Raw genomic sequence first — 71,731 nt, 5'->3', positions numbered from 1 at the left:
CTCCCCAGCTGTGGGCAGTACTCAGTGGAAGGGTGGTATTATGACACTGATACTGCTATTTTGAAACCTGGAGGATGGAAAGGTGCAAAAATCTGTCACCAGCAACAGAAAGTGCAGCCTGTGTTGGTGGTGGTAATTTTGTCCTTCAAATGAGTATGTGTGAAAACATTTCCTCCTTTGGCCCCACAGGTCAGAATGGCTGCAGTGGAGCATCATCATTCCTCAGGATTGCCCTACTGGCCCTACCTCACAGCTGAAACTTTCAGAAAAAGGAAGGGCCGCCAGGCACCTCCTCCAACTCAGTGTCATCTGGGAGGTCAACCACCTCCATCAGCTAAAGATCGTCTGAGACCTCTGAATCTGTCTGGACTACAGTGTCGACAAGGACCTCAGCCACATTCTACAACTGATGAGTTTCTGAGAAGAGATAAACTTCAAGTTGAGTGTCCCCTGGCACCTGTACCATTTCCTCCAGCTGAAGACTTTGTGAGCCTCAAAACACCTCCCGAGTGTCTTCTGGTACCTCTTCCACCCTCTCCAGTTGACGACTTTCTGACACCAGAGAACCTGCCCATTGAGTGTTGCCGGGGACCTGTACCATCTCCTCAAGCTGATAATGTTAGGAAACGCAAGACACTCCCGACTCTTTTTTTGTACCTCTTCCACCTTCTCGAGTGGATGATTTTCAGACCACGGAGATACCTCCCGTCAAGGGTCGCCGGGGACCTGTACCATTTCCTCCAGCTGATACTGTTAGGAGACGAAAGACACCTCCCGACTCTTTTTTTGTACCTCTTCCACCTTCTCCAGTGGATGATTCTCTTAGCCTCAAGACACTTCCCGAGTGTCTTCTGGTACCTCTTCCACCCTCTCCAGTTGACAACTTTCCGACACCAGAGAACCCACCCGTCGAGTGTTGCCGGGGACCTGTACCATCTCCTCGAGCTGATAATGTTAGGAAACGCAGGACACCTCCCGACTCTTTTTTTGTACCTCTTCCACCTTCTCCAGTGGATGATTCTATTAGCCTCAAGACACTTCCCGAGTGTCTTCTGGTACCTCTTCCACCCTCTCCAGTTGACGACTTTCTGACACCAGAGAACCCCCGTCGAGTGTTGCCGGGGACCTGTACCATCTCCTCGAGCTGATAATGTTAGGAAACGCAAGACATCTCCCGACTCTTTTTTTGTACCTCTTCCACCTTCTCGAGTGGATGATTTTCAGACCACGGAGATACCTCCGTCAAGGTCGCCGGGACCTGTACCATTTCCTCCAGCTGATACTGTTAGGAGACCAAAGACACCTCCCGACTCTTTTTTTGTACCTCTTCCACCTTCTCCAGTGGATGATTCTCTTAGCCTCAAGACACTTCCCGAGTGTCTTCTGGTACCTCTTCCACCCTCTCCAGTTGACGACTTTCTGACACCAGAGAACCCGCCCGTCGAGTGTTGCCGGGGACCTGTACCATCTCCTCGAGTTGATAATGTTAGGAAACGCAAGACACCTCCCGACTCTTTTTTTGTACCTCTTCCACCTTCTCGAGTGGATGATTTTCAGACCACGGAGACACCTCCCGTCAAGCGTCGCCGGGACCTGTACCATTTCCTCCAGCTGATAATGTTAGGAAACGCAAGACACCTCCGACTCTTTTTTTGTACCTCTTCCACCTTCTGCATGGATGATTCTCTTAGCCTCAAGACACCTCCCGAGTGTCTTCTGGTACCTCTTCCACCCTCTCCAGTTGACGACTTTCTGACACCAGAGAACCCGCCCGTGAGTGTTGCCGGGGACCTGTACCATCTCCTCGAGCTGATAATGTTAGGAAACGCAAGACACCTCCCGACTCTTTTTTTGTACCTCTTCCACCTTCTCCAGTGGATGATTCTCTTAGCCTCAAGACACCTCCCGAGTGTCTTCTGGTACCTCTCCACCCTCTCCAGTTGACGACTTTCCGACACCAGAGAACCCCCCGTCGAGTGTTGCGGGGACCTGTACCATCTCCTCGAGCTGATAATGTTAGGAAATGCAGACACCTCCCGACTCTTTTTTTGTACCTCTTCCACCTTCTCCAGTGGATGATTCTCTTAGCCTCAAGACACCTCCCGAGTGTCTTCTGGTACCTCTTCCACCCTCTCCAGTTGACGACTTTCTGACACCAGAGAACCCGCCCGTCGAGTGTTGCCGGGGACCTGTACCATCTCCTCGAGTTGATAATGTTAGGAAACGCAAGACACCTCCCGACTCTTTTTTTGTACCTCTTCCACCTTCTCGAGTGGATGATTTTCAGACCACGGAGACACCTCCCGTCAAGCGTCGCCGGGGACCTGTACCATTTCCTCCAGCTGATAATGTTAGGAAACGCAAGACACCTCCAGACTCTTTTTTTGTACCTCTTCCACCTTCTGCAGTGGATGATTCTCTTAGCCTCAAGACACCTCCCGAGTGTCTTCTGGTACCTCTTCCACCCTCTCCAGTTGACGACTTTCTGACACCAGAGAACCCGCCCGTCGAGTGTTGCCGGGGACCTGTACCATCTCCTCGAGCTGATAATGTTAGGAAAGCAAGACACCTCCCGACTCTTTTTTTGTACCTCTTCCACCTTCTCCAGTGGATGATTCTCTTAGCCTCAAGACACCTCCCGAGTGTCTTCTGGTACCTCTTCCACCCTCTCCAGTTGACGACTTTCTGACACCAGAGAACCCGCCCGTCGAGTGTTGCCGGGGACCTGTACCATCTCCTCGAGTGATAATGTTAGGAAACGCAAGACACCTCCCGACTCTTTTTTTGTACCTCTTCCACCTTCTCCAGTGGATGATTCTCTTAGCCTCAAGACACCTCCCGAGTGTCTTCTGGTACCTCTTCCACCCTCTCCAGTTGACGACTTTCTGACACCAGAGAACCCGCCCGTCGAGTGTTGCCGGGGACCTGTACCATCTCCTCGAGTGATAATGTTAGGAAACGCAAGACACCTCCCGACTTTTTTTTGTACCTCTTCCACCTTCTCGAGTGGATGATTTTCAGACCACGGAGACACCTCCCGTCAAGCGTCGCCGGGACCTGTACCATTCCTCCAGCTGATATGTTAGGAACGCAAGACACCTCCGCTCTTTTTTGTACCTCTTCCACCTTCTCCAGTGGATGATTCTATTAGCCTCAAGACACCTCCCGAGTGTCTTCTGGTACCTCTTCCACCCTCTCCAGTTGACGACTTTCTGACACCAGAGAACCCGCCCGTCGAGTGTTGCCGGGGACCTGTACCATCTCCTCGAGCTGATAATGTTAGGAAACGCAAGACACCTCCCGACTCTTTTTTTGTACCTCTTCCACCTTCTCCAGTGGATGATTCTCTTAGCCTCAAGACACCTCCCGAGTGTCTTCTGGTACCTCTTCCACCCTCTCCAGTTGACACTTTTGACACCAGAGAAACCGCCCGTTGAGTGTTGCCGGGGACCTGTACCATCTCCTCGAGCTGATAATGTTAGGAAACGCAAGACACCTCCCGACTCTTTTTTGTACCTCTTCCACCTTCTCCAGTGGATGATTCTCTTAGCCTCAAGACACTCCCGAGTGTCTTCTGGTACCTCTTCCACCCTCTCCAGTTGACGACTTTCTGACACCAGAGAACCCACCCGTCGAGTGTTGCCGGGGACCTGTACCATCTCCTCGAGCTGATAATGTTAGGAAACGCAAGACACCTCCCGACTCTTTTTTTGTACCTCTTCCACCTTCTCCAGTGGATGATTCTCTTAGCCTCAAGACACCTCCCGAGTGTCTTCTGGTACCTCTTCCACCCTCTCCAGTTGACCTTTTGACACCAGAGAACCGCCCGTGAGTGTTGCCGGGGACCTGTACCATCTCCTCGAGCTGATAATGTTAGGAAACGCAAGACACCTCCCGACTCTTTTTTTGTACCTCTTCCACCTTCTCCAGTGGATGATTCTCTTAGCCTCAAGACACCTCCCAGTGTCTTCTGGTACCTCTTCCACCCTCTCAGTTGACGACTTTCTGACACCAGAGAACCCGCCCGTCGAGTGTTGCCGGGACCTGTACCATCTCCTCGAGCTGATAATGTTAGGAAACGCAAGACACCTCCCGACTCTTTTTTTGTACCTCTTCCACCTTCTCCAGTGGATGATTCTCTGAGCCTCAAGATACCTCTCGGTGTCTTTTGTACCTATTCCACCTTCTCCAGTTGATGATATTTTCAGACCACAGCCACGTCCCATCCACTGTCGCCTGGGACCTGGACCATCTTCTCAATCTGATTATTTTCCGAGAGTCAAGACACCTCCCGAGTGTTTTTGTTACCTCTTCCACCTTCTCCGAGTTGATGACTCTCTGAGCCTCAAGTCACCTCCCGAGTGTCTTCTGGCACCTTAAAGCACCGAGGTGCTTTAGTCAACTGAGTCTGCCCAAAACTAAAAAGCATCCATTCAAAAGTACTTCACTCAGAAATTATAAAAATAGTAGACATCAATAAAATACATTCTACACAGAATACGCCAATCTTACACTACTCTTTTTTGATAATAAAAAATGTACTTACTGAGCTAGGTGTGGTGGCTCACGCCTATAATCCCAGCACTTTGGAAGGCCAATGAGAGTGGATCAGTTGAGGCCAGGAGTTTGAGACCAGCCTGGCCAACATGGCGATACACCATCTCTACTGAAATACAAAAATGAGCCGGGCATGGTGGCACGCCCCTGTAATCCCAGGTAGTCCGAATGATGAGGCAGGATAATTGTTTGAACCTAGGAGTAGGTTGCTGTGATCCAAAATCATGCCACCGCACTCCAGCCTGGGTGACAGTGTGAGTCTCTGTCTCAAAAAAAAAGAAAAGAAAAGAAAAAAAGTCGGTTGCAGTGGCTCACGCCTGTAATCCCAGCACTTTGGGCGGCCGAGGCGGGTGGATTACGAGGTCAGGAGATTGAGACCATTCTGGCCAACATGGTGAAACCTCCTCTCTACTAAAAATGCAAGAATTAAGCCGGGCGCGGTGGCTCACACCTGTAATCCCAACACTTTGGGAGGCCGAGGTGGGCGGATCACGAGGTCAGAAGATCGAGACCATCCTGGCTAACACAGTGAAACCCCGTCTCTACTAAAAATCCAAAAAGTTAGCCGGGCATGGTGGCAGATGCCTGTAGTCCCAGCTACTCAGGAGGCTGAGGCAGGAGAATGGCGTGAACCCTGGAGGCGGAGCTTGCAGTGAGCCGAGATTCCACCACTGCACTCCAGCCTGGGCGACAGCCAAACTCCATCTCGAAAAAAAAAAAAACAAAAAAACCGTATTTACTAAATTTTAGTATCAAAATAACAAATTATGTATGTTTTGGGGAAAGAAATCTGGTTATTAAATCTTCATTTTGACTGAGTTCTATGTAAATTAAAATTCACTCTAAGAACTATTTTGTGGTATAAAACTTCATGTGCCCAAATGTGTTCAGGAGATAACCTGAGATTTTAGAATGGAAATATAAACAATCAAAACCAAGTTTCCTGACACTTGCATTAAAATATTAGAAATATTAATAAGTCTAAAATGCCATTTTGCCACTGTTATTCATATTAACCAAAATATTACAGAAGTAATATTTCAGACTAGATCAGGAAAAAATGTCTGAACACAATTCAAAAATAATCATTGATAATTTTTTTAAAAGTGGGTCTATAAATCATAGTAATTCCTCAAAACGAAGTGCATAATTGGCACATCAAATATTTTGTCTGCAGGCAATTCTGTGCATTTTAGGTCAAAAATGTGGTCCCTTTAAGAGAGTCCTTGACTTCTTATTTCTCCGGGGACCCTTCTATGGCACTGGTCCCCTTTGTATAGAAAATGGTGAAAGCTGACTTGAATGTGCCATCACCACTCTGCTGGGAAAAACAGATGAAGGTGGCCCAGAGAAAACCACAGTCTCCAGTGTAAGCTGTTCTCCATTGAACAGGAACAAGGCTGAAGTTGGTCAGCTGGAACAGAGAGAGAGAGTCCATTAGAGCCACATGGAAACCAAAGCCCTGGGTTCATATTACTGAGTAGGCGGAACTCACTTGTACAAAGGGCCAATAGATCAGTCCGCTCTGGAATTAAAAAAAAAAAAGCAACAACTTAATTAGAATGCCTTTTATTTTTATTCATTTATTTTGTTTTTTATTTTTTGAGACAGGGTCTCGCTCTGTTGCCCAGACTGGAGTACAGTGGTGCAATCTTAGCTCACTGCAACCTCTGCCTCCTGGGTTCAAGCAATTGTCGTGCCTCTGCCTCCTGAGTATCTGCGATGACAGGCGCACACCACCTCACCTGGCTAAATTTTGTATTTTTAGTAGAGATGGGTTTTCACCATGTTGGCCAGGCTGGTCTCGAACTCCCGACCTCGGTGTTTCGCCCACCTCGGCATCCCAAAGTGCTGGGATTACAGGTGTGAGCCACTATACCCGGCCTAGAATACCTTTTAGCCACACAAAACAATTGCACAGTTCATTCCATAAAAGAGTAAGAAATACTAGGCCAACGAGATGCCAAGGTAGTATTATATTTCAGACTAAGCTGATTAAATTAGACTACTAAGGCCTCTAGAGTGAGGGGGTTGGGGAGTTTTGGGGAAAAAAGCTATTAGGTACAAGACATTTCTATTAATTATATATTTAACATCAGAATGAAAAGTCTACTAGAATCAGTACCAATTCTGGAAGACAGCCGCTTTGGAAATGACAACATGTATTTATGCATTGCAATTTCCTGGTTACCATGAACAAATGATGCAGGAATATATTTGTAAATACAGAATCATCAATGAATTCTCTTTTTTTAAATTAATTATTATTTCTTTTTCTGAGACATGGTATCTCTATGTTGGACAGGCTGGTCATGAACTCCTAGGAAAAGCAACAGTCCCACCGCAGCCTCCCAAAGTGCTGGGGTTACAGGCATGAGCCACCTCACCCTGCTGAATTACTTTATTTATTTATTTTGTTTGAGATGGAATCTCATTCTGTCGCCTAGGCTGGAGTGCAGTGGCAAGATCTCGGCTCACTGCAACCTCTGCCTCCTAGGTTCAAGTGATTGTCCTGCCTCAGCCTCCTGAGTAGCTGGGATCACAGGCGCCTGCCACCATGCTCGGCTAATTTTTGTATTTTTAGTAGAGACAGGGTTTCACCATGTTGGCCAGGCTGGTCTTGAAGTCCTGATGTTAGGTGATCGGCCTGCCTCGGCCTTCCAAAGTGGTGGGATTACAGGTGTGAGCCACTGTGCCCAGCCTTGAATTGTTAAAACTATATACCAAACCATTGTTTATGGAATAATTTTCAATAATATATTCAAACTATGTGATGCTATAGCACAAGTTTAGCTGAAATTTTCATATATTACAAAATATCTTAGACATTTTAACAAACTTTATCCTATACAGTCCAATAAAAAAGTCACCATTATGAATTATTTTTTAAAAAAAATCTTGGTATGTAAATTGTATGTCAAAAAAAACCTAGAGGTTTTTAAAATAGTTCTTAAAAGTGGTATTACAGACGTATTTTCTTCTTTTTACTAATTTGTATTTTCTGAAGTTTCTAAAATGAACAATTGCAATAAAAGCTTTATAATATTTATGTTTATATTTAAAAGTAGATATTACATACGATGTGTGTATATATATATATTTTTGTTTTGTTTTGTTTTGTTTTGTTTTGTTATTGAGGCAGAGCTTTGCTCTTGTTGCCCAGGCTGGAGTGCAATGGTGTGATCTCGGCTCACTGCAACCTCTACCTCCCAGGTTCAAGCGATTTTCCTGCCTCAGCCTCTGAGCAGCTGGGATTACAGGTGCAAAGGACCACGCCCGGCTAATTTTTTGTGTTTTTGGTAGAGACTGGGTTTCGCGATATTGGCCAGGCTGGTCTCGAACTCCTGACCTCAGGTGATCTGCCCGCCTCGGCCTCCCAACATGCTGGGATTACAGGTGTGAGCCACAACGCCTGGCCATAAAGTATATTATATATATATATATATTTGAGACGAAGTTTTGCTCTTGTGCGTTTCAAATTCCCCAGCTCAGGTGATCCACCCACTTCGGCCTCCCAAAGTGCTGGGATTACAGGCGTGAGACACTGAGCCTGGCCCTTAATTTTTAAATATATTTTAAATATAAAATATACCCCTGTAATCCCAGCACTTTGGGAGGCCAAGGTGGCCGGATCACCTGAAGTCGGGAGTTTGAGACCAGCCTGACCAACGTTGACAAGCCCCGTCCCTAATAAAAATACAAAAATTAGCAGGGCGTGATGGCCGGAATCTGTAATCCCAGCTACTCAAGAAGCTGAAGCAGGAGAATCGCTTGAACCCGGGAGGCGGAGGATGAAGTGAGCTGAGACTGCACCTTTGCACCCCAGCCTGGGCAACAGAACGAGACTCTGTCCCCCCAAAAAATAATAATAATTTAAAACTTTAGCAAAAATAATCAGAAGACTAAACTCATCCAAACATGGCTTTCCTTTTTTTTTTTTCTTAATAGAGACGAGGGCTCACTATGTGGGCCGGGTTGGTCTTGAACTCCTGGCCCCAAGTAATCCTCCCGCCTCCACCTCCCAAAGGGTTAGGATTACAGGAGCCACTATGCCTGGCCATGGCTTTATTCTTACGGCTGTGTTCTTTCTTGTCAGAGCGTAGTATCATGTAGTAGTATATTTTGTTCTCAAATCATTCCCCAACAAAAAGGAATCAGGACACCTCAGAGAATTGGCTGATTCTAGGGCCAGGGCAGGGCAGGTGCAAGGTACAAGATGGTCCTGGAACACACTGTCATGCCAGAAAGGAAGTGGCTTATGAAAGAAGAAAAGGAGAAAGAAGATGGGTGATATCACAGGACACAGGAACCAGCTTGGAGGGACTCCCACTGGCCAAATCTGGGACATGTGAGCACTAAAAATGATTAAACCCTGCCATGAACTCTCCTCTGTGCTTCGGCAATCTCCCTCTGAATAGGCCAAAGGCATCTGGCATTCAACATTTCCCGAACTGAACTCACCTCATTTTTTTTTTTTAGATGGAGTCTTGCTCTGTCACCCCGGCTGGAGTGCAGTGGTGCAATCTCGGCTCACTACAGTCTCTGCCTCCCAGGTTCAAGTCATTCTCCTGCCTCAGCCTCCTGAGTAGCTGGGATTACAGGCATGCGCCACCATGCCTGGCTAACTTTTTGTATTTTTAGTAGAGACGGGGTTTCACCATTTTGGTCAGGCTGGTCTCGAACTCCTGACCGCAAGTGATCTGCTCACCTCGGCCTCCCAAAGTGGTGAGATTACAGGCATGAACCACCATGCCAGGCCGGTTTTATTTTTTTAAATACAGACAGGGTCTTGCTATGTTGCCCAAGCTGGTCTCAAACTCCTAACCTCAAGGGAGCCTCTCGCCTCAGCCTCCCAAAGTGTTAGGATTACAGGCGTGAGCCACCACACCCGACGTGCTTCCTTATTTCTTATGTGAACTTGGTTACAATAACCCCCCACTTTGGTTTCCTTTGCTGCCATTACCTAACCGTGAAGTTCAAGATCCTCAGCTCCGGGTGTTCAACAGTCTCCAGGATCCAAACTCATTCCACGTTGCTCAACAAATACTCTGTGAACACCAAACTGCCTGTGGTTTCTCCCCTCCAGGCATACTATGGTGCTTTACACATTGTCAATAGCTCTACTCAGCTCTTCTGCCCCTGGAATGACCTGTCCTCCAGTATGTGCCTAACTCCAGATCTTTTTTTTTATTTTTTTATTTTGAGACAGGGTCTAGCTGTGTTACCCAGGCTGGAGTGTAGTGGCACAATCATAGCTAACTGCAGTCTCGACCTCCTGGGCTCAGGAGATCCTCCCACTTCAGCCTCCTGAGTAGCTGGGACTAGAGGTGCGAGTCACCACGCCCAGCTCATTTTTGTATTTGTGGAGATGAGGTTTCATCATCATATTGCCCAGGCTGGTCTCAAGCAGCCTGAGCTCAAGCAGTCCACCCACCTTGGCCTCCCAAAGTGCTGGCATTACAGGCATGAGCCACCGTGCCTGGCCCCAGCAAGACTTCCTTGATCCCCACTCCCACACCTCCTCACTGTGCTAAGTACCCATGGGCTCTGAGAGCATTTCTCGTCCAACTCTCGTTAATGACTTGTCTATTTATCGATCTATCCCGCTAGACTCTAAGTCCCTTTAGGACAGAATCTCTGTTTTATATGTTTTTTGGGTATCTTCCACTAACACCTAGGACAGCACTTGGAAGACAGTTTTTTATCTTTTTTTTTTTTTTTTGAGACGGAGTCTCCCTCTGTCGCCAGGCTGGAGTGCAGTGGCACGATCTCGGCTCACTGCAACCTCCGCTTCCCAGGTTCCAGCAATTCTCCTGCCTCAGCCTCCTGAGTAGCTGGGATTACAGGCACCCGCCACCATGCCCGGCTAATATTTGTATTTTTAGTAGAGACGGGGTTTCACCAGGTTTGCCAAGATGGTCTCAATCTCTTGACCTAGTGATCCACGTGCCTTGGCCTGCCAAAGTGCTGGGATTACAGGTGTGAGTCACCGTGCCCAGTTGACAATTTCTTATTACAGGAAATCTTCCCAAAAAATCTCCAGATGGCCTGGGCTTTAGACTGCTAGTATACCCTCTTTCTTTCCCTGAGGGTAGATGAGACTCAATCACTGTAACCACTGTCTTTTGAAAACAGTATGCAAATATTCCTGTGGTTTTGTTCATTTACAAATCCCTGCCTGAAGCTTCTTTCTTTCCCAATTCTACTCCCTGCTTTTTTTTTTTTTTTTTTTTGAACCAGGATCTCACTCTCTCACTCAGGCTGGTGTGCAGCGGTACAATCACAGCTCACTGCAGCCTCGACCCCCCAGGCTTGCAATCCTCCCATCTCAGCTTCCTGAGCAGCTGGGAACACAGACGCTTCCCACTATGCCCAGCTAATTTATTTGATTTTTGTAGAGATGGGGTCTCACTGTGTTGCGCAGGCTGGTCTCAAACTGCTGAGCTGTAGCGATCCTCCTGCCTCAGCCTCCCAAAATGCCGGGATTACAAGTGTGAGCCGGCTACTTCTTGCTCTTTTTTTTTTTTTTGTGACAGAGTCTTGCTCTGTCGCCCAGGCTGGAGTGCAGTGGCGTGATCTCGGCTTAGTGCAACCTCCGCCTCCCGAGTTCAAGTGATTCTCCTTCCTCAGCCTCCCAAGTAGTTGGGACTACAGGCTCGTATCACCATGCCCTGCTAATTTTTTTTATTTTTAGTGGAGACAGGGTTTCACCATGTTAGCCAGGATGGTCTCCATCTCCTGACCTTGTGATCCAGCCGCCTCCATCTCCCAGTGTTGGGATTACAGGTGTGAGCCACCGCCCCTGGCCCTTGCTCTTTAAAAAAAAAAAAAAAAGTTAGATGTACGTATCTCCATAGACTTTACAACATAATGGAAAAACTTGTTCCTTTTCCCAAAGTAAAACAGAAGAAGTGGCTGGGCATGGTGGTTCACACCTGTAATCCCAGAACTTCGGGGGGCTGAGGCAAACGGATCACCTGAGGTCAGGAGTTCAAGACCAACCTGGCCAACATCATGAAACTGCATCTCTACCGAAAAATACAAAAATTAGCTGGATGTGGTGGTGCAAGACTGTAATTCCAGCTACTTAGGAGGCTGAGGCAGGAGAATTGCTTGAACCTGGGAGGCAGAGGTTGCAGAGAGCCGAGATGGTGCCACTGCAATCCAGCCTGGGCGACAGAGTGAGACTCCGTCACACACACACAAAAAAAATTAAAAACGCAAACAAGCAAACAAAACCAAAAAACAAAAAAAAACAGAAGAAAATCACATTTGGTTGTCACCACGGGGTCCTCAATTTCTGCCCTAAGAGAAATCACAAGAGTTCTGAACACATTTCTTGTAGTTACTGTTCCTGAGTATAGAGGCTCAGGGGAAGCCTCTGACTTCAAACCTCTCCATCCTCTGCCTCTAGCCATCAAGTAATGCTGCCTCAGGGGTTTGGTACCATCCAACAGATGATGCTAGAAGCTGTGGAGATAATAGCTGGGTGTGGCTCAACCCTGCTTTTGATAGGGAATGAAGAACATGTGACGCCCTAGGCCGGTCTGTGAACATTCTGTAATCCCAAAGATTTACCTCCTTGTGATGAATGCAATCAAACATGCTCTAGGGCAGAGATGAAAACCATCCCTGATTTTGCCAGGCCTAAAGCACATTGTTCAATAAATATTAACTGAATCAATGAATAAATATGTATTGGACTGGATTGTATATATTTGTGCTGAGCAAACAGTAAAACCGCTGATTTGCTTCAAACCTTGGAATAACCCTAGGAAACCTTCTCCTTCGCTATCAATACCTTTGTGATGTTAAAGTTCTTTTCACCAGGACTCCGCAGGATGCTCAACTGAAAACATTGGCTCTGAATGTGGGAATGATTCCATGAAGCCACTCACAGTCTACAAGCCCTATTTTGCAAATCCAATCCCAAATTTACAAAATAAATTGTCTCTTTGGCTGCAAAATTTACAAAATAAATTGTGATCATTAATAAGAGTTAATATAATAAAGTCAGAAATCATTGAGAACATGGACTAAAATTCAGAGATATTCTTTTCTTTTTTTTTTCTTTTTGAGATGGAGTCTTGCTCTGTTGCCCAGGCTGGAGTACAGTGGTGCAATCTCGGTTCACTGCAACCTGTCTCCGGGTTCAAGTGATTCTCCCGCCTCAGCCTACTGAGTACCTGGGATTACAGACATGCACCACCGTGCCCAGCTAATTTTTGTATTTTTAGTAGAGACAGGGTTTCACCATATTGGCCGGGCTGGTTTCAAACTCCTGACATCAAGTGATCCGCCTGCCTCAGCCTCCCAGGTGTTGGGATTACAGACATGAGCCACCGTGCCCGGCCCAGAGAAAGTATTTCTTTCCAATTCATGAGAGGTATAGACACCCTTTGTGTGTGTGTGTGTGTGTGTGTGTACATATTTAGTTTTATTGTAACAAAGCAACTTGTACACTTTTAACGTTTAAAACTGAGCATCATCTTTCCTTTCCAGTGAAACAAAAATAAAATTTAAAAATAAACAGGAACAAAATTACAATAGAGAATGTCAATTCCAAATAAGATCCTACAGGTTCTGCTGATTCTCCCATTGAGTGGCAGGGCTCAAGTCATCATTAGGAGAGAATTTATTTTAAAAGTGTCATCTTAAACTGCCAGGATGTCTGTCAAATATCACAATTAAACATGCCAAAGGAGAAGCCATGTTGTCAAAATGTCCACTTAACCCACCCAAACATCTCAAACCCACGCTTTGCTGACCTTCTATAACCCCACTTTTTTAAGTTTTTTTTTCTTTTTTTAAACAAGAGAAAGTAGACAGAGACATGTTGGTAAATGCTAACTGTCCATATTCACATAGAGACACGGTGTACTCTCTGAGCCCAATATACAGAGAAAGGAGGAAAACAGCTAGAATTCTATGCACTACTACACAGGGGCCTAGCACCCTCCAGCTTCCAGCAGAGCGAAGGGAGCAGGTTTTTCTTTTTTCCCACAGAGCTCGGTGGTATTGATTCCATACAGTTTTTGTTCAGACAGAAAGGGATAAAAATGAACGTCGAACAGAAAGGGGTAGAGACTCTTTTCCCATTGTATTCTGCTCAAGGTATTTCCCCCCAAATAAGTTGAGAACCATGGAGCAGAGAAGAGAGACCTCAAGAACAGGGTGACTGAGCACAAGAGAAAAAAAAAAAAAGACTGCAACTTGCTCCCAGGGACTGGAGAAAATTTAAAAAAAGGAAGGTTGGAATCCATCAGTGTTCTATTTAGTCATCTTCTCCTTCATCCTCCTCTCCTTCCTCCCCTTCATCATCACCTTCATCTTCTTCACCTTCATCCTCATCCCCTTCATCAGTATCTTCTAATCCTTCCTCCTCTTCATCATCATCATCATCATCATCTTCTCCTTCTCCTTCATCATCCATATCGGGAACCAAGTAGTACTGTAATGGGTTTGGCCAAATATCATCTTTGATGACCTCTCCTAACTCATCAGCACCTGCATCAGAATGGTCAGTAAACCAGGTAAAGAAGCTCTCTGGTTCCTCATGCTGCCTCTTCCTGCTGGCTTTATTCTGCGTTTGACTTGAACGTTTCGTCAAATCCTTTCCAGGTTTCCATTTGATTTCGGTGGACTTTGAAGATGGATCACCACTCTCATTCAGATGAAATCCTTTGGAGAGAACTTTATTTTCAAAGTAAGGATTTTCATCAAAATAACAATCTATTCTGTAACCTGATTTAATATCTTCAAATTCTGTCACTTCAACTCTGGTCAAATAATGCAGGGCCTGTAATCCCAGCTTCTCAAGAAGCTGAGGCAGAAGGATCGCTTGAACCCAGGAACGGCCCCTAAATGCCCAGCTAGGTGAAACCTCATATATGGAGTCTTCCCCAGAGACAGGGGACTGGCTGAGTTGACCTCAGCTGGTCCCAGAAGCCTCCCTGACCTCTCCGTACCTGAAACCCAGTGTAGAGGAGAAACTGGCAGGATGGCCACAATGGCCAGTGGGGTAGCCACTGCTACCACCAGGCTGACCTCCAGGAGTCCGAAGGCATACATCAGAAGGGACCGGAGTTTGTCTGGAATGTCCACATCAACCGTGTCTGTCTCCTTGGAAAAGCGGTTTAGCAGGTTGCCGATGGGTGTCCGCTCAAAGAAGCTGATGGGAGATCGCACCACATCCCACAGGAGCCTCTGGAAGAGCAACCTGGATGCCCGGACCCCACCTAGGAGCACTGCAGCCATGGAGGCAAACAGCCCGATGGCTGGGGAGGGAGAGGAGGTAAGAGCATGAAGGCTGGAGAACCTCAGGAGCGCCCCATAGGTCCTTGCCGCAGGTCTCTCCCGCTACCCCATGGTGGACATCTTATGGCTTGGCCACCTTGATTATTACATTTTTTTGAGACAGGGTCTCACTCTGTCACCCATGTTGAAGTACAGTAGCATGATGATGGCTCTCTGCAGACTTGACCCCCTGCACTCAAGCGATCCTCCCGCCTCAGCCTCCGAGTAGCTGGGACCACAGATGTATGCCACCATGCCGGCTAATTTTGGGTATTTTTTGTAGAGATGGGATCTTGCTATGCTGCTTAGGCTGGTCTCGAACCCCTGGGATCAAGTGATCTGCCTGCCTTGGCCTCCCAAAGTGCGGAGATTACAGGCATGAGCCACTGTGCCTGTACCCTGCTTGTTTCTTGATGTAATGGGTTGAAGAGTGTCCCCCCAAATTCATTTGGGATGGGTCCTAAATTCAGTGACTGCCATTTATATGAGACTACTAGAGGATACTCAGAGACACAGCAAGAGATATGAAGATGGCGACACAGATGGGAGGGCACATCTACAAGCCAAGGGATGCCAGAGGCTGCCGGCGACCACCAGAAACCAGGAGAGAAGCCTGGGGCGTATTCTCCCTCAGAACCTCCACGAGGGGCCAGGCACAGTGGCTCATGCCTGTAATCCCAGCTCTTTGGGAGGCCAAGGCGGGTGGATCACGTGAGGTCAGGAGTTCTAGACCAGCCTGACCAACATGGTGAAACCCTACTAAACCCTACTGTCTAATAAAAATACAAAAATTAGCTGGGCGTGGTGGCGGGCACCTGTAGTCCTAGCTAATCAGGAGGCTGAGTCAGGAGAAACACTTGAACCCAGGAGGCAGAGGTTGTAGTGAACCATAAGCCGAGATTGTGCCACTGTACTCCAGCCTGGGTGACAGAGCAAGACTCTGTCTCAAAAAAACAAAACAAAACAAAACAAAACAAAAAAAACCCTCCACAAGGAGTTAACGCTGCTGACACCTTGATTTTAGACTTCAGGCTCAGAACTGCGACAGAACAAATTTCAATTGTGCTGGGCTCCCAAGTTTGTGGCAACTTGTTTGGCAGTAACCCTATGAGAGAAATGCACATCCTTCCTCCCAATGTTAATCTGCATGCCTGGGGTGGGGCTAACTTCTCCTCTGGGGTGGGGCAAATTTCACCCATGGCCAATCCAAACCACTGCAATTGGTTCAGGGATGAACACATAACCCAAGTCAGGCCAATGACAGGGAGACCTGGGACTTCACTAGAACTTTTGGAAAAGTGGTACTTGGTTGTTGGAGGTGGCCAAGCTGGAGCTGTGGAATATCATCTTACTGCCAGGGGGAGCAGCTGAGCTGGCAGGAAGCTCTCACAGAGGAGGGAAATGAAGCAATTTCTTGTTTGGACCCCTACATCCAGCCATACCTGAAGCCAGAAATCCATGGATACTGGTCCCAAGAGCCAATCAATTCTCTTGTTGTTTAAACACTTTGAATTGGAGCTGAATTTGTTTATTTTCAGACGGAGTCCTGCTCTGTCACCCAGGTTGGAGTGCAGTGGTGCAATCTCTGCTCACTGCAAACTCCACCTCCCAGGTTCAAGTGATTCTCCTTCCTCAGCCTCCCAAGTAGCTGGGATTACAAGCACTGACACCACGCCCGGCTAATTTTTGTATTTTTAGTAGAGACGGGGTTTCACCATGTTGGCCAGGCTGGTCTTGAACTCCTGACCTCAAGTGATCCACCCGCCTCGGCCTCCCAAAGTGCTGGGATTACAGGCATGAGCCGCCGTATCTGGCCTGGAGCTGAATTTTTTATTCTTTGTATTCGAGAGTCATAACCAATTTCTCTCTCAGCTCCCGTCTCTCCATCTTTAGGGGAGAGTAAGACTTGCCCTTAGCTATCAAATGAGGGATGGAAGTGGAAGGATTTTGAAAGGGCTATTTGCCACCCAAATGAGGATTTGGGTTAATTCCAGGGCTCGGCTGACTCTGAGAATCCCTAATTTCCTCTTGGTTAAATAACCATTCGCCTTGAGTATTCCACTGTACATGCAGTTGTGGTGAGTAGGTGTACAGGTTCTTAGGAGTAGAAGAGTCCTCAAGTTCAGGCCTGGCACCCCCCATTTTATAGAGAAGGTCACAGGCTCACAGCATTTTGGTGATGTGGCCAAGGTCACCCAGTGAATGAGGACGAATCAACATGAAAATGAGGCAACTGTCCTTTGTCCTTTAAAGATGAAGCCAGGCCGGGCGTGGTGGCTCATGCCTGTGATCCCAACACTTTGGGAGGTTGAGGCAGAGGATTGCCTGAGCCCAGGAGTTTGAGACCAGCCTGGACAACATGGTGAAACCCTGTCTCTATCAAAAACAAACAAAAATTAGCCAGGCATGGTGGCAGGTGCATGTAGTCCCAGCTACTCGGGAGGCTGAGGTGGGAGGATTGCTTGAGCCTGGAGGCAGAGGTTGCAGTGAGCCGAGTTTGTGCCACTGCATTCCAGCCTGGGTGACAAAGCCAGACCCAGTCTATATATACGTGTGTGTGTATAAATAAGCCAAACTCACGTGTGCACTCCTGTTACTCCCTTCAGCCAGGCCACATATTACAAGGAGAAGAACCAGGGGTTAGGGACAGGGTGGGCGAGGCAGGAGGAGGGTGGGTATGGTTGCAAAAGGGCAACACGAAGCTTCCAGAAAAGGAGGGATGTGCCCTGTCCTCCCGTTCCCTCCAGCCTCATCTTAAGGACACAGACCTTTGCGTGGACCCTGGATGTTTTGCACATTGTTCCAGGGGACAGGGTGACCCAGGGAGGGGTGGGGCAAAGGAGCCCTGAGCACCCCTCGGAGGAGCTGGGAGGAGGGGGATGAGGACGGCAGGTGAGGCGTACCTTGGAGACAGCCGAGGAGCCCGAAGATCCCGCCACGCAAGGCTGCCTGCGTCTGCTGTCCACCCACTGCGGGGTCGTCAGCCCACAGGCTCAGCCAATAGCCCCGGCAGAAGGAGGCCACTTGCTGGCAGAGGAAGAGGAAGAGTGCGTCGAGGCAGAGAGGGGTGCCCACGGCACGCAGGTAGGCCAGGTGCACTGTGGCCTTCACCTGTAGCACACATGAGGGAGAGGGAGGCAGAGAGAGCCCCTGGCGGGAGGCGTGAGTTGAGGCAAGGCCAGGCGAGGCTCCCAGAAAACATGTCTGTAGGCAGATGGAACCACCATGCAGACCTCACCGGTTCTCCCGCCGTGCCTCCCACCAGAAGCACTATCTCCCCGGTAGGCCCCAGCCAGCCTTAGAACCCCCATCTCCTACACAATCCCCAGAGAACTAGTATTAATATTTTTTCTTTTTTTTTTTTTTTTTTTTTTTTGGGGACAGGGTCTTGCTTTGTCACCCACGTCACCCAGGCTGGAGTACACTGGCATGATTGTGGTTCACTGCAGCCTTGAACTCCTAGGCTCAAGTAATCCCCCCGCCTCAGCCTCCCGAGTAGTCAGGACTATCGGTTTGTACCACCATGTTTTGTTAATTTTCATAGTTTTAAAGAGATGGAGTCTCGCTATGTTGCCCAGGCTGGTCTCAGACTCCTGGCCTCAAGCAATCCTCCCTCCTCGGCCTCCCAAAGTGCTTGGATTACAGGTGTGAGCCACCACACCCAGCTAGAAGGGTTTTCTTCAACACCCACCATGGGTCAGGCACGTGTCTCTGCTCATAATAACCTCCATTTCACAGATAAGGAAACTGAGGCGCAGAGGGGTTCAGCCACTGGCTTAAGGTCCTGCTCCTACAAATCTGAAATTCTCTGCACAGCTGCAGCCAGACAGGACTGTTGAAAACATTAATCTAGGCCGGGCGCGGTGGCTCACGCTTGTAATCCCAGCACTTTGGGAGGCCGAGGCGGGCGGATCACGAGGTCAGGAGCTCAAGACCACGGTGAAACCCTGTCTCTACGAAAAATACAAAAAAAAAAAAAATTAGCCGGGCGTGGTGGCAGGCGCCTGTAGTCCCAGCTACTCGGAGAGGCTGAGGCAGGAGAATGGCGTGAACCCGAGAAGCAGAGCTTGCAGTGAGCCGAGATTGCGCCACTGCACTCCAACCTGGGCGACAGAGCGAGACTCCGTCTCAAAAAAAAAAAAAAAAAAAAAAAAAAAAGAAAACATTAATCTAATTATATCTTGTCACTGGCCTGTCCATGGCTATCTCTTGCTCTTAGAAGAAATCCCAGCCAGGTGAGGTGGCTCATACCTGTAAGCACTTTGGGAGGCCAAGGCGGGTGTGTCACCTGAGCTCAGGAGTTTGAGACCAGCCTGGACCAACGTGGTGAAACCCTGTCTCTACTAAAAATACAAAAATTAGCCAGATGTGGTGGCGGGCACCTGTAGTCCCAGCTACTTGGGAAGCTGCAGGAGAATCACTTGAAACTGGGAGACAGAGGTTTCAGTGAGCCGAGATTGCGCCATTACACTCCTGCCTGGGCGACAGGAGTGAAACCCTGTCTCAAAAAGAAAGAAAAAAAGAAATTCCAAGCTTCTTATCTCGCCCCCACTCACTGCCTGCCAGCCTCATGGGACCCCTTTCTCTGGCACCCTAAGCTACTTCCCACCTCAGAGCCATTGCACCTGCTGCTCTCTCTGCCTGGAGCGCTCTTTCTCCTGCCCTTTGTATGACTGGTTCCTTCACACATTCTTCGGGGAAGCTCAAATGTCACTTCTCAGAGCATCCTATCCATACTAACCATGTTATGGTTTCTCAGTGGTCTCTATTTCATCATTCTTTTAAGAGGCAGGGTCTCACTCTGTCACCCAGGCTGGCTTGCAGTGACATGATCATAGCTCACTGCAGCCTCGAACTCCTGGCCTCAAGCAATCCTCCTGACTCAGCCTCTGAAAGTGATGGGATTACAGCCATGAGCCACTGCGCCTGATCATTCTTATTTTCTTTATAGCACTTATTGTTATTGGATATAGCTTACTTATTAGCATAATTATTTACTCTCCATCTATCCTCACTAGTACCTAATCTCTACAAGACTTAGCCTGGCCCATAGTGGGTATTGTGTACATGTTTGCTGGATGGATGAGCGGGTAGGTGGGTGAATAAATGAGTGAGTGGGTAAGTAGGTAGGTGTGTAGATGAATGAGTGGATGATGGATGGGAAGATCAATGAATGGATGAGCAGCTGAACAGACAGATGCATAGGTGAGGGAATGGTTGGATGTATTGTTAGGTGGGATAGATGGATGGGTAAGTGAATGGGATGGATAAATGAGTAGGTGGGTGAGTGGATGGGATGGACAGATAAATGAGTGTGTAGGATGGATAAATGAGGGGGTGGGATGGATGGATAAATGAGGGGGTGGGATGGATAAATGAGTCGGTGGGATGGATAAATGAGTGGGATGGATGGATAAATGAGCGTGTAGGATGGATAAATGAGAGGGTGGGATGGATGGATAAATGAGTCGGTGGGATGGATAAATGAGTGGGATGGATGGATAAATGAGGGGGTGGGATGGATGGATAAATGAGTTGGTGGGTGGGATGGATAAATGAGTTGGTGGGAGGGATGGATAAATGAGTTGGTGGGAGGGATGGATAAATGAGGGGGTGGGATGGATGGATAAATGAGGGGGTGGGATGGATAAATGAGTGGGTGGGATGGATAAATGAGTGGGTGGGATGGATAAATGAGTGGGCGGGATGGATAAATGAGGAGGTGGGATGGATGGATAAATGGGTGGGATGGATGGATAAATGAGGGGGTAGGATGGATAAATGAGGGGGTGGAATGGATAAATGAGGGGGTGGAATGGATAAATGGGGGTGGGATGGCTGGATAAATGAGGGGGTGGGAGGGATGGATAAATGAGTCAGTGGGATGGATAAATGAGGGGGTGGGATGGATGGATAAATGAGTGGGTAGGATGGATAAATGAGGGGGTGGGATGGATAAATGAGTGGGTGGGATGGATAAATGAGTGGGCGGGATGGATAAATGACGGGGTGGGATGGATGGATAAATGAGTGGGATGGATGGACAAATGAGTGGGTAGGATGGATAAATGAGGGGGTGGAATGGATAAATGAGTGGGATAGATAAATGAGTGGGTGGGGTGGATAAATGAGTGCGTGGGATGGATAAATGAGTGGGTAGGATGGATAAATGAGGGGGTGGGATGCATGGATAAATGAGTCGGTGGGATGGATAAATGAGTGGGTGGGATGGATGGATAAATGAGTGGGTGGGATGGATGAGTGGGTGGAATGGATATATGAGTGGGCGGGATGGATATATGAGGGGGTGGGATGGGTGGATAAATGAGTGGGATGGATGGATAAATGAGTGGGTGGGATGGATAAATGGGGGTGGGATGGATAAATGGGTGGGTGGGATGGACAAATCAGTGGGTTGGTGAATGGAGGGGATGGATAAATGAGTGGGTGGGATGGATAAATGAGGGGTGGGATGGATAAATGGGTGGGTGGGATAGATAAATCAGTGGGTAGGTGAATGGATGGGATGGATAAATGAGTGGGTGGGATGGATAGGTGGGTGGGTGGATGAGCATCTAGGTGGATGATGGGATGGGTAAGTCGGTGGGTGGAGATACATAGCAGTAGAGAAGAGGAGAAACAGTGTAAGCTTCAGATTCAGACTGGCCTAGATTTGAGTCCCAGATTTGAGTCCCAGGTTGTGTCCCAGGCTAGCTATGAAAACGCAGACAAGTCTCTTAACTCTTTAAGACTTCAGTTTCTTGGCTGGTCACAGTGGCTCACACCTGTAACCCCAGAACTTTGGGAAGCAGAGGCCAGAGGATCACTTGAGCCCAGGAGTTCGAGACCAACCTGGGCAACATAGCAAAACCCCATCTCTACTAAAAATACAAACATTAGCTGGGCATGGTGGCATACGCCTGTAGTCCCAGCTACTTGAGAGACTGAGGTAGGAGGATTGCTTGAGCCCAGGAGGTCGAGGCTGCAGTGAGCTATGATTACATCACTGCAGTCCAGCCTGGGTGAGTGAGCGAGCCACTGTCTCAAAAGCAAAATAAAATAAATTTTAAAACACTTCAGTTTCTTTATGTCTGAAACAGAGCTATCATATGTATTTTTGAGGGTGGTTGTGAGGATTAAGAAAATGAAGGTCTAGAATGCTACTGGCACATAGTAGGTGCTCAAGAAAGATGAGTATCACCACCAAGTGCTACATTTGGTGAGAGGACTTGGGCCCCTGGAGGTGGCAGCAGTGGGTGGGGAGGGGTGGGTGAAGCTGGTGGTTACCCTGCCGTATTGCATACTGTCCTTTTCTGTTGGCCATCCTGCCCTGTCAGGGTCATCTAGAGGAACCTCTGACTGGGCTTCTGAAGTGGTACGGTCCTTCTCAGGGACTGACTTGATGGACCTGTCATTTAGAGGAAATGAAGACAAAGTCAGTGTCTCTCCCAATGGTGGGGTGTATGTGCCTAACCCTCAGGCCCACTGACAGCCACTGAGCTCTGGGTACACTCTGTACTCATTCATTCATTCATTCATCTAACAGAATACTGACCAGATATCACACTTCCCTTCTTGCTGTGTGGTACCCAGCTAAATGCCATCTATTACCCCAGGGTCAAGCAAGCCCATTCTTCTGATGCCATTTCACAGGATGAACTTAACTTGCCCACCATTGGAACTCTGTTCTCAGAATTTTTTTTTTTTTTTTTGAGACAGGGTCTTGCCGCATTGCCCAGGTTGGTCTCAAACTCCTGAGCTCAAGCAATCCGCCTGCCTCAGCCTCCCAAAGTGCTGGGATTACAGGCATGAGCCGCCACGCCCAGCCTGTTCTCAGAATTTTTATTTTGGCTTAAGCTTTGGTGCAATTGTTTTGCTCCTACTGTTTACCATCAGATTTGTCAGTCCAACTGGCAGAATATAAATTATGCACAATTCAGATGCTAAAGACTTTTTGAATGTTTTATCTGTGGATGAGTGGGCTGACTTAACCTTTGTGCCTCAGTTTCCTCAGCTGTAAAAATAGGAATATCATCTATCTATCCATCCATCCATTTATCCATTCATCTACATACCTGTATATCTACATATACATGTCTACCTACCTTCTATTAAATTAAGGTTAGCCCAAAGCTGCCTCCTTACATATTTTAAGTTTGGCCTAAAGCTTTTCCCGTACCTAGCGAACTGTAACCTAATTGGACTCAAACAGACTGCAACCTACTCCTGTGTCAATCACTGAGTTTCAGCCAATCAAAGGCAGCCAACTGTTCAAACCATGTTCAAATAAAGCAAACGCTGAGCTGTAACCAATCCAGCTGTTTCTGTACCTCACTTCTGTTTTCTGTCCTTCACCGTCCTTTTTCTGTCTATTAATCTTTGACCCCGTGGCTGTACCAGAGCCTCTCTGGATGTATTCTGGTTCAGGGACTACCCGATGTGCGGATCATTCTTTGCTTAGTTAAGCTCTGTTAGCCAGGTGCAGTGGCTCATGCCTGTGATCCCAGCACTTTGGGAGGCTGAGGCAGGCGGAACACCTGAGGTCAGGAGTTTGAGACCATCCTGGACAACATGGCAAAACCCTGTCTCTACTAAAAATACAAAAATTAGCCGGGCCTGGTCGCATGTGCCTGTAGTCCCAGCTACTCAAGAGACTGAGGCATGAGAATCGCTTGAACCTGGGAGATGGGGATTGCAGTGAGCCGAGATTGTGCCATCGCACTCCAGCCTGGGCGACACAGCAAGATTCTGTCTCAAATCCGCCCCCCCCGCCCCCAGAAAAAAAGCCTCAGACACATTAAATTTGCCAGAGGTTAATTTGGCACAATCTCGGCTCACTGCAATCTCCGCCTCCGAGGTTCAAGCGATTCTCGTGCCTCAGCCTCCCGAGTAGCTGGGACTACAGGCACACGCCACCATGCTAGAACCACGTGAGGCCAAAACCAAGGAGCCCACCCTTCTTCACTTGGTGCCACCTTCCCACTTGACAAGTTACAAGTCCCATGGGGGTAACCACAAGGTCCCCTCAGCCTGGCCTTTGTACACAGCCCCAGGGTACCGGCAACGCATGACCTACACTCCAAGGCAACTGGACAACTTGGTCTTTGGTGAGATCACTTCTGATAACAAAGTGAGTCCGCTTCGCTTCAGACAAGCAATGTGGCAGTGATACAAAGACATGCTATTTTGACAAATATTATTATTTTTGAGACAGTCACTCTGTTACACAGGCTAGGGTACAGTGGTTTGATTGTGGCTCACTGCAGCCTTGACCTCCAGCCTCAGCCTCCTGAGTACCTGGGAATACAAGTGCTTGCCACCATGCCTGGCTAATTTTCAAAATTTTTTTGTAGATACAAGGTCTCATTATGCTGCACAGGCTGGTCTCGAACTCCTGAGCTCAAGTTATCCTTCTGCTGGGATTACAGGCTGAGCCACCGTGCCCGACCTTTTTGCAGAATTAAAACATAACACATTCATTTTCCTTTCTCTATTCTTAATCTCTGTAATTATTTTTAGGGAGAAAATCTCCATGTAGTATGAGTTGTGTTATAACAATAAATCATATAATATATATTATATTACATATAATACACATAATATCATATATAAGTTATAGCTCTTTTGTTCCCCTCTTACTCTTCTAGGTGTTCTGCTTAAAGGAAGAGCTGTGTTTACCTTTTCCTGTTGCTCACTGTATCTGCAATATCTTACAGTGTGGCATACAATACGTATGTATTTAAAACTGCATTGCCTCCTCAAAATTGTTTGTAAGAAATTCCACTCCATTTATCAATATAAGATTCAGAAATTGTTACATTCTAGAAGGGACCTGAGGGATCTAGTCCAGGGATTTTCCAGCTGTGTTCTCCTGAGCCTTAAGGTCCCTGGGAGAACTCCGAGAAGGAAGCGTTAGGTAAGCAGTTGGAGCTTCTAGCTCCCTAGCAGATCAGCTCTGTTTTATATAACAGGGTTTTGAGTAAAGTTTTTATCTGTAAAAAGTTTCATTGAATGATAAAGGGGCTATCACCACCGATCCCACAGAAATACAAACTACCATCACAGAATACTATAAACATCTCTACTCAAATAAACCAGAAAATCTAGAAGAAATGGATGAATTCCTCAACACATACACCCTCCCAAGACTAAACCAGGAAGAAGTTGAGTCTCTGAATAGACCAATAACAGGCTCTGAAATTGAGGCAATAATTAATAGCTTACCAACCAAAAAAAGTCCAGGACCAGATGGATTCATAGCCGAATTCTACCAGAGGTAAAAGGAGGAGCTGGTACCATTCCTTCTGAAACTATCCCAATCAATAGAAAAAGAGGGAATCCTCCCTAACTCCTTTTATGAGGCCAGCATCATCCTGATACCAAAGCCTGGCAGAGACACAACAAAAAAAGAGATTTTAGACCAATAAATATCCCTGATGAACATCGATGCAAAAATCCTCAATAAAATACTGGCAAACTGCATCCAGCAGCACATCAAAAAACTTATCCACCATGATCAACTGGGCTTCATCCCTGGGATGCAAGGCTGGTTCAACATACGCAAATCAATCAATGTAATCCAGCATATAAATGGAACCAATGACAAAAACCACATGATTATCTCAATAGATGCAGAAAGGCCTTTGACAAAATTTAACAACCCTTCATGCTAAAAATTCTCAATAAATTGGGTATTGATGGGACGTATCTCAAAATAATAAGAGCTATGTATGACAAACCCACAGCCAATATCATACTGAATGGGCAAAAACTGGAAGCATTCCCTTTGAAAACTGGCACAAGACAGGGATGCCCTCTTTCACCACTCCTATTCAATATAGTGTTGGAAGTTCTGGCCAGGGCAATCAGGCAGGAGAAGGAAATAGAGGGTATTCAATTAGGAAAAGAGGAAGTCAAATTGTCCCTGTTTGCAGATGACATGATTGTATATCTAGAAAACCCCATCATCTCAGCCCAAAATCTCCTTAAACTGATAGGCAACTTCAGCAAAGTCTCAGGATACAAAATCAATGTGCAAAAATCACAAGCATTCTTATACGCCAATCACAGACAAACAGAGAGCCAAATCATGAGTGAACTCCCATTCACAATTGCTTCAAAGAGAATAAAATACCTAGGAATCCAACTTACAAGGGATGTGAAGGACCTCTTCAAGGAGAACTACAAACCACTGCTCAATGAAATAAAAGAGGATACAAACAAATGGAAGAACATTCCATGCTCATGGGTAGGAAGAATCAATATCATGAAAACGGCCATACTGCCCAAGGTAATTTACAGATTCAATACCATCCCCATCAAGCTACCAATGACCTTCTTCACAGAATTGGACAAAAACTACTTTAAAGTTTATATGGAACCAAAAAAAGAGCCCGCATTGCCAAGTCATTCCTAAGCCAAAAGAACAAAGCTGGGGGCATCACGCTGCCTGACTTCAAACTATACTACAAGGCTACAGTAACCAAAACAGCATGGTACTGGTACCAAAACAGAGATATAGACCAATGGAACAGAATAGAGCCCTCAGAAATAATGCCACATATCTACAACTATCTGATCTTTGACAAACCTGACAAAAACAAGAAATGGGGAAAGGATTCCCTATTTAATAAATGGTGCTGGGAAAACTGGCTAGCCATATGTAGAAAGCTGAAGCTGGATCCCTTCCTTACACCTTATACAAAAATTAATTCAAGATGGATTAAAGACTTATATGTTAGACCTAAAACCATTAAAATCCTACAAGAAAACCTAGGCAATACCATTCAGGACATAGGCATGGGCAAGGACTTCATGTCTAAAACACCAAAAGCAATGGCAACAAAAGCCAAAATCGACAAATGGGATCTCATTAAACTAAAGAGCTTCTGCACAGCAAAAGAAACTACCATCAGAGTGAACAGGCAACCTACAGAATGGGAGAAAATTTTTGCAACCTACTCATCTGACAAAGGGCTAATATCCAGAATCTACAATGAACTCAAACAAATTTACGAGAAAAAAACAAACAACCCCATCAAAAAGTGGGCAAAGGACATGAACAGACACTTCTCAAAAGAAGACATTTATGCAGCCAAAAAACACATGAAGAAATGCTCATCATCACTGGCCATCAGAGAAATGCAAATCAAAACCACAGTGAGATACCATCTCACACCAGTTAGAATGGCCATCATTAAAAAAATCAGGAAACAACAGGTGCTGGAGAGGATGTGGAGAAATAGGAACACTTTTACACTGTTGGTGGGACTGTAAACTAGTTCAACCATTGTGGAAGTCGGTGTGGCGATTCCTCAGGGATCTCGAACTAGAAATACCATTTGACCCAGCCATCCCACTACTGGGTATATACCCAAAGGACTATAAATCATGCTGCTGTAAAGACACATGCACACGTATGTTTATTGCGGCACTATTCACAATAGCAAAGACTTGGAACCAACCCAAATGTCCAACAACGATAGACTGGATTAAGAAAATGTGGCACATATACACCATGGAATACTATGCAGCCATAAAAAATGATGAGTTCGTGTCCTTTGTAGGGACATGGATGAAACTGGAAAACATCATTCTCAGTAAACTATCGCAAGGACAAAAAACCAAACACCGCATGTTCTCACTCATAGGTGGGAATTGAACAATGAGAACTCATGGACACAGGAAGGGGATCATCACACTCCAGGGACTGTTGTGGGGTGGGGGGAGGGTGGAGGGACAGCATTAGGAGATACACCTAATGCTAAATGACGAGTTAATGGGTGCAGGAAATTAACATGGCACATGGATACATATGTAACAAACCTGCACATTGTGCACATGTACCCTAAAACCCTAAAGTATAATAAAAAATAAAAAAGGAAAAAAAAAAACAAAAAAAACAAAACAAACAAAAAAAATTCATTTATTTTTTATTTATTTATTTATTTATTTTTTAATTTTATTTTTTATTTTTATTTTTTTATTTTTAGTAGAGACGGATTCACCACGTTGGCCAGGCTGGTCTTGAACTCCTGACCTCAAGTGATCCACGTGCTTCAGCTTCCCAAAGTGCTGGGATTACAGGTGTGAGCCACCGTGCCCAGCCTTAATGTGTCTACTGGTTTTCTTTTAGCATGACTACCTATCCATCTGATCTTACTTCAGATTCCTGTGCACTGTGAAGGTAGTGGGGTTTCTCAGTGTGTGTGTGATTGAGAAGTGCCCTTAGGGTGGCTAGATGGGTTGGGGATCAGCCCCAGTGGTCCCCGGGGACTGAGGCCCCTCAAGATTGCTGTCGTCCCCCCACCCTTGTATAGCAGGCACTTAAGCTCAGGCCACAGGTACCAGTGGCCTGTTGTTCTGCTTCCCAGGACCCCTCTCATTAAGGGGGAGAGTATGAGGCAAGCAGGTCCTTCTGCTGCAGACAGCCCCACAGTGAGCCCAGCTGTGTCCCAGTTGGAGGGAGCTGAGAGAAAGGGGGACCGGAGGCCTCCTCCTGCTCCCTTGCCCACGTGTTCTGGCCAGCATCAAGTGATGCTGTGCATACAGACCGAAGCCCTGTGCATAGCCAGCCTGTCAAAACATAAGTGGCCGGGCCTGGCATGGTGGTTTACAGCTATAGGGAGGAACCAGTCCTGCCCTATTGCAGCATTGGGACAACTCCAGCAAGCTGGCCTCGGCCCACTTGAAGACATCCATCACATTGGAAGGCATATTGTTCATTCCATGAACTGGCCCTATGGGGACCTCATCATCTTGGGCAACTGGACCAATTTTGGTAAATTATCCCTCAGCAGGGCACCATGGGGGGACTTCAGCAGGTTCTCTATCCATAATGGTTTTGGTTGCCCCCCTAACTGCCCGAGATGCGGGTGGTCCCTTCAGCTACTTCAGCTTCAGCCTATGCCCTTCTGAGTGTGGCACCATGGTGGATTCACCTCTCGGGTCTAAGCTCGGGCCTCCTGCCTGCAGAGGAGCCTCTGGAGTCCTTGGTGCTGGTCCCAGGTTCTGTTTCTGCAAGGTCAAGAGAGTCCTGTCACACAACACGGCCCAGATACCCATTTTGACACCCACTGACTATGTGGCCTTAACCGCTCTGACCATCCATTTCCCCTGATCTGGCTCCTGCCACCTCTTCAGCAACCTCTCTCAACACCCCACTCTGAGTTCTTCCAGGAACATCCTTCAGGCATTCACTCACTCATTCATTTCTTCAATCAGTGAATGTAACTGAGCACCTGCTATGAACTTGAGGTTGGAAAAACAGCATTTAAAAGTGAAATTATCTCTCTTTCCCCCAACAGCCTTGCTCAAGCAGTTCCTTGTGTCTGGAATGCTCTTTTCTGGCTAACTCTCACGTACCCTCAGGTACCATCTCCCCTAGGAAGGACACCTCCCCACCACTATCCCCCACGTGTGGCCAGTCACTGAAAGCAGATCTGTAGTAGTTTAACCACAGACCTGTAAGCAAGAAATAACTGCTACTGTAAGCTGCTGAGATTTGGGGGGCTATTTGTTACACAGCATCATCACAGCAAAAGCTGACCAATACAAACAGGCAAGTTCTCTCTTCAAGCTTCAGGACTGTGACACTGTGAATCAACACTTAAGGTTTTTACCAGGGTGGGCCAGTGCTAAGCAGATGTTCTCAGAAGAAGCAAAGCCTGAGATTGAGGGAGACCTGGATGTGAATCCTTGCTTTGTCATGAAGGGATAGTATAGAGTGTAGCAATTAAAAACCACATTCTCTGGAATCAAGTTGCTTGGGTTCAAATCCCAGTGCTGCCACTTATAAGCCGTGTAACCTGGGACTAGTTCCTTAACTTCTGGGCCTCAGTTTCCTCATCTGTGAAATGGAAATGATTCTAGTACCAGCCTCACAGGGGCATTACGTTGGTTAAATGAGTTAACGTATGTGATGTGCTGTTAGTTGCTGCTTGTCAGTCATTGTGGGTGAGCTTGGCTTGGCAACATTACTTCCAGAACCTTGTCATGTATCCAACACACTCTGTGTTCTTTGGATTATTAGAAACCCTAGCTAGCATGGTGTAGCTTTCTAGGCATCAAAGTCCTTCTTGGGCTGTCTCTAAAGCAACCGCAAGCATAGACTCTGGAGCTGGACACACTCAAGTTCTAATCTTGTGACCTTGGGCAAGTGATTTAACTCTCTTTGCCTCAGTTTGCTCATCTGTAAAATGACAGCAATAACTTCACATGCCTCTGGGGGTACTGTGAGAATCAAATGAAATAGTATATTTTTTACAGAAGCACTTAGCACAGCCCCTGGCTCATAGATGGTGTTACTGGCTCTTCTTGGAGAGAGGTGACCTATTGGGAGAGCTGTCTACTTCCAGGCCTAGGCTGCAGGGAGGGTGTGACCAGAGCACTCCATTCATGCCAGTAGGACCCTTTGAGCCTTTTCCCCCAAGGATGGCAGGAGCCAGGCATGGAGAATCAGCAAAGCCCACCTAGTACCTCCTTCTCCTGTATCTCCTGGCTGTCTGGCTTGATCCGGAAGACCCATGAGGGCCCCCTTCCTCTGTAGAAGCTCCTGGTAAGAACCCATCTCTGCGATGGCCCCATTTGCCAGCACTATGATCCAATCAGCCTGGGGCAGGATGTGGAGTGCGTGGGTCACGAGAATCCGTGTCTGGGCAGGGAAGGGGTAGAAGTTACACACATGTGGCCGGGTACAGTGGCTCATGCCTGTAATCCCAACACTTGGGGAAGCCAAAGCATGTGGATCACTTGAGGCCAGGAGTTCGAGACAGCCTGGCTGACATGACTAAGCCCTGTCTCTACTAAAATGACAAAAATTAGCTAGGTAAGGTGGTGCACACCTGTAGTCTCAGCTACTTTGGAGGCTAAGGCAAGAGAATCACTTGAACCTGAGAGGCGGAGCTTGCAGTAAGGTGAGATTGGACCACTGCACTCCATCCTGGGTGACAGAGCAAGCCTCTGTCAAGAAAGGAAAGAAAGAAAGAAAAGAAAAGAAAGAAGAAAAGAAAAGAAAGGAAGGAAGAAAGGAGAGAGAGAGAGAAAGAAAAAGAAAGAAAACAGTTAAGGCTGGGTGCGGTGGCTCACACCTGTAATCCCAGCACTTTGGGAGGCTGAGGCGGGCGGATCCCGAGGTCAGGAGATCGAGACCATCCTGGCTAACGCGGTGAAACCCCATCTCTACTAAAAATACAAAAAATGAGCCGGGCGTGGTGGTGGGCGCCTGTAGTCCCAGCTACTCGGGAGGCTGAGGCAGGAGAATGGCGTGAACCCGGGAGGCAGAGCTTGCAGTGAGCCGAGATCACGCCACTGCACTCCAGACTGGGAGACAGAGCAAGATTTCATCTCAAAAAAAAAAAAAAAAAAAAAAAAGAAAAAGAAAAAAGTTACACACATGTGCTTGGCCAGCCTCCTGAGCTGGGGGTTGGGGTGGGGGTATTGTCCCTGGACTCAGAGTGGGGACGGCTCCCCTTCTTGTGCTCCTGCCACCTTTCTTGTAAACAGCATGTCCAAGTAGAGAAACAGAGGGGACTCCTTTAGCCTGGGTCTCAAAACAAGAAGACAGGGAGTCCATCTGACCCTGGCCAATCATCCAAGGCAAAGCTGTAGTGGTTAAATCACAGATCCACAAGCAAGAAACACCTGCTATTGTAAGCTGCTGGGATCTGGGGGTTGTTTGTTGCATAGCATTGTCACAGCAAAAGCTGACCAATACAAAGAGGAAGACTGGACTCAAGTGGAAGGGGGAGGTGAGATAAACTTGGTTTAGGACTGGATGCTAAGGGCTTCCTCTGCCTTTGCCCTGTGCCCTCTGACACGTTCCCAAACTTACTGTTCCCTGGAGTAGTCCACCAGGCCCCATGACCTGGTTGAAGACATGCTGGCCGACATGGGCATCCAGGGCGGCCAGGGGGTCATCCAGCAGGTACACAGCTGCCTTTCTGTATACAGCCCGGGCCAGGCTCAGCCGCTGCTTCTGGCCTCCGGAGAGATTCATGCCCTGTGGCCACAAAAGGAACAGTGGCCTGAGTCAGCATCTATAGGGTGAAACTGGGGTGCCCAGGCTGGGGCAGGTCAGGGCACACCTGCCCATCAGGGTGAGGTAGAGCTCAACATGCCTATTCCCTGGGGACAGGCCCAGCTTCAAAGGCACTTGCTCTTAAGACAACAATGCCTCCATCCTTACCCGACCTCACTTCTCCCCTTCCCAGGCATGCTTCCTGGAGGAGTTACCTACACTTCCCAATCCACTCTGTCTCCTCCTGCTCACTCTCTGTATCCCTTTGAGTCCAAATTCTGTTTCCCTTTCTCCACTGAGACCACCATCCATTTCCCTATTCCCTCATCCAGTGGGAGCTTTTCAGTCCTACTTTTTTATTTTAAATTTTAATTGTTTTATTTTAGTTTTTATTGATATTTAATAGTTGTAACTATTTGCGGAGCACAAGTGGTTATTTTGATACCTGTAGGGCAGTGGTCCCCAGCCTTTTTGGCACCAGGGACCGGTTTTTTAGAAGACAATTTTTCCATGGACCTGAGGGCAGGGGGATGGTCTGGGGGATGGTTTCAGGATGATTCAAGCACATTACGTTTGTTGTGCATTTTACTTCTATTATTATTATTATTGTTATTATTGAGATGGAGTTTTGCTCTTGTCACCCAGGCTGGAGTGCAATGGCATGACCTTGACTCACTGCAACCTCTGCCTCCTGGGTTCAAGCAATTCTCCTGCCTTAGCCTCCTAAGTAGCTGGAATTACAGGCGCCCACTACCATGCCTGGCTAGTTTCTGTATTTTTAGTAGAGACGGGGTTTCACCATGTTGGCCAGGCTGGTCTCGAACTCCTGACCTCAGGTGATCCACCCGTCTCGGCCTCCCAAAGTCCTGGGATTACAGGCGTGAGCCACTGTGCCCAGCCTACTTGTATTATTATTACATTGTAATATATAATGAGTCACCATCAAGCAGTATCAGTGGGAGCCCTGAGCTTGTTTTCCTGAAACTAGATAGTCCCTTCTGGGGGTGATGGGAGGCAGTGACAGATCATCAGGCATTAGATTCTCATAAGAAGCTCACAGTCTAGATCCCTCACATATGCAGTTTACAGTAGGGTTTGTGCTCCTATGAGAATCTATGCTGCCACTGATCTGACAGGAGGCGGAGCTTAGGCAGTGATGCGAACAATAAGGAGTGGCTGTAAATACAGATGAAACCTTACTCGCCTGCCCTCTGCCCACCTCCTGCTGTGCTGCCTGCCCAGTTCCTAACAGGCCATAGACTGATGCTGATCCATGGCCAGGGGGGTTGGGAACCCCTGCTGTAGACAATATGTAATGATCAAATCAGGGTAACTGAGATAGTCATCACCTCAAATATTTATCTTTTGTATTGGGAACACAACAATCCTTCTCTTATGGCTATCTTGAAATATACAAATAAATGATCATTAACTATAATTTCCCTTGTGTACTATTGATTACTATAACTTATTCCTTCTATCTAGGCCTTCTTGTCTTTCATTCATTCTTTTTTAAATTATTTTTATTTGTTTTTGAGATGGAGTTCCACTCTGTCACCCAGGCTGGAGTGCAATGGCTTGATCTCGGCTCACTGCAACCTCTGCCTACTGGGTTCAAGCGATTCTCCTGCCTCAGCCTCCCAAGTAGCTGGGATTATAGGTGTGCCACCATGCCTGGCTAATTTTTGTATTTTTAGTAGAGATAGGGTTTCACCATGTTGGCCAGGCTGGTCTAAAAATTCCTGGCCTGAAGCAATCCTCCCGCCTTGGCTTCCCAAAGTGCTGGGATTACAGGCATGAGCCACCATACCCAGCCATTCATTCATTCTTACATTCAGTCATTCCACTAATAACTACTGCCTCGTTATCATAAACCAGGCATGGTTCCAGGCTCTGGGGAAACAGCAATGAGCAAAACAAAGTTGCTGCTCTCTTAATGGATCCATCATTCTAATGAAGGGGACAGAGACAGGCAATCCATAAACAAGTAACACAGCCAGCACATCAGGTGGAAAGTGCTATGAAGAATAAATACCAAAGCAGGGGGAGCCAGGTGCGGTGGCTCACGCCTGTAATCCCAGCACTTTGGGAGGCCGAGGTGGGTGGATCACTTGAGGTTAGCAGTTCGAGACCAGCCTGGCCAACATGGTGAAACCCCATCTGTACTAAAAGTACAAAAAAAATTAGCCAGGTGTGGTGGCACATGCCTGTAATCCTAGACTCATGAGGCTGAGGTGGGAGGATTGCTTGAACTCAGGAGGTGGAGATTGCAGTGAGCTGAGATTGTGCCACTGCACTCCAGCCTGGGCAACAGAGCGAGACTCCGTCTCAGAAAAAAAAAAAAGGGAAAAAGCAGGTGCAGGTGTAGGATGCACTAACATTAGCAGGGTGGCTGTGGTGGTAGATAAGGTGGTCACGAAAGGCCTCTCTGTGAAGGTGACAGAAGTGAGGGATGAGCCCCGGGGACTCCTGGAGAGAGCTTTCCAGCAGACTGAACAGCAGGTGCAAAGGCCCTGGGGTCAGAGTGTGCTGTGGCGGATCAGGGAATATCACAGAGACTCAGGTGGCTGGAGTAAAGCTGGGAGATGATGATGGGAGATGGGGCTAATGGATACCACAGCCAGGTCACAGGGACCTTGCCAGGGATTGTCATGACTTGGGCTTTGACTCTGAGGTAAATGGGGAGATCACCTGAGGTCCAGAGTTTGAGACCAGCCTGGTCAACATGGTGAAACCCTGTCTGTACTAAAAATACAAAACTTAGCCGGGTGTGGCGGCGTGCGCCTGTAATCCCAGCTACTCAAGAGGCTGAGGTGTGAGAATTGCTTGAACGTGGGAGGCGGAGGTTGCAGTGAGCCGAGACTGCAGCACTGCACTCCAGCCTGTGCAACAGAGCAAGACTCTGTCTCCAAAACAAAACAAAACACAAAACCACAAGTGGCGGGCTGGATTTGGCTTGGGGGTCACAGTTTGCCAACCCCTGCCCAATCCATAGCTCCAGATGCATATATCCTGTTTCCTGGGCATCTCTATCCAGACCCTTTGGTGAGGCCCAGAGAGGGGAAGCAATTAGACCAACATTACCAGCAAGGCAGGACAGAGTAAGACAGGAGTCTAGGTCTTCTACTCTCAGTTGTCAGAGAGCTCCTCGCTGCCAATCCCTGCCACAACTCCCTGCCTCTCTCTTTCTATTTCTGTTTATCAATTAATGATTATGTATTGAGCACCTAGCATGTGCTTGACGCTGAGCTGAGCCCTTTTTTGCCCCTACTTCCCTGACCATTCCTCCCATTTCTCCATCATACTGCCCATGATGAGTCAGGGACCCAAATGACCCCCAACTGCAATGTCTCCCTGTCCCAAAAAGACCCCAAAACTCTCACCTGCTCTCCAATTGAAGTGTGGACTCCCTCAGGGAAGCTGTCCACATCTGGCTGCAGGGCACAGGCCTCTAGGACTCTCTCCAGCCAGGGTGGGTCCAGCTCCTGCCTGAAGCACACATTCTCCACCACAGAGGTGTTCTGCACCCAGGCCTCCTGGGGCACGTAGGCCACAGCACCCTAAAACACAACTTACTTTGGTCAGAGGAGGATGATGGGGACAGAGGTGGGATAGATTTTGAGGAGCAGTGGGAGCTGGGCTCTCAGTGGTGGGTGGGAGGTGGAGAGAATGAGTGAAAGTGAGCTTGGCTGGGATGGGGAGGGTGGGAAGGCAGCGAGGAAGGGGGACTTTCAGGATGGGGACATCCTAGCAGACAGGCTGGGGGTGGCCTCACCTTGATGCTCACGAACCCCCTCCACCTTTGACAGCTCCCCAAGGAGGGCGGACAGCAGGGAGGATTTCCCTGCCCCCACTGGACCAACAACAGCCAGCAGACAGCCCTGGGGCACGGTGAGGTTTATTCTGGACATGCAAGAGGGGAGACATGACCTTGGTTAGGGTTCAGCCCGCCTGTGAGGAAGGGTGAGCCGCAGATGGAGCTGGGCTTTCCTGCTCTGGGAGTCTCCAAGAGGACCTGTGGGGCCGTTCTTTGTAACAGTCCTTGTCTAGCCATTTGAGCAACCATCCTGTGCACTCTGTGCGCGTGCACACGCACACAAAGTGTGCACACATGCATGCACATTTGCACACTCATACAAGCATGCTAGCGTGCACAGCAACACAGTGTGGGCACACATCCACACACACACAAGTGTGTGCACATACCCAGTCAATCCATGCTCACACACATACATGTGTGCACACATGCACACCATGCACACACATGGCTGCATGTCAACCCACATGCACACACACACAGAGTTGACTATAGCCTGAGGGTTTCACCAGCCTGGCCTCCTGCCTTGGCTTTTGCGATAAATAGGCTCTTTCCTCCCTCCCTCCCCCTGCTCTTGGTCCCGCCCCACTCCTGTCTGTGTCCCGCGGCCCATCCTCCACCCAGTGACCAGAGGGGTCTGTTAAAACCCAAGTCAGATCATGACGCTTCCCAGCTAAACCCGCCAGCTCTCCCATTTCACTCAGGGTCAAAGCTAAAGTCCTGACGATCAGGAATGACGTCTCCTGCCTCCTTCCGCTCTGTGCCTCAGCTGCTCGGCCCTGGCCATGCCGACCTCCTTGCTGTTTCTTGAACACAATAGGTCAGTGGTTCTCACCTGGGGGTGACTGCATCCCCCAGGAGTCATTCGGCAAGATCTAGAGACATTTTTGGATGTCACAACTGGTAGGGGGTGCTGCTGGCATCTAGTGGGTAGAGATTGGGGGTCTGCTAAACATCCCACAATGCACACGACAGCCCCCAACAAAGAAGTTTCAGCCCAAAATATCAACCATGCTGAGGTGCCCCCAGGCACCATCCCCCGCCCCCCCAGGGGCAGAGGCTGCAGGAAGAAATCTCTCCCACTGAACAAATTGTCCTGCTACTCACTGGCTTGTGTGTGACCCTGCAGGGTTCTTGTTCTGTCCGTGTCCCATGGCTATATAATCCAGGGGGAGGCAAACTGTGGCCCAGAGACCAAATCCTGCCTGCTGCCTATTCTTATAAATAAAGTTTTATTGGAACACAGCCACAACCATTCATTTCTATATTTCATGCTTTGAGCAGTTGTGACAGAGACTGTGTGGCCCACAAGCCTAAAATACGCACTATCTGGTCATTTATGGAAAAAGTTAGTGAATTTCTGACATAAATTATCATCAAATCTCAGCCTTCCCAGAGTGAAGGGGCTGTTATTAATTTCACTGTGGCCGGCACAGTGTCTTATGCCTGTAATCCCAGCACTTTGGGAAGCAGACGTGGTAGGATCACTCGAGGTCAGGAGTTTGAGAACAGCCTGGCCAACATGGCAAAACCCTGTCTCTACCTAAAAATACAAAAATTAGCCAGGTGTGGTGCTGGGCGCCTGTAATCACAGCTACTAGAGACTAAGGCAGGAGAATTGCTTGAACCAGGGAGGTGGAGGTTGCAGTGAGCAGAGATCGCGCCACTGCACTCCAGCCTGGGTGAAAGAGGGAGACTCTGTCTCAAAATTATTTTAATAATTATTATTATTATTATTTCACTGTGATAACAAATGTAATTAGATTAGTGGTTCTTGATCCTTAAAACATAGAATCGCCTGAAAGATTTTCTAAGAATCAAAGCTTTCATGGCTTAGCCCAGATCAATTAAATCCATCCTCACAATTAGCTGCTATGACGACTGACAGGCCCATTTTGGAGATGGGAACACGGAGGCTCACAGAGATTATCTACTTGTCAGGACCACCCAGCTAGTCAGTGCTGGGGCTGGGATTTGGACCTGGGCAGTTCAATGCCACAGGCTAGGCTTCTTACCACTATGTGGGTGTTTTCCAGGTACACAGTTTGCCCAGGTTCTTCAGTGCAACAAGGGGGAGGGTGTCTTGGCCCGTGGCCTAACAGAAGGATGGGGTGGAGGGGGAAGCCCAGGTAACTTGAGCTTGGTAAGTCTCATCGTGCAACGGTGCTTGAAATGTTGCTGTTTTCTAGCTTGATCAAAATGCTGCCATGCTTATTACCTTGGACTTTCTGCATGAGGACAAGGACCTGGTCTGTTAGAGCAGGAGCCCTCAACCCCCAGGCCACAGACTGGTACCAGTCTGCAGCCTCTCAGGAACTGGGCCATACACATACAGCAGGAGGTGAGTGCAGGGCAGGTAAGCAGAGTGTCATCTGTGTTTACAGCCACTCCCCATCACTCCCATCACCGCCTGAGCTCCGCCTCCTGCCAAATCAGCAGCAGCAATAGATTCTCATAGGAGCACGAACACTTGTGAACTGCGCACATGAGGAATCTGGGTTGTGTGTTCCTTGTGAGAATCTAATGCCTGATGATCTCTGTCTCCCATCACCCCCATTGGGGTCATCAAGTTGCAGGAAAACAAGCTCAGGGCTCCCACTGATTCTACATTATGGTGAGTTGTATAATTATTTCATTATATAGTACAATGTAATAATAATAAAGGGCACAATAAATGGAATGTGTTTGAATCATCCCAAAACCACGCACCTCACCCCGGTCCATGGGAAAACTGTCTTCCACAAAACCAGTCCCTGGTGCCAAAAAGCTTGGGGACCACTATGTTAGCGTGTTCCCTGTTGTACACCCAGGATGGTAGAAAGTGGGCGCTCAATGAGTGGTCACTGAACGGCTAGCAGAAAGAACAGCAGCACGGTGCCAGTTTCCAAGTGACAGGCAGATGGCGTGATCTGCACGTGCCATCCATTGCCCGCAGCCCCCACCTCCCCCCAGTGCTGATGCCGGCTTGCCATTATGGGCCGGGGCGGCCCCCACATCCCCCATCCCTCCCACACCCCTCCTGCCAGACTCAGCACTCACAGCTTCCAGAGGAACTTGAGTCTATGGCACCAGGGTCAACTTCTTCCAGGCAGAGGAAGGCGACCAGACGGTCAAAGGACACCCGGGCCTAGGAAAACCGAAGCCGCAGGTCACCCAGCAAGAAGAGCAAAGAACTCGGGTTTTGGGTGTCGGTGTCACAAGATGTGTGGCAACAGCTTCCTGTCTACCAAGCTCTATGCATAGGAGGCGTGAGGACAAAGCTTTCTAGTTATGGGAAACGATGCAACCCGAGTGATGACCTTGATGGTGGCGATCTCCCACCTCTGCGCTCCTACAAATCAGTGACACCGGAACAAGCCAGCTGCCATTCTGCAGACAAGATCTGGGAAGAGGATGGTGGCTTTTCCAACAAGGTTATCAAGCCATTATGTGGAACAATTTCAAATGTTGTCCACCTGGGGGCGCTCTCTCCCAGTCACAAACCCATTTTTGGGGAAGAAAGAGACCAGTTGTTAAAATCGAGATTAGGCCACGTGCAGCGGCTCATGCCGGTAATCCCAGCACTCTGGGAAGCCAAGTGCAGGAGGATCACTTGAGGCCAGGAGTTGGAGACCTGGGGAACATAGCGAGACTCTTTGTTTCTACAAAAAAGTAAAAAATTAGCCGGATGTGGTGGCCCATGCCTGTAGTCCCAGCTACTCAGGAGGCTGGGAGGTAGAAGCATCACTTGAGTCCAGGAGTTTGAGAATGCAGTGAGCTGAGATCGTGCCACTGTACTCCAGACTGGGTGACAGAATGAGACCTTGTCTCAACAAATAAACAAATCAATCAACAAATAAACAAATAAGGCGGCCGGGCACGGTGGCTCATGCCTGTAATCCTAGCACTTTGGGAGGCCGAGGCGGGTGTATTACATGAGGCTGGGAGTTCAAGACCAGCCTGGCCAACATGGTGAAACCCTGTCTCTACTAAAAACACAATCAATCAATCAGTCAATCAATAAGACTGGGTGCAGTGGCTCATGTCTATAATCCCAGCACTTTGGGAAGCCAAGGTGGGCAGATCACCTGAGGTCAGCAGTTCAAGACCAGCCTGGCCAACATGGTGAAATCTCATCTCTACTAAAAATACAAAAAAATAAATTAGCTGGGCATGGTTGTGCGTGCCTGTGGTCCCAGCTACTTGGCAGGCTGAGGCAGGAGAATCACTTGAATCTGGGAGGCAGATCTTGCAGTGAGCTGAGATTCCACTACTGCACTCCCACCTGGGTGACAGAGTGAGACTCCATCTCTAATAAATAAATAAAAATAAAAAATAAGAAACATAGAGATGGCTCAGGTATGCTGCCGTTTCTTGTTTTCATCATGCTGAAAGGACTAGAGATAGCAAAGGAAGAGAAACAAAATTGCTTTGTATAAAAAAGGGAACTGACATGATTGCCCGTATGTGGAATTGCTGGGCAGATGGATAAGTATGCATGTTCTGAGGGTGTTTGTGGAGAGGTCTGCACATTGCCCTCCAAAGGCTGACCCCTTCCAGATGTATTTGCTGTACTCTCTGCCCGCCTCTGTTCTTGCCCCTGCTCGCCTCTTTTCCAGCTCCACACCATCCGTCTCCCTCCCACCCTGTCTTCCCTCTCCTCTGCAAATGGCAGGCGTAGGGAAGCTGGAGCCAGGTGTAGCCCACGCACTCTCCCAGGATGGCTCCAGCCCTTGCACCCACCTCACCTGGACGAGGGAGTGGATGGAGAAGGGCAGGAAAGCCTGGGCCTTGTTGAGGATGTTGAGAACCGTGAGAGTCACAAAGCCTTTCTCTGCATCCATAGCATTCTTGGCCACCAGAGTGTGGACAGCAAACACCACCAGTGCGACCTGGGGGGTGGGGTGGGGGGGGACACATGGGGCAACAGTGAGACACACAAGCATAGACAGGGTAGCCCGGGCAAGCTGTGGTGCCTGCGCAGTGCATGTGGCCCACCCGCCATGTCCACTTGTGCTTCCCTCCATAGATCCCACTTCCAGTCCTGCTAACACACGTCCTCTCCTCAGTCATAAGCTATGCAAGGCTCTCTCTAAACACACAGCGCATTGCTAAAGGCAATGAATGTGCAGCCCCACGAGCCTGGGGAGAACCTGATGCCTCTAGGTTCCAGGCATTGGGGGACGGCAGAGTTTTTGATCTTGGTAGCATTGTTGTTGTTCGAGACATGGTGGAACTTGTGATTCTAGGGTCCCTTGGAAGATGACTCTAAAGTTGCAGGCAGGAGCAGCACTTGAGGGCTCTAGGTGTTGGTGTCATCTGTGGTCCTTTTTTTTTTCTTTGTTGAGATGAAGTCCTGCTCTGTCACGCAGGCTGGAGTGCAGTGGCATGATCTTGGCTCACTGCAACCTCTGTCTCCCGGGTTCAAGTGATTCTCCTGCCTCAGCCTCCCAAGTAGCTGGGATTACAGGCGCCCGCCACCACAACCGGCTAATTTTTGTATTTTTAGTAGAGACAGGTTTCGCCATGTTGGCCAGGCTGGTCTCGAACTCCTGACCTCGGGTGAGCCACCCACCTCGGCCTCCCAAAGTATTGGGACGACAGGCCTGAGCCACCATGCCCTATGTATCAAAGTTTTTAAAGTTGTGGTTTAGGAAGGTTGTTCTGACAGCAATATGAAATAAATTACAGAATGGCAGGACAAGGATGATGTCCAGTGACAGGGTGGCTATGGACATCTGCTGGCCAGCATCAGGGAAGTCACTCTGACCCAGGATTCTACCTCTGCCGCCCCCCTGCATCTGTACCCTCCTCCCCACATCGGTAGAAGCCTGGAACTCTCTCTGAGAGTTCAGCAGACTTTATCGGCCACTGCCACCTTTGCTAGAATAAATGCTTAATTAGTTCTTGTAGAAGACAGCAGGGACCCAGAGAGAACAGGATCCAGAATGAGTGGGTTTTGATGGACACGGTGGTAGGATCTGGGGGGCTCCACCTACCTCACCCTGCCCCCACCCCCGCACTCCTTCCCCAGTGCTGCCCAGCATAGAGACGAGTGACGTCACCAGAAATGTAGACACTTGGAAGGACACCAGCGACACAGAGAAGAGGAGGCCGGAGGTCCGCAAGGCGCCCAGCTCCTGGCCTCGGATGCCCAGGACTCTGTCCAGAAAGGCTCCCTCCCAGCCATGGAACTTGATGGTCTTCGAGTTCCTGAGGATAGAGCTGGTGAGCCGTGCCCGTGAGTCCTTCTGCCTCATTTGCTCTTCCTGGGATCGGAGGGAAAAAGAGAGATGAAGACAGGGACAGTTGAGAATTCTTCCCTGCACCCCGACAGCCACCCTTCAGCAAATCCCATTCATCTCGCCAAGCTGCGTCCCAAACCTGTCTGCCTCTCAGCATCTCTGACCCTCAGTCCTGGGCCTCCAGTCCCAGGTTGGAAACCTACACCACTTCTCAGGTGGGAGGAGAGCTGACCCTGGGACAATGCGCCCCATGGAGGAAGCCTCTGATGCCCGGAGAACAGAGGCAGCCTGAGCCCGCCTGAGCCCACCTGGGTATGGCACCGTCAGGAAGGCTACCTGGAGGTGGTTGATGCCCGAGCTACGTCTTTTTTTTTTTTTTAACTTTTACATTTTTTGTGGAGGTGGGGTCTCGCTATGTTGCCCAGGTTGGCCTCGAGCTCCTGGGCTCAAGTGATCCTCTGCCCTCAGCCTCCTAAAATGCTGGGATTACAGCCTGAGCTACATCTTAAATGACCAGGAAGTGGGTGCTGAGCAGGCAGAGGATGGAGCTGGAGAAGAGGGAGAGGAGGGGCTTGAGACGGGGGTGGGGGTGGGGGCTGGGGGTGCGGGGGTTGGGGGAGGCAGCTAAAACCCAGGCACAGGGAATGGCATGACTCAGAGGACACTCCGTGTGGCCAGAGGAGCGCGTCGGCAGGGTCACTTGGCACTTTACGGTCAGGCAGAGGAATTCAGGGTCTCCTGTGCTTCACACCATGGGGCGGGGGGGCATCATCAGAGGGGCAGCTGCCTGGAGAAGGTTTTTCTTTTTGAGACGGAGTCTTGCTCTGTCGCCCAGGCTGGAGTGCAGCGGTGCGATCTCGGCTCACTGTAACCTCTGCCTCCTGGGTTCAAGGGATTCTCCTGCCTCAGCCTCCTGAGTAGCTGGGACTATAGGCACCCGCCACCACGCCTGGCTAATTTTTGTATTTCTTTAGTGGAGACAGGGTTATGCCATGTTGGCCAGGCTGGTTTTGAAATCCTGACCTCAGGTGATCTGCCCGCCTCAGCCTTCCAAAGTGCTGGGATTACAGGCGTGAGCCACTGTGCCCAGCCTACAGTGTTTTAGAGGAGGCCATGCAGGAGGCTGGAGAAACAGCACAGGTGACAGACGGACACTGGGACAGCTGGGCCAAGAGAGGAAATAAGTTCCTTCCATCCATCCCCCATCCCTCCCTCTCTCTTTCCCGCCTTTCCTTCCTTCCCTATGTCCTTTCTTCCTCTCTCCTTCCCTTTCTTCCTTCCCTCTTTCCTTTTCTTTCCTTCCCTCCCTCCCCCTTCTTCCTTCTCTCCCTCATTCCTTCTCTTCCTCCCTCAATTCTTTCCTTCCCTCCCTCCCTCCATCCTTCCTCCCCTTTCCTGTCTTTCCTTCCCTCCCTCCTTTTCTCTCCTTCCCCTCCCTCCTTCCTCTCCTCCTTCCCTTCCTCTCTCCTTCCCTTCTTCCCTCCCACCTTTCTTCCATAGTTCACAAACACTTACTGAGAACCTTCTGCCTGCCAAGCACTAACTAGATGCCGAGTCTGCCACAGTGAGTGGCCTGTGCTGTTGCAAAGCTTCCGGTTAAGGTGAACAAGGCAATCAATCAACCCCTGCCGGGTGCTTCCTGCAGGGCCCTGTAGGATGTGGGAAGTGCTGTTGGAGGGGGAAGCAAAAACAAACCCAGGGCAGGCAAAGGAGAGGCTGCTGCTGGGAGGAGAGGGATGGACGTGTGGTTTCCTTGCTGGAGGGTGGTGAGGGAAGCTGCTCTGACTGCAGGGAGGTGACAGAAGGTCTTTGGGAGTGAGGGTGATCCAGGCGGAGGGAACAGCTAAAGGGAAGTCCTGGAGGGATGTGTGAAATCGGGCAGGTTTGAGGATGGGGGATGTGGGGGCGGGAAGGCAGGGAAGGAGGGGAGACGGGTAGAAGGTGAGGTTGGAAGCAATGAGGCCAGCTCAGGGCAGGCCTGGTGGGCCACTGTGGGGTCTTTGGCTCAGTCTGAGGAAAATGGGGCCGCTGTGGGTCTGAGTAGAGGAGGGGTGCAACATATTCGGTTTGCATCGGTCTCCTCTGGCTGGGAGTGGAGAGAGGCTGAGGGCAGAAGCGGAGAGTGAGCCAGGGGGCTTGCTGCTGTGACCTGGGTTAGAGACCATGGGGTTTGGAGAGCCTGTGCTGGGAAGGGTGACATTCTGGATGCATTTTGAAGGTGACGCCAAGCAAATCTGCTGACAGATGGGATGTGAGAGAAAAAGGCATTGAACTGACCCAGGGCCTGTGGCCTGAACACTGGAGGGACGGAGCCACTGTCCATTGAGGTGGTGGGGGGAGGGGGTACAGGTCTGCATGATGGGCAGCTCACAGACGACAAGAACAAAGCCAGACCCGTGGGCTCGCACTCAACTCTCCCCTCCCCATCTCCCACCCCAGGACCTGTTGCTTCCTCCCTACTTCCTGCCTGGTCCATCCCTTTCCCAAAAGCCAAACCTGATGGTGGTTCCTCTTCTTGGTAATGAAGAAATTCAGAGGGAGGAGGCTCAGGAAGACAGCGATGGCAGTGAGGGCAGAGGGGCCCAGGAGCTGGGGACAGAAGGGGCAGGATGTCAGGAGATCCCGAGGAGCCCAGCTCTCAGAGGCATGTGAACCTGAGCGACTCCATCTTGAATAGGGGCTGGGTAAAATGAGGCGGAGACCTACTGGGCTGCATTCCCAGACGATTAAGGTATTGTAAGTCACAGGATGAGATAGGAGGTCAGCACAAGATACAGGTCACAAAGACCTTCCTGATAAAACAGCTTGCAGTAAAGAAGGCGGCCAAATCCCACCAAAACCAAGATGGCTACGAGAGTGGCCTCTGGGCATACTCACTGCTGCACTCCCACCAGCACCATGACAGTTTACAAATGCCATGGCAACATCAGGAAGTTACCCTATATGGTCTAAAAAGGAAAGGCATGAATAATCCACCCCTTGTTTATCATATCAAGAAATAACCATAAAAATGGGCAACCAGCAGCCCTCTGGGCTGCTCTGTCTATGGAGTAGCCATTCTTTGATATCTTTACTTTCCTAAAAAACTTGCTTTTGGTCGGGCACGGTGGATCATGCCTGTAATCCCAGCACTTTGGGAAGCTGAGGTGGGCGCATCACCTGAGGTCAGGAGTTCGAGACCAGCCTGGCCAACATAGTGAAACACAGTCTTTACTGAAAATATAAAAACTAGCCAGGCGTGGTGGTGGGCACCTGTGATCCCAGCTACTCGAGAGGCTGAGGCAGGTGAATAGCTTGAACCCGGCAGGCAGAGCTTGCAGTGAGCCAGGATCACACTACTGTACTCCAGCCTGGGCGCCAGAGTGAGACTCCATCTCAAAAAACAAACAAACAAACAAACAAACAAACAAACACTTGCTTTCACTTTACGGACTCGCCCTGAATTCTTTCTTGCACGAGATCCAAGAACCATCTCTTGGGCTCTGGATCAGGACCCCTTTCCTCTAACACAGCTGCAGATCCCGAAGGTGATCAGACTTGGGTCCTAAGATGGGAATGTCAGGGAATCTGACAACGGCAGCCACCAGGTCCCAGGGATCTGTGTTCATGGGGGTCTGCTGTGTCAGGAGATGCCTGCTGAAGGTGGGGTCCTTCAATGTCGGGGAGGGGAATGGCCCTCGTACACGATGGGGAGAAAGTTTCAAGACAGATCATGCACACACACAAGTGGGAATGGGGGGTGTTCCCGGCCACAACGGTAAAGTTGAGACCTATGGAATCAGGACCTGGTTCAAATCCTGACCCCGACACTTTTGAGTGTGGCCTTGGGGCAAGTCACCTCCCTAAGGTGCAATTCCCTTGTCTGCAAAATGGGAATAGAGTTGTTCTCATTTGGCATTTTCTCTTATTGTGCTTATTTTCCTAATCTTCATTTCATCCCTCACGAGGGTTGTCAGATTTAGTAAATCATCATACAGGATGCCCAATTACATTTGAAGATAAAGAATGAGTAAGGTTTTAGTCTAAGTCTCATGCAATATTTGGGACATACACTGAGAAATTCTTCCGTTTGTCTGAAACTCTTCACTTGATGTCCTATGTTTTCTCTGGCAACCCTGCTGCCCCACCAACGTGGTGATTTTGGGATAGTAATCTTCCCCCTCTCAGTTTTGGTTTCTATATCTGGAAAATGTGGAAGTAGGAGGTAGAATAAATGATTTTTAAGTTGTTGTGACTTTGAGATTTCTTCATGGGTTATTTGGACCCATTCTCTTGACAAGCCCCACCCCAACTCCAGTCTGTATGCCTCAGTTTCCCCTCTCAGTCCTTAGGAACACTACGTTTATTTATTTATTTTGAGATGGATTCTCGCTCTGTGACCCAGGCTGGAGTGCAGTGTTGCGATCTTGGCTCACTGCAACCTCCGCTTCCCAAGCGATTCTCCTGTCTCAGCCTCCTGAGTAGCTGGGATTACAGGCGTGTGTCACTCTGCCTGGCTAATTTTTGTATTTTTAGTAAAGACGGGGTTTCACCATGTTGCCCAGGCTGGTCTTGAACTTCTGGCCTCAAGTGATGCACCCACCTCAGCCTCCCAAAGTGCTGATACTACAGGTTTGAGCCACCCCACCTGGCCTGGGAACAGTATTTTCTCACCTTGGGCCAGTTTGTTTCATTTATGCGGCAATGGCGCCACCTAGTGGCTCAATGGAGAAGTGCCCAGAGGGTAAACACCAGCCCACAGCAGGGCTTGGAAAAACACTCAAAGGAATGTGAGCAGATGAACATATCTGTCTGGGGGAAAAATGGTATCATTAAACCATAGCAACCTCAATGTCCACTCCTCCTTCACCAAGATCTCACGGTGATGTTAGGAACTGTCTACCAAGAGGCAGGAAAAGTACACAAGCAAAGTAACATGGTGCATTATCTATGGATATCTTGTTGGTCTCTTTTTTTTTTTTTTTTTTTGGAAGGAGTCTCGCTCTGTCACCCAGGCTGTAGTGCAGTGGTGTGAGCTTGGCTCACTGCAACCTCTGCCTCCCCGGTTCAAGTGATTCTCCTGCCTCAGCCTCCCTAGTAGCTGGGATTACAGGCACATGCCACCATGCCTGGCTAATTTTTATATTTTCAGTAGAGACGGGGTTTTGCCATGTTGGCCAGGCTGGTCTTGAACTCCTGAACTCAAGTGTTCTGCCGGCCTTGACCTCCCAAAGTGCTGGGATTACAGGCGTGAGCCACCGTGCCCCGCCTGGTCTCATCTGATTTTTAGCAACGGTGGGGTCAACCTGATCAATTGCCCTGAATTTTCCCATGTTCTTCCTCTCTCTCTCTCTTTCTTCCTAATGATGACATTTATGTACTGCATATCAAGCCCTGTCTGAGTGCCTTATGTTGTAATTGCTAAGCACCTACCTATTGTTTGCAAGGCCCTGGAATACAAGGTGAAGGCACTGGAAAAGGTCCTGGCCCCTAGCCCTAGCAAAAGCAATCATATGCATGAGCGTTCGAGTTTTTTTTAATATTCAACAATTACAATGAAAATGCCACTAACAGTTTTTACAAGGCCAGGCACAGTGGCTCATGCCTGTAATCCCAGCACTTTGGGAGGCTGAGGTGGGCAGATCACCTGAGGTCAGGAGTTCAGGACCAGCCCAACCAACATGGTGAAACCCGGTCTCTACTAAAAATACAAAAATTAGCCGGATGTCGTGGTGCACGCCTGTAATGCCAGTTACTCAGGAGGCTGAGGCTGGAGAATTGCTTGAACCTGGGAGGTGGAGGTTGCAGTGAGCTGAAATCGCACCACTGCACTCAAGTCTGGGCAACAGAGTGAGACTCCGTCTCAAAAAACAAATAAACAAACACTTAGCCAGGGCTCTGTAAACCGTGGCATATAGTATCTATACGGGAGACATATGGATCCCTCCACCTGTTTTCATACAGCCCATGAGCTGCACAAAAATGTTTAATATTTTTTATATTTTTAAATAGTTGAAAAAAATCAGGCCAGGCATAGTGGCTCATGCTTGTAATCCCAGCACTTTGAGAGGCTGAGGTGGGTGGATCACTTGGGGTCAGGAGTTTGAGACCAGCCTGGCCAAAATGGTGAAACCCCGTCTCCACTGAAAATACAAAAATTAGCTGGGAGTGGTGGCATGCGCCTGTTATCCCACCTACTCGGGAGGCTGAGGCAGGAGAATTGCTGGAACCCAGGAGGCAGAGGTTGCAGTGAGCCAATATCGCGCCACTGCACTAAAGCCTGGGCAACAGAGTGAGACTCTGTCTCAAAAAAAAAAAAAAAAATCAGAAGGATACTATTTCATGACATATGAAAATGATATGCACTTCCAATGTTAGCATCCATAAATAGCATTTTATTGGAAGAATATCATGCCTGTTTGCTTAATATGGTCTCTGGCCACTTCTGCACTCCAAGGGCAGAGGTGAATATTTGCAGGAGAGACGGTATGGCTCCCAGTGTAAAAAATATCTACTGTCTTGTCCTTTATGGGAAAGTAACTAATGATAATATTACAAATACCTACAGGGTACAGCTGTGTGTCTGGCGCCATTTTAAGTGCTTTCTACATACGGGCTCGTTTAATGCCTCAGCACCTCTGGGGCAGGGGTGCTACTGTTAATTATGATCCTCACGTTGGAGACAAGAACAGGAGGCACAGAGAGAGTAGGTTCCTTGCACACGGATTCACAACTGGTAAGTGCTCAAAAGCAGGATTTGAGCCTAGGCACTTCCCGATACAGAGTCTAATTTTATTTTTATTTTTATTTATTTTTTGGAGACAGAGTCTCACACTGTCACCCAGGCCGCAGTGCAGTGGCATGATCTCGGCTCACTGCAACCTCCACCTCCAAGGCTCAAGCGATTCTCCTGCCTCAGCCTCCAGAGTGGCTGGGATTATAGGCACCCGCCACTATGCCCAGCTAATTTTTGTATCTTTTAGTAGAGACGGGGTTTCACCATGTTGGCCAGGCTGGTCTCGAACTCCTGGCCTCAAGTGATCCACCCTCCTCGGCCCCCCAAAGTGCTGAGATTACACTCGAGCCACCACACCCAGCCCAGAGTCTGATTTTAATTTAAAAAAAGAAAACCCTATACCACAAAGTTAAAGGAATGAAGTTGGAAAGTAAATGTTTTGTTTGTTTTGTTTGGTTGTTTCCTGATGGCTACTTTGTGTTTTTTGAACACTAAATAGCAATTTTTTCCCCCTAAAATGTTCTCCTCTTGTGTTTTGTGGATAGTAGCTGTGGTGGTGCCCCAGGGTTACTGGTAACTTCAAAACATGGTTAACTTGCCTACTGGGTACCCTAATAGCACATGGGGAAGTGACAACGTCATCATCATCATCGTCATCATCATCATTCTACAGAGGAAACTGAGGCCCAGAGAGGGTGAGCTTCCTGCCCAAGGTCAAGTGAAGGTCATCCTTATTGAAGACTTTTCCCATTATATCAGACAATAGTAGGCAAATGGAGACAGGATTGGAGGAGGAAGAGAAGGAGGAGATGGGGGTGGAGGGTGGGGAGAAAAAGGAGGAGAGGAAGAAGAAAGGGAAGAGAAGGAGAGGGAGGAGGAGAGGGAAGAGAGGGAAGAGAGGGAGGAGGGTAGAGGAGAAGAGGGGAGAAGGCAAGAAGTGGGAGGGAAGATGACACGGAGCAGAAAGGAAGAAGGTGGAGCAGGAGAGAGGAAGAGGAGGAGGAGGGGGAAGGAGGAAAAGGAAGGGGTGCAGGAAGAGGAGGGGGTGCTTGAGTAGAAGGTGGGGGGGATGGAGGAGGAGGGAGGGTGCAGGGAGGGGTGCAGGAGGATGGGGGCAGGAGGAGGAGGCTGGTGCAGGGGGAGAGGGGAGGAAGCCTTATAAGCTTCTACACCTGGAATGGAATCCAGGGTGATGAAGGCAGAACAAGGGTAAAACCTTTCATGTGCCTCTCTGACACCAACCCGGTTCTCCCACAGCCTCAAACTTGCCCTAACCCTGGGGTCACAGCAGACCTCTTCCAGCCTTTTGAATACTAAGTCAGGAGGAGGAAGGGTGGGAGGGAGGAGGAGGAAGGGTGGGATGGGGAGGAGGAGGAAGGGTGGGAGGGGAGGAGGAGGAAGGGTGGGAGGGGGAGGAGGAGGGGGAGAAGGAGGGGTGGGGGACTCCGTTCAAATCCCGTCTTCCTCCTCTCGCATACCTGCCAGAGATAGACGAAGCAGACCACGATCCAGACAAGAGGCAGCCACAGCCCGTTGAGGTAGAGGACGCTCTCGGTCAGCCGCTGCACGTCCACGGACACCAAGCTGACCACGTCACCCACCGCACTGGCCTTTCTGGAGCCGCTGGACAGAGCCAGGACCTGGTGGGTGGGCGGAAGGAGAGAAGTAAAGTGGGGAGGCCGGGGCAGAGGGACGCCCCAGTGGCTTCTCCACCCACTGAGCCCCACTTCACGCTCTGCGAGGTGGGTGAGTAAACTCTCTTAGGCCAACCTCTCAGGGCTCTGAGGATCCACAGAGATGACAAAAATGAAAATCCCCCAAGATCCCTAAAGCATGGGAGGTGTAATAATGTTTAACATGCACAAAAACACCAGATCAACATGGATAATGGTGGTCATCTGCCCAGTGCTCACCATGTGGCAGGCACTGTTCTAAATGAACAGCCTCATCCTGTCCCGGGTGCTCACAGCTGTGAATGGTACCAAGCAGGCACTACCATATTCATTCCATCTAATGCCAGGCCAGGCGCAGTGGCCCCTGCCTGTAATCCCACCACTCTGGGAGGCTGAGGTGGGAGGACTGCTTGATCCCAGGAGTTTGAGACCAGCCTGGGTGACATAGTAAGACCCAACCTCTACAAAATACTTTTAAAAATTAGCCAGGGGGCCAGGCGCGGTGCCTCACGCCTGTAATCTGAGCACTTTGGGAGGCCGAGGTGGACAGATCACCTGAGGTCAGGAGGTGGAGACCAGCCTGGCCAACATGGGGAAACCCTGTCTCTACCCAAAATACAAAAATTAGCTGGGCATAGTGGCAGGTGCCTGTAATCCCAGCTACTTGGGAGGCTGAGGTGGGAGAATTGCTTGAACCCAGGAGGTGGAGGTTGCAGTGAGCCGAGATCAAGCCATTGCATTCCAGTCTGGGCGACAAGAGCAAAACTCCGTCTTGGGGAAAACAAAAATTAGCCAGGCATGGTTGTGGTGTGCCTATGGTCCCAACTAGCTACTGGGGAGGCTGAGGTGGGAGGATCGCTTGAGTACAGGAGGTTGAGGCTGCAGTGAGCCATGTTGGTGCCACTGCACTCTAGCCTGGGCAACAGAGCAAGATCCTGTCTTAAAAAAAAATGCCATGGATAAAATGCTCTCTATTATTCTCTCACCAAGGAAAACACCATTTCCAATTAAATTAAGACATGTAAGAGACATCTCGATTTTGGAAGTATTAGAGTGAAAAAAAAAATGTGAGACTAGAATCAACGAAATAAACATTTACTAACCCCATTCTATGGCTAAAGAAACTGAGGCACAGAGAAGTTGAGCAACTTGCTCAGTTACAGGCCTTGTAAGCTCCTACACCATGGATGGAATCCAGGATGACGAAGGCATGACAAGGGTGAGACCTTTCTTTTTTTTTTTTTTTGAGACGGAGTCTCGCTCTGTTGCCCAGGCTGGAGTGCAGTGGCGCAATCTCGGCTCACTGCAAGCTCCGCCTCCCGGGTTCACGCCATTCTCCTGCCTCAGCCTCCGAGTAGCTGGGACTACAGGCGCCCGCCACCACGCCCAGCTAATTTTTTGTATTTTTAGTAGAGACGGGGTTTCACCGTGGTCTCGATCTCCTGACCTCGTGATCAGCCCACCTTGGCCTCCCAAAGTGCTGGGATTACAAGTGTGAGCCACCGTGCCCGGCCAAGGGTGAGACCTTTCACGTGCTTCTCTGACACCAACCTGGTTCTCTGGCAGCCTCACGTCTGCCTTAACCCTGGGGTCACAGTGGACCTCTTCCAGCCTGTTGAATGCCAAATTCCACATGCAGTCCTCTCTGTGACTGTGTGAGGGAGTGAAGAAGTGATCCAGGAATGACTGGGCATCGAAATTCTCCACTTAGCAAGTCTTTGAATAGGGCCCACTGTGTGACTCACACTGAGCTGGGAACTGAAAACACAGCTGTGAACAACAGAGATGAGGCTTGCTCTCCTGGGACTGGAGTTTGAGGTGAGGAACAAGGTTCTATAATAAAGATTCATATAACTGGCCGGGCACAGTGGCTCACACCTCTAATCCCAGCACTTTGGGAGGCCGAGGCGGGTGGACTGCTTGAGGCCAGGAGTTCGAGATCAGCCTGGCCAATATGGCGAAACCCCATCTCTAGTAAAAATACAAAAATTAACTGGGCATGCTGGTGGGCACCTGTAATCCCAGCTACTTGGGACGCTGAGGCAGGACAATCGCTTGAACCCAGGAGGCAGAGGTTGCAGTGAGCCGAGATTGCACCACTGCACTACAGTCTGGGTGACAGAGTGAGACTCTGTCTCAAAAAATAAGACAAAACAAAAATATTTCTGTAACTCATGCTTTAATGGCAGTTATTCTGAGTAACATAAAAAAGCAGCCCAGGTCGGGCACGGTGGCTCACGCCTATAATCCCAGCACTTTGGGAGGCCAAGGTGGGCGGATCACCTGACGTCAGGAGTTCGAGACCAGCCTGGCCAACATGGTGAAACCCTGTCTCTACTAAAAATACAAAATTAGCCAGGCATGGTGGCGCACACCTGTAATCCCAGCTACTCAGGAAGCTGAGACAGGAGAATCACTTGAACCCAGCGGGCACAGGTTGCAGTGAGCTGAGACTGCGCCATTGCACTCCAGCCTGGGCAACAAGAGCAAAACTCTGTCAAGAAAAAAAAAAAAGAAAGCCCAGAGGTTAGAGAGGAGGGATCTGATCTCATGAGGAGATCAAAGAAGGCCTCCCGGCGGGTGTGTGGGGAATAGGAAGATCAACGCCTGCTCGTCAGGTGGCCTTCCTCTTAGGCTCAGGAAATGTGGACTCTCAAGACAGGATAGGGCACAGCCAGCTCTGGCATGCACAGGGGAACACGAGCCTGGGACGCAGCACTCTGGCAGGACGGCATCAAGAGCTGCCCTCTCGGCCATCCAGGAGCTGTCCCCTCTGTCCCCTCCTCCCCTAGGGGACAGCTCAGGTGTCAGGGAATGAGACTTACATGGGACGGGACCTGCCCTGACTCAGATGCTCCATACCCCACAGAAGCCAATAGCTCTTGGGGCAGCAGTCCAGGGACTTAGCTTCCAGAGTCCCCCGAAGGGACAAGAGCTACTGCACAGAGAGAAGTCTAAAGCTGTGGCCTCCAACCAGGTATTCACAGTCAATGGACAGAACTTCCAGCCCAGATGCAGTTTGGATTTTTTTTATTTTTTATTTGTTTTTTGAGACGGGGTCTCGCTCTATTACCCAGGCTGCGCTGTCGTGGCACGATCTCAGTTCACTGCAACCTCCACCTCCCGGGTTCAAGCGATTCTCCTGTCTCCACTTCCCGAGTAGCTGGAATTACAGGCATGCGCCACCACACCTGGCTAATTTTTGTATTTTTAGTAGAGATGGGGTTTCGCCATGTTGGCCAGGCTGGTCTTGAACTCCTGACCTCAAGTGATCTGCCTGCCTCAGCCTCCCAAATTGCTGGGATTACAGGTGTGCACCACTGTGCCCAGCCTAGGGGTCATTTTTACCACAAGCAGTATTGTCTGGGAACACAGCTCACAGGCCACCTTATCAGAAGGTTAATCCTTTATCCTCAAGGGGGAATGAGTGGAAGTTAAAATTAGGCTCAAAAATTAAAATTAGATTGGGGGAGTGGAAATGGTGTCTAGGCAGTGAGAACAACTGCAAAGGCCCCAGGGTGGATGGGTGCCTGGAGTGTTTGAGGAACTGAAAGGAGACCTGTGTGGCTGGAGGAGAGTGAGCATGGGAGGAGACGGGTGTGTGTGTGACAGGATGAGGTCAGAGACGTCCTAGGGGCCGATCACACAAGACCTTACAGGAATAACTAAGGAGCTGAGACACATCACTTGAGGCTAGGAGTTCGAGACCAGCCTGACCAACATGGCAAAACCTTGTCTCTACCAAAAATACAAAAATAAGCCTGGCGTGGTGACACCTGTCTGTAGTCCCAGTTACTCAGGAGGCTGAGGCAGGAGAATCGCTTGAACACAGGAGGCGGAAGTTGCAGTGAGCCGAGATCGCACCACTGCACTCCAGCCTGGGCAACAGGGTGCGACTCTGTCTCAAAAAAATAAATACATATAATAAAGAGAAATAACTAAGGAGGTGAGAATGTATCGTGAGTGACTCTAATAAGCAAGGACTGAATGCGTTCTCAGCTGCTGCTAACATTACTGCCTGCTCAGTGACACTGCTTTTCCTGGCCAGGAAGGCCTGCCCTTGCCCCCCAGGGCTCACCTTTCTGTACACCAGGCCAGTGATGGCCGACCGCAGCCTCATCTGCAGCACCTTGAGCCTGTACATGTTCTGCTGCTCAAACAGCGTTTGCAGGCAGGCCGAGAGGAACATCAGCACAGCGAGGAGGTAGCCCTTCCAGGCTGGAGGCTTGGGATCACCAATCAACTCCAGGAAAAGGCTTGCAGGGGAAGGAGGGAGAAGGTACAGCTGGTGAGAGGAGGTGCCCAAGGGGGTTGCCTTTGCCCAAACCAGTCCAGGTGTGGAGGATCAGTCAGTGTGGTTGACTTTTTTGCAATAATGGTCTCCGTTATTTCCCCCACTGTCCATACTCCTTTTCAATCTGACTGCAGCTCCTCAAGATCAAGAGGTGGAGTTTTTGTCCCCACTTGTTATGGGCTAAATTGTGTCCTCACAAAGTTTATATGTTGAAGCCCCGACCCCTGTACCTCTGAATGTGACTGTATTTGGAAACAGGGCCTTTAAAGAGGCAATGAAGTTAAAATGAGGTCATTAGGCTGGGCCCTAATCCAATCTGACTGGGGTTCTTTTAAGAAGAGCAAATGTAGACACACAAGGAGACGCCAGGGGGCGCACACAGAGGAAAGACCACATGGAGACACAGGGAGGAGGTGGCCAACTGCAAGCTAAGGACAGAGGCCTCAGATGGAACCACCTTGCAGATACCTAATCTCCAACTTCCAGCTTCCAGAATCATGAGAAAATACATTTCTCTTGTTCAAGCCACTCAGTCTGTGATGCTTTGTTATGGCAGCTGAGCAGACACCACTTGAATCTGGGCTGGCTACAAAACTGGCTGTGGCCAACAGAGTAGAGTGGTGGTAAAGCCATGCTGGCCCTGAGCCTAGGCCTCAAGAGAAAATGTGGCTTTTGGCCTGTTTCTTAGAACCCTCCCAAGCAGCCACATGAACAAGTGAGCTAGCCTTTTGGAGAATGGGAACCCACATGGAGCAGAGACAGCCATCCCAGCCTCAGCTACACAACTGCAGGCACTGAGAAAACCCAGCCAAGAAAAGAAGAACCACCCAGCTGAGCCCAGCCCACATTACTGACCCACATTACCATGAACTAAATAAATGAATGCTTGTAATTTTAAGCCATTCACATTTGGGGTATTTTACAGCAAAAGCTAATTGATGCAGTCAGGTAAGAGCTTGCTTATTTGCCCTTCTGAGGGTCAGTCACTTTCTCATTAATCATTTCCCTTCCTCAGCATCCTTCTCACCCATCCTCCAGTGTCCCAAGCACCAGATGTACAGGCAGAGGCAGGAGAGCTGAAGCCCCCTGGCCCTGGAAGGATGCCACTAAGAAACCACCCACCTTAGCAGGGCACTTGAAGTCTGGGACTCACCTGAGCAGCTTGGGGACAGTGAACCTGAAGATATCACTGATGATGAGGCTAAGAGTCCCCAGGAGGAAGGTAGAATGGAACACCTGCCAGATGGCCTTCAGCAGTGGGCCCCACTGGCTCCCTTCTTGCCGTAGGAAGGGCTGGGTCTCTGGAGCCTCCATGCCGCTGCCGCCTTTCCTTTTAAATGCTGTTGCCTTGGTGTGCCTGAGGGGAGGGGAGAGATTAGCTCTGGGTCCCATTTTATACTCAGCCGCCAGCAGCAGGGCCAGGCATTAAAGGGTTGTTTTCCCAACAATGGAGACTGGTGGGTGTGGATCTAGCCTGGCTCCCTCACCTGTTCCTCCTTATTACCCTGAGTACCCACTTAAGAGACAATCACAGGAGTTGGGGAGCAGGGCAGGAGGGCACTCTGAGGCCTCTTAGATGGCCATGGGAAAGCACACGTGTTGAGCACCTACTATGTGCCCGGCACTCCCGTCATCCTAAGACCCCGGAGAAGCCAGGTGTGGTTCCCATTTCACAGATGAGAAAACTGGGGCTCAGAGAAGTGAACTTGCCCAAGGGCACACAGCTGAGAAGTAAAAGAACTGGAATTTGATTCCAGCTCTCTGCCTCCAGAGCCCATGCACTTTTCTTTTTTTTTTTTTTTTTTTTGAGACGAAGTCTCGCTCTGTTGCCCAGGCTGGAGTGCAGTGGTATGATCTCGGCTCACTGCAAACTCCACCTCCCAGTTCAAGTCATTCTCCCACCTCAGCCTCTCGAGTAGCTGGGATTACAGGCAAGTGCCACCATACCCAGCTAATTTTTGTATTTTCAGTAGAGAAGGGGTTATGCCATGTTGGCCAGGCTGGTTTTGAACTCCCGACCTCAGGAGATCCACCCACCTCGGCCTCCCAAAGTGCTGGGATTACAGATGTGAGCCATCGCACCTGGCATCTCATGTACTTTTCAACCTATCATGTTGTCAACCTGGAGGAAGAACAGCAGCCCGTCCCCAACACACACAACCAGCCAGCCCTTAGGTGGTTTTGAACTGGTGGAGAATCATGGCTGATGTGCATGGGGCCTAGTGCTCTGGCTCTGGATAAAAGTGCAGACAGAAGCTCAGGCTGCCTCAAACTAATAAGATCCCCAGCCTTTGGCCATAACCAGGGGCCACAGAGAAGACCTAAGGTGAGGGAAGGAGAGGAGGAGATAGGGGGAGGCCCGAGGGCCCCTCTGAGGCAGGTCAGAAGCCCTGGGCCGTAAAGGAGAGGCTGGGGCGATGCAGCTGCTGACAGTCCGGTTGCTGTGTGGTCCTGGGCGGGCACACTGCTCCTCTCTCTGTGTGTGAGAGGATGGGTGTGGTCCCCCGCTGAGTCCCCTGTGGCTCTGACAACCTATAAGGTTATCAGTAATTTTTTTTTTGTTATTTTTTTTTTTGAGACAGAGTTTCACTCTTGTCGCCCAGTTTCACTCTTGTCGCCCAGCAATCTCGGCTCACCGCAACCCCTTCCTCCTGGGTTCAAGCAATTCTGCTGCCTCAGCCTCCCGAGTAGCTGGGATTACAGGCACACGCCACGATGCCTGGCTCATTTTTGTATTTTTAGTAGAGACAGGGTTTCACAATGTTAGCCAGGCTGGTCTTAAACTCCTGACCTCAGGTGATCCACCTGCCTCGGCCTCCCAAAGTGCTGGGATTACAGGTGTGAGCCACCATGCCTGGCCACTTCTCAGTAATTTCAATCCCCATTACAGGTCTGTGACCCGGGGCCACGTGCTGGGATCAGCTCTTTACACGAAGGAGCTCACTGACTCCCCTGGGTCCCCTTGCCAGGTGGGCATTATTAGGCTCTCCATTTTACAGAAGGGGAAGCTGAGGCTCTGAGAGGTGGTGACAGCCACCCGAGGTCACACAGCAAGGGCAGAGCAGGGATTTGAGCCTAGATCTTGACTTATGGTTCGTAGAGGGTTTCTTGTGCACCAAGGACCCCCAACCTCACCATAATAAAATAATAATAAAAAAAAGAAGCATAAGAAAAAAAACTCTGGTGAGCTCAGGTGGCCAGACCCTTCAAGGCCGAGGTCTTTGTCCCACATTATTGGTCTGATCTGGTGTTTGGTTTGGCATCTATGGAGGGTTGTGGTTCAGCTCTGCTACTGAGTGGGTGTGGCCTGCTGCTCACAAATATTTTGGCATTTGGGTTTCAAAGCCAAGAAGATGCCCCTTCCATACAGAGAGCATCCCTGGCCACCCCTTCCGGTCTGATCCTGCCATTTAATCCATTGCCTTCACAGCCATGCCCATGGCTCCAACCCTCTCTGTCTCGTTAGAACCCCAGGTGGGTAGACTTTGCCTGTGTTTTCCACCAAGATGCCCCTAGTATAAGAGTCCAGCTCCTGCACACAGTAGGAGCTCAATAAACACTTGTCAAACGAATGGGAAAAACAGATTGAGTGATGTGTGCAAAGGGCCTAACAAGAGTGCCCCCCGCACATACTGTTATAAAAATTTATGGAAGGAAGGAAGGAGCTTGGCTGGGTGGACAGAACTTGGCTTTGGAGCCAAGAGACTGTGGTTCCAATGCCTGCTCTGTCTCCTCTCCTCTGAGCCTTAGTGTTTCCATCTGCAAAATGGGGTCGGGGAAGAGTTGACTGGAAAGTTTTCTTTCTGGCTGAGGTTTTGCTCAGTTCTATTTGAGCTGTTTGCGTCAGAGAGTCAGTGTGTTCAGGCTGCAGGCTCCATAGCAAGCGTTTTCCTCTCCTGCAGGTCTCACCTCCCATCAAGGAAGATGTCCAGATTGCTGTCTGACGTCTGGTCTCTGGACTGAAGGCCATTTAGCGCAGATCTCACAAATGATGGTGGGGCAAGGCAGGGGGTGTGCGTGAGTGGCATGGGCAAGGTGTGAGTTGGGGGATACAAAAGGGAGTGGTGGAGGCCGGGCATGGTGGCTCACACCTGTAATCCCAGCACTTTGGGAGGCCGAGGTGGGCGAATCACCTGAGGTCAGGAGTTCAGGGCCAGTCTGATAGCCTGAGTAACATGGAGAAACCCCGCCTCTAATAAAAAATACAAAAATTAGTGAAGCTGACTTGACCAGCAGGTGGCTGTTTTGTGGCCTCTCAGGAGGACGCCCTCTCCCTTCCCCCAGTGGTTGCAAAGTACTTCAGAAAGAAAACCAAAGTTCTCTGTGGGTACAGTCGGTTGGTTCAGAAGCTGATGGAGCCGGGTCTTTATATAACCCCATCTTTCCCCTTTCTTTCTGTCAACTGTTTATGGGAGGATTCTCAAACTGTTCTGGAGAATATTTCTACCCTTTAGTTCTAGTGTTGGGTGACCTGTAATTTTCATGTCGGCTGGGGATGCCAGGAGTTGGCAGAGGCTCCTTCCAGAGCCCCTGTGGACTGAATTCTGCCACTTCTGTAAAATCATTTAAAAGTAGAGGGTGAGTCAGGTGCAGTAGCTCACACCTGTAATCCCAGCACATTGAGAGGCCAAGGCAGGCAGATCCCCTGAGGTCAGGAGGTCAAGATCACCCTGGGCAACATGGTGAGACCCTCTCTCTACTAAAAAAATTAAAAAATGAGCCAGATGTGGTGGCGCACGCCTGTGGTCCCAGCTACTCGGAAGGCTGAGGCAGGGGAATCGCTTGAACCCAGGAGGTGGAGGTTGCAGTGAGCCGAGATCACGCCACTGCACTCTAGCCTGGGTGACAGAGTGAGACTCTGTCTCAAAAAACCAACCAACCAACCAACCAACCCAGTGAAGGGGGTCCATCAAGCCATGCCTGGGGTGAGAGAGACTGATGTTTTGGTTCTCTCACACTACTTACTCTGTTTGGAAAAACACATGCCCTTCCTTTGTGGGAACAGCCCCTACCCTCTCCTGTGGCTCTGAAGGGACCACCAGTCATGGAGCCAGCCCCCTGGGCATGGGATTGGCCCCTGACAGGCACATGACTTGAGCCAGGCCAATTAGAGGCCTTCCTTGGGATTTTCTATGTGGACGTTAGGAGAGAGATGCTCTCTCATTCTGCTGGAATTTGCTGAACTTGCATGGGAAGGGATAGGCCTTATGGAGAGACCAACACATAGATAACAGTTGGGATGGGAGATGAAAGGAGAGAATCCTGACATCATGTGAGTCCCCTGATCCAGCAACACCTGAGGCTAGATCCCCTTAGCTGTGTGAGCCTATAGTATCACTCTCTCTCTTCTCTGTCTCTCTTAATGTGTGGGATTCAGCCATCTGCAACAACTACCACAAAATCCCAGAGTATGCAGGGAACTTCCCACAGAGCTGACTTACTTCTTTGTTCTGTCTCCTGAAACACCAAGGTCCAGTGAGGTTAAGCAACGTCCAAGGTCATCACTATTTGAAGGCAGGGCAGCATTTAACCCAATTTTATCTAATCCTATGTAGGCTAATTTATCTAGACCAGAGTTTCTCAAATGAGGCATCCCAGGCTCTAAGTGCTGCAGAGAAGTTTCCAGAGATGCCATTGAGGGCAGGAGTGGACAGAGTGGATAACTCCTAAGATCTTAACACCCTCTGGATGACTGACAGCGCTTGAGCACTTCCCATTTGCAAGACATTTGCAAGTTCTTTTCTGTAAATCATCTTTTTTTTCCATCCCCATAAGCTATGAGCTGGGGCTAATGACATCCCCACTGAACAGATGAGAAAACTGAGGCCCAGGAAAGGAACTGCTCAGGTTATACAGTAAGTGAGCAGCTGCCTGCATGTTATGAGTCACCTCCCAACACTCCACCCCGGCCTTAAAATACCTCTTCTGTTTCCTGCCTGTCATTCTGCCGTTTCCCCATTTGTAGGAACCTGTTTGTAGGAACCTGTGATGTGTTCTGGGAGGAACCATATCTTGAGCCTGATACTACTCAGTGGGATCAGCTGGAAGGCAAGGTGGGGAGGCAGTAGTGCAGCAAGAGTAGCGTTGGGGGCTGCACTGGGGGTCAAATGATGAGCTTTTCTTTTTTTTCCTTTTTTTTTTTTTTTTGAGATGGAGTCTCGCCCTGTCGCTCTGGCTGGAGTGCAGTGGTGACATCTCCACTCACTGCAACCTCTGCCTCCTGGGTTCAAATGATTCTCCTGCCTCAGCCTCCTGAGTACCTGGGATTACAGGTGCCCACCACCACACCCAGCTAATTTTTGTATTTTTAGCAGAGATGGGGTTTCGCTATGTTGGCCAGATTGGTCTTGAACTCCTGACCTTGTGATCCGCCTGCCTCGGCCTCCCAAAATGCTGGGATTACAGGCGTGAGCCACCACACTCGGCCAATGATGAGCTTTTCTCAAGGAGCATCCAGGTGAGTTCTTGGCCTCCACGCACTTACCTCCGGGCTGCACTGCGGTTCCTCATCCACTCCTTTTCAAGCCGGGAAACAAGTTCTTCTGAGGAGTTTTCTCTCCCAAGTGACCAGAGGTCTTTTGGTCTCAGTGGCCTCCTATATCCCCTCCAGACCAGCCTGCAAAAGAGGGGCACCAGGGAAAGCTTTTCCTGCCATTCTCCCCTGCAGGATCCTGGCCAGGTGAGTAGCTGTGTGACCCTGGGTAAGTCACTTTACCTCTCTGTACCTCTGCTGGCCCCTGAGTAAAAAGAAAGCAATTCACTAACCCTACCTAACGTCTGCAGGGCATTTCTCATTTCACAAAGATTGTCTCATTAATCCTTACATGAACCCATAAGATAGATTATTATTGTTTGTTTGTTTGAGATGGAGTCTCGCTCTGTCGCCCAGGCTGGAGTGCAGTGGCACAATCTTGGCTCACTGCAACCTCCACCTCCCGGGTTCAAGCAATCTCCTGTCTCAGCCCTCCGAGTAGCTGGGACTACAGCCACATGCCGCCACACCTGGCTAATTTTTGTATTTTTAGTAGAGACGGGTTTTTCACCATATTGGTCAGGCTGCTCTCGAACTCCTGACTTCAGGTGATCCACCTGCCTCGGCCTCCCAAAGGGCTAGGATTACAGCTGTGGGCCACCATGCCTAGGCCCAACAGAAACTTCTTGTTGGGAAGTGCAATGTGCCAGCTGAAACACGGCACTTCGCAGGGTCCCTTTGTGTCCCATGACTAAGTTCTGGACAATTAGATGTACAGGTGTCCCTCTAATCCAAGGTTGCACTTTCCATGGCTATATGGTTTGGCTGTGTCCCCACCCAAATCTCATCTTGAATTGTAGTTCCGTTAATCCCCATGTGTCATGGGAGGGACCAGGTGGAGATAACCCAATCATGGGGGCAGTTTCCCCCAACCTGTTCTCACGATAGTGAGTTAGTTCTCACAACATCTGATGGTTTTGTAAGGGGCTCCCTGACTTCGTGGCACCCTCATTCTTCTTCCTACCGCCATGTGAAGAAGGACATGTTTGCTTCTTCTTCTGCCATGGCTTCCTCAGCCATGTGGAACTGTGAGTCACTTAAACCTCTTTCCTTAATAAATTACCCAGTATTGGGTCTTTCTTCATAGCAGTATGAGGACAAACTAATACACATGGTTTCAGTTATCCACAGTCATCTGTGGTCCAAAAATAGTAAACGAAAAATTTCAGAAAAAAATAACGTGTAAGTTTTAAATTGTGCACCCTTCTGAGTAGTGTGACGAAATCCCCCCCAGTCCCATCCAGGGTGTGAATCATCCCTTTGTCCAGCAGGTCCATGCTGCAGACCCTCCCTGTCAGTTTAGTCACTTAATAGCCATATCGGTTATCAGACTGACTGCCATGGTACTGCAGTGCTTACGTGTAAGTAACCCGAATTTACTCAATAATGCCCCTGGCTGGGCACAGTGGCTCAATGCCTGTAATCCCAGCACTTTGGGAGGCTGAGGCGGGCGGATCACTTGAGGTCAGGAGTTTCAGACCAGCCTGGCCAACATAGTGAAACCTCGTCTCTACTAAAAATACAAAAACTAGCCGGGCGTGGCCATGCCTGTAATCCCAGCTACTTAGGAGGCTGAGGCAGGAGAATCGCTTGAACCTGGGAAACAGATGTTGCAGTGAGCCAAGATTCCATCACTGCACTCCAGCCTGGAGGACAGAGCTAGACTCTGTCTCAAAAATAATAATAATTCAAAAAAAGCCCCTAAAGTACAAGAGTAGTGATACTGGCATATTGTTATAGTTGTTCTATTTTATTATTATAAATTATTGTTATTAATCTCTTATTATGCCAAATTTATAAATTTAACTTTATCATAAGTATGTAGGTACAGGAAAAAAAAAACAGTATATGTAGGATTCAATACTATCTGTGGTTTCGGGCATCCACTGCGGGGGATCTTAGAATGTGTGCCTGCAGATAAGGGGGTAGTGCTGATTCAGCGCCCCTATGCCCTTGCCCTACTTCCCTTCTTTGGTCTCACTGACTGAAATACAGATATAATGGCTGGAGCTCCAGCAGCCACCTTGGACCACGAAGCCAACTTAAGAATGAAAACCTTGTACAAATATGGTAAGATTTTTAAAATTTTTTAAATAAAAGCAGGTATCTGGGATATTAAACTCATGAAGCTGCCATATCAGCCCTGAACAGCCTAACTCTAAATTTCTATTATGACAGAGAAAGAGAAACATCTACCTTGTTTAAGCTGCTATTATTCATATTTCCACTATCTACAGGAGGCTTAGGAACTAAAGAATTTTATACTTGAAGAAATTTTAGGCTGGGCACAGTGGCTCAAGCCTCTAATCCCAACACTTTCGGAGGTTGAGGTGGGCGGATCACCTGAGATCAGGAGTTTGAGACCAGCCTGGCCAACACTGGTGAAACCCCATCGCTACTAAAAATACAAAAATTAACCAGGCATGGTGGTGTGTGCATGTAATCCCAGCTACTCGGGAGGCTGAGGCAGGAGAATCACTTGAACTGGGAGGTGGAAGTTGCAGTGAGCCGAGATTGCACCATTGCACTCCAGCCTGGGTGACGGAGTGCGACTCTGTCTCAAAAAAAAAAAAAAATTAATAATGAAGTTGTCTTTATAGCGATAGGTTTTGTTTCCATTTTGAATTGACAGGTGGAAAAATAAAACAGGAAAAAAGTGCATTCCACAAAAAAGTGCATTTTGTTATAGTGAGCAAAAAAACAATTTAGGTATTTGAAAGTGACCAAAACAAATCTACATGCTTCAGAAGCACCACACTGGGGACGTGGTGAGATAAAATGAGGCTTTAGGTAACACTGTGTATAATGCGCAGTAGGGCTTGTCCTGAACACTAAGACCTCACCCCTTACCTGGATGAAGAAGTAGATGAGGCCGAGGGGCAGGATGATGATTGCGGCGATGGGTGTGGCCAGCAAGATAACGATGCAGGCACGATGACGTTGAACAGGGAGCCCATGAACATCTTGATGACCCCTGGGATCATGGAGTCCACCCTGTCCAGCTCCTTGGAGAAGCGGTTCACCAGGTTCCCACTGGGGGTCCGCTCGAAGAAGCTCATGGGTGATTGCAGGATGCTGTGCAGCAGGTCCACGTGCAGAAAGCGGGAAGCCAAGATCCCCCCGATGGACACGGCCATGGAGTAGCCAAACACGGCGATCCCTGCAGACACTCGGAGTTAAACTCCACAATGCAGAGAGGGAGCTGACCAGGCACTGCAGGGAGGCGCGGCCATGTGGACGAGGCAGGCCTGGATTCCCAACTTCTAATAATAATAATAATATGATGAGCCAGGCATGGTGGCTCACACCTGTAATCCCAGCACTTTGGAAGGCTGAAGCGGTTGGATCACTTGAGGTCAGGAGATCAAGACCAGCCTGGCCGACACAGTAAAACTCCATCTCTACTAAAAATACAAAAATCAGCCAGGCATGGTGGCGGGCGCCTGTAATCCCAGGTACTCGGGAGGCTGAGGCAAGGGAACTGCTTGAATCCAGGAGGTGGAGGTTGCAGTGAGCCAAGACTGTGTCACCCCACTCCAACATGGGTGACAGAGTGAAACTCTGTCTCAAAAAAATAATAATAATAATGATGATGATGATGATGGTGGCAGCTATTATTCAGAGGGTACTTCCTATGTGCTAAAAGCACTGTGCTGGGTTTTACATGTAACTAATTTTTAGGATGACTCTGAATAACTTCTATTACTACCCAATTTACAGGTAAGAAAACTGAAGTCCAGATAGGTGAATGCCTTTGCCTTTAGTATACTGTGCCTGTCAGAAGCAGAACTGGGATTTCAATCCAGACAGCCTGCTCTTAATCCACATGCCATATTCTTCTAGACCAGGGGTCCCCAACCCCTCGGGCCACAGATTGGCAGCAGTTCATGACCTGTTAGGAACCAGGCCCCACAGCAGGAGGTGAGTGGTGGTCACCTCCTGAGCATCACCGCCTGAGCTCTGCCTCCTGTGCGCTCAGTGGTGGCATTAGATCCTCTAGCAGTGCGAACCCTATTGTGAACTGCACATGCAAGGGACCTAGATTGTGCGCTTCTTAGGATAATCTAACTAATGCCTGATGATCTAAGGTGGAACAGTTTCATCCTGAAATCACCCCCCACTGTTTCTATGAAACCAGTCCCTGGTGCCAAAAAGGCTGGGGATCGCTGCTTTAGAACAGTGCTGAGATAATTTTCTGAAATGATGGAAATGATGGCTACTGAGCACTTGAAACGTGTCTAGTCTAATCGAATAAATCTTTTATTTTATTTTTCTTTTGAGATGGGGTCTCTCTCATCCTGTCACCCAGGGTGAAGTGCAGGGCTGTGATCACAGCTCACTGCAGCCTCGACCTCCTGGGCTCAAGCAATCCTCCCACCTCAGCCTCCTGAGTAGCAGGGATCACAGGCATGCGCCACCATGCCCAGCGAATTTTTGTATCTTTTGTAGAAACAGGGTTTTGCCATGTTGCCCAGGCTGGTCTTGAACCCCTGGACTAAGCAATCCACCCGCCTTGGCCTCTCAAAGTGTTGGGGTTACAGGCGTGAGCTACTGCACCCAACATTTATTTAATTTTAACAGTTGAAATTAAAATAGCCACCTGTGTCTCATGACTACCGCACCAGACAGCACAGCTCTGGAACAGACATTGTTGCTGTGTGAGTTCAGGTAATACCACACCCTCTCTGTTCTCTACCTTCCCTCAATTATAATTTGTAGGCCACAGTTCTTTCCCCTAATGGCAAGGAAAGGGGAGGGTGGGGATTGAGAGACTCAAGGAATCCATGTGTGCTCTGCTACCAGTGGGTTTTCCCAAAACCACCTCCTGGAGATCCTGAGACATTGGTGGTTCTCTCAAACAACCACAGGAGGGCACTGTGCTTTCCAGAGCAGCAACTTCCTAGGAACAGAGAGGCTTCCATCTCTGCCTCTTCAATTGGGAAGACACCCAATAGGCAGGGGCTCAAGTGACAGGCTCTGGAGCCAATGCTGCCAAATCCCATCTCTGCCACTTACCAGCTATGGGACCTCCTACTGGTCACTGAATCTCTGTTTCCTCATCTGTAAAATGGGACAATGACGCTGACCTCGGAGCAGTGTGGAATGTGAAGTCCCCACTTGGCAATGTGCCTGGCATACAGAAGTGCTCAAATGTGTCAAGACTATCCATTTACTGTGTGTATATCATATGGACCATACAGGTGTATTTGCAAACATGGCTCACATACTGCACAGCACAGTGGATAACAGCGTGAGCTCCTCAGCCAGACTGCCTTGTTCAATGCCAATGCTGCCAAGTATTAGCTGTGTGACTTTTGGCAACTCACTCAACCTCTCTGGGCCTCAATTTCTGTATCTCCAAAATGAGGGAAATATTAACTCCTACCTCACAGGACTGCTGCAAGGATAAAATAAGTTAAAACACGTGGAAGTGTTTAGAACAAATCCAAGCACCAAGTAAATGCTCTGTAAACGCCAGCTGTTATTATCAACACTGCTGCATTTGAGGACTCCCATAGGACCACACAGAACAGTAGAGAGCAGGGTTTTTTTTGTTTTATTTTTTGAGACAGGGTCTTGCTCTGTCACCCAGGCTGGAGAGCAGTGGTGCAATCATAGGTCTAACTGTAGGCTCAAACTCCTGGGCTCAAGCAATCTTGTGACCTCAGCTGCCCAAGTCGCTGAGACCACAAGCGCATACCACGTGCACCTGTAGTTTATTTTATTTATCTATTTTTTTCTAGAAACAGGGTCTCACTATGTTGCCCAGGCTGGTCTCGAACATCTGGCCTCAAGCGATACTCTGACTTCAGCCTCCCAAAGTGTGGGATTACAGGTGTGAGCCACCATGCCTGGCCAACAGCAGGGTTTCTCAATCTTGTGACAACCAAAAGCATCTCCAGATATTGTCAAACATCCCTGAGAGACAACACTGCCCATAATTGGGAATTACTAGTATGAGCCAATTTCCGCCCTCACTCAGCAGGCAAAAGTCCGCATATGAGACCTCATGCAAGCTCTGTCACCATGACAAAGCAAACAGGGTCAAGGGGGTCCTCCCAACCCTCAGTGCTTCCAGAGGCCTCTGTTCTCAACTGTCCTCATCTGTAAAATGGGCACACTAGAGCACTTCTCCCGTCTACCACCAAGGCCCATATGAACAAAGCACTCAAACACCCACTCTACAAATATCTGAGTGTCGACTAGCTGACAGCTACCGACATTCCTCTGGGTTTGGCTTGGTTTGGGGTCCCACAAAACCCTGAGGACTCTAAGGATCCATTTCTATAATTAGACAAACCCATAACAGGGGCCCAAATCAGGGGGGGTGGGAGACAGTGGCACCAACCTTGTGAAATGCCCAGGGCTCCACAGACGCTCAGCCGGACTTTCGTGTGCTCCTGGGTCCCGTTGACGATGGGGTCATCAGTCCAGAGACTGAGCCAATAGTTGGAAGCCAGCGCTGACACGTGGTTACACATGAAAAGGAAGATGCTGAGAAAGGAGATGAAGAGTCCGATGGCCTTCATGTAGTCCCAGTACACGGAAAGCTTGACCTGGAGACCACAGGAGATAAGGCAGCTTAGCCCATGCATGCACCCAGTCCCAGCCCCACAAGGGCAGGGACTTCACCAGCACAGCACCACCCAGCTGCCTGCCTTTGCTCCTAGGTAGAATACCCCTCCCATTTAGCTATTTGACAAAGTCAGCAGTAAACAAAGTCGAGGGCCAGGCGCCGTGGCTCACAACTGTAATCCCAACATTTTGGGAGGCTGAGGCGGGCAGATCAACTGAGGTAGGGAGTTCGAGACCAGCCTGGTCAATATGGCAAAACCCCGCCCTCTACTAAAAATATAAAGTTAGCCGGGTGTGGTGGTCGGCACCTGTAATCTCAGCTAATTGGAAGGCTGAGGCAGGAGAATTCCTCGAACCCAGGAGGCAGAGGTTGCAGCAGTGAGCCAGGATCGCCCCACTGCACTCCAGCCTGGGCGACGGAGCGAGACTCCGTCTCAAAAAAAAGAGACAAACTCAGGGTCTCTGCCCTCCTGCATGGAGCTTCCAGTCGTGTGGTGAGATTGGCTCCCATAAAATCATCCCAGATAAATGCATCATCACAGAGAAGGGCTGTAAACGGCGCACAATTCCACGTGAGTATAAAATAGGACATCCTGACCTAACGCAGTCTAGAGAGGTACTGGGGGAGGTTTTCTTCCAGGAAGTGACATTAAAGAGTTAAACCAAGGCTGGGCGCAGTGGCTCACGCCTGTGATCCCAGCACTTTGGTAGGCCGAGGCGGGTGGATTACCTGAGGTCAGGAGTAAGAGACCAGCCTGAACAACATGGCAAAACCCCTTCTCTACTAAAATAAAAAATTAGCTGGGGATGGTGGTAGGCACATGTAATCTCAGCTACTCGGGAGGCTGAGGCAAGAGAATCTCTTGAACCCAGGAGGCGGAGGTTACAGTGAGCCGAGAATGCGCCACTGCACTCCTGCCTGGGCGACAGAGTGAGATTGTCACTAAAAAATGAAAAAAAAAAAAAAAAAAAAGAGTGCTGGGCATCCTGTCTCACGCCTGTAATCCCAGCACTTTGAGGGGCTGCGGCCAGTGGATCACCTGAGCTCAGGAATCCGAGACCAGCTTGGCCAACATGATGAAACCTCATCTCTACAAAAAATACAAAAATCAGTCGGGCGTGAGGGCATGTGCCTGTAGACTGAGGCACAAGAGTCGCTTGAAGCCGGGAGGTGGAGGTTGCACCGAGCCAAAATTACGCCACTGCATGCCAGCCTGGGTGACAGAGGCAGACACTGCCTCCAGGAGAAAAAAAAAAAAAAAAAGGAGTTAAACCAGCTGAAAATGGAAAAAAGGTGGCAGAACCAGCATGTGCAAAGGCCCTGAGGTAGGAGGAAACACAGTGCATGTGGGGAACTGAGAGAAGGCACTGGTGGCTGGAGCCAGGAGATCATGGGGCAGCAAGGAACAAGAGGCTGGAAAAACCAGTCGCAGTCAGACCACACATGGCCTGGGAGACTCGGGTCAGGGTTCCAACTTTTATGCCAAGACTGACAGAAAGCAGAAGCCACCAATGAGTTTTAAGCAATGTGTGACATGTTGCCTGGCAACCAAGGCCAAATGTTACCTCCATGCCACAACTGGGCCAGCCTCCCCCAACTCTTTTCACTCTGAGCACAGAATACCATCTCACCCATCTTCCCAGGGCCCAGTTCGCTCCAGGAGGTGAAGGTTGGAGTTTCTTTCCCTCCTGTACTCATCTTGGCAGATCTGGATCACATCTTCAACTTAAAAAGCTGGAAAATGTAGTTTTCAGAGCTCTATCTTCTTTACTATAGGTATACTTATTTTAAAAAGTGTTATTATTAGAGCTGAGAGAGCCATTTCAAAATATCAGCCACAAAAAGTTATTATTTTGAACTTTCATTAAGAATTCTGTCTTAATGGTTCATGCTTATTTTTTCTAAAATAAAACCCTTATAGTCCTTTCTCTAATTGATTCTCCTTAAATAATACATAGTTTCACTAAATTAATTATAGAGTTGTTATTTGTGCATTCATGGTTACAAGTTTTATGCTAATTGTTCCTAGGGAGTTATTGGAGTCATTTTCGGTTGATTATGTTTCCTTCCCAGATATAGCTGTAAAATTAAAAAAAAAAACAAAAGAAAACCATATCTATCATTAGGTGGATGAAACTCAGACAGAAAATTCAGGAGCTGTTTGCAGACATGTATTCTGCCATGTAAGAAAAGACATTCTGCCAAATGTAAGAATAGAGTCCACACACAATGAGAAACAGGAAAGACAGGGTCCTTACAGCTTTAGAAATACATTCTAGTTGATCTTCAAATCTGTTTGTTTCAGGGTATTCTTATAATAATCAGGATGCTTGGCAAGATCCATTTCTAAAAGAAAAACAGTGTTTAGATAATAAATTTCATAACGGTTTCCTGGTCACTAGAGAGGCACCCAGTAGACTCATCACGGTGAGTCAACTTTGCTTAATCTGATTCAGGAAGAGTTCCCATCACATTAAACCAAAGTAACCTGGCCACTTTGTAAGCAAAAAGGTGCCAACTATCATAGTTACTCATAGCTATGTTAATTTAACTTAAAAATTGCTAAAATACTAGTTCTAACTCATTTTGAATTTCCAAAAAATATTCTTTAATATGATTAAGAAAAATACTATAAAGAGAATTATTTATCATAAATAAATGATGATCATTCCACTTAATGTAATGAGGTAGCCCAAATAAAATGTAATGAACATGTTTCAGCATATATACAAAAATTACCTTAAAATATATATTAAGTAATTGTATTAGTCCATTTTCACGTTGCTGACAAAGACATACCCAAGACTGGGAAGAAAAAGAGGTTTAACTGGACCTACAGTTCCACATGGCTGGGGAGGTCTCAGAATCATGGCAGGAGGCAAAAGGCACTCCTTAAATGGCACCAATAAGAGAAAATGAGGAAAATTCCAAAGTATAAACCTCTGATAAAACCATCAGATCTCAAGAGACTTATTCACTACCATGAGAACAATATGGGTAAAACCGCCCCCATGATTCAAATTATCTCCCACTGGGTCCCTCCCACAACACGTGGGAATTATGGGAGTACAATTCAAGATGAGATTTGGATGGGGACACAGAGCCAAACCATATAATTCTAACCCTGTCCCCTCCAAATCTCACATCCTCACATTTCAAACCAAAAACACACATTATTTGTCCCACTGAATTTGGCCTATCCTGGAAATAAAATCTCAGGCTAAAATACAAGCAACTTATTGTCCGGGCATGGTGGCTCACGCCTGTAATCCCAGTCTGGGTGGCCGAGGGGGGGTGGATCACGAGGTCAGGAGATCGAGACCATCCTGGCTAATACGGTGAAACTCCCTCTCTACTAAAAATACAAAAAATTAGCCGGGAGTGGTGGCAGGTGCCTGTAGTCCCAGCTACTCGGGTGGCTGAGACAGGAGAATGGCATGAACCCGGGAGGTGGAGCTTGCAGTGAGCTGAGATCACGCCGCTGCACTCCAGCCTGGGTGACAGAACTAGACTCCGTCTCAAAAAAAAAAAAAAAAAAAAAGAAAAGAAAAGGGAAAAAAAAGACGGAACTTACTTGTTCTTATTGTAATTATTCTTTGCAATTCTTTTCTCAAAAACATTGAAGAATCGACATTTCCTCTAACATCTCTTACTCTGTGAGAAAGTCAAATGAAATTTGCTCCCTTTATAAATTATTTCTTGTTCTAACTTCATTTTATAACCCAGTATAAAATATCTAAAATAATAAAAAACAGATTAAATATATAAATTAAGTACAGTGTACCCTCTTTTCTGCTTAATTGCATAAAAAACCACACCTTACTTGAACTACAGTGACATCTTGTGGCCTAAAGTGTTTTATTTTGTTTTTATACATAAATCATTGTTTTTGTTTTCTGATTCTCTTCAGTTCTAAGTTTTAAAGCAGGTAGTTTTCATTCAAGAAAATGCCATAGGCATAAATTCTGAACAATCACTAAATATTCCAGAAATAAAATATTAAATCGTGAAAAAATTAATAACAAATAC

The 71,731-nt window shown here is 48.6% G+C and overlaps 2 protein-coding genes across 2 annotated transcripts in view; one reads left to right on the top strand and one right to left on the bottom strand.

Annotated features, from left to right (window-relative positions):
• Nucleotides 1–1,148, top strand: part of LOC115831163 (nuclear pore complex-interacting protein family member A2-like) — a 20,860-nt gene extending 19,712 nt beyond the window's left edge. The window contains 2 exon segments of the mRNA XM_030797778.1: nucleotides 190–594; nucleotides 690–1,148. Coding sequence (XP_030653638.1) covers nucleotides 190–594; nucleotides 690–1,148 — 864 coding nt within the window.
• A 12,619-nt stretch (nucleotides 1,149–13,767) lies between these two features.
• LOC105738165 (multidrug resistance-associated protein 6-like) lies at nucleotides 13,768–67,721 on the bottom strand. The gene is given in 20 exon segments (XM_030797777.1): nucleotides 13,768–14,356; nucleotides 14,526–14,550; nucleotides 14,552–14,834; nucleotides 17,757–17,964; nucleotides 22,141–22,261; nucleotides 28,794–28,869; nucleotides 30,331–30,505; nucleotides 31,685–31,852; nucleotides 35,254–35,445; nucleotides 35,662–35,800; nucleotides 38,723–38,814; nucleotides 40,415–40,558; nucleotides 41,732–41,935; nucleotides 44,408–44,500; nucleotides 50,105–50,266; nucleotides 54,378–54,555; nucleotides 55,747–55,950; nucleotides 61,078–61,209; nucleotides 63,976–64,285; nucleotides 67,475–67,721. Coding segments are annotated over 20 exon segments (3,678 nt in total). The 3' UTR covers nucleotides 13,768–13,831.
• Between the last annotated feature and the right edge of the window lie 4,010 nt (nucleotides 67,722–71,731).

Source organism: Nomascus leucogenys, chromosome 18, assembly GCF_006542625.1.
Source record: "Nomascus leucogenys isolate Asia chromosome 18, Asia_NLE_v1, whole genome shotgun sequence".
Lineage (NCBI taxonomy): Eukaryota > Metazoa > Chordata > Mammalia > Primates > Hylobatidae > Nomascus > Nomascus leucogenys.
This window is presented reverse-complemented; position numbering and strand designations above follow the sequence as displayed.